Genomic DNA, 60,948 nt, shown 5'->3' on the forward strand with positions numbered 1-60,948 from the left:
CCCAGGAATGCACGGAAGCAGATAGCTGAATCAGAAATACACTTGGGGTAGCTATTTTGTTTAACTTTACATATTTCTTGGGTTTCTCAGTGGAAAATGTTTTGTTTTGGAGCTTTTATAAACCTGACATGCCTCACTGCCTCAGCTGCCATGCAGCCCTGACTTGCTATCCGGAGCATCAGACTCGGAGGGAAAGCAAGCCTGGCGTCAGGGAGCCACACACATTTCTTTATGTGACTGGAAACATTTTCTGTGCCATGAAAGGAAGGAGACCGAACTAACATTATTGCCCTTTCCAGATTAATGGCAGATGGCTTAAATGTGAGAGAGCAACAAGCCAAGGAGCATCCAGCTGGTGCCATCCCAGAGGGACTGAACACCACCATTACAAGTCTGGATGTGAGAGCACATTGTGAGCTCTCCTGAGTCCTACGCCCAGCACACTCAGCACCAATCAGGCCCAAAACTGACCAAAAAACCCCGAGTCTTACAATCAAAACTTGCCTTCTACTACTGCATGGTAATACGAGCCCCTTCGTCGTATCAACAGGCAACATTCAGCAAGTGCTTATCAGCATTAGATGCAAGATGCAGCTTGGAGCCAGTACTAATAAAGCACATTCTCTCCACCCCCAAAATATACCCTCCCTGCGATGCTGCTTCGTTCTGGTATGTGCATGGAGGCACTCCAGAGAGGAGATATGTTCTCTGCATCCTTACCAGGGTGGAGGCAGCAATTACGGAGAGCATCTCCACGTGGAACACGTGAGGAGTGGAGGAGAAACATCCTTATCTGGTCATAAACAACCTGCACATGCAAGGGCATAAGTCTCACTTACCAGCAGCACTGCAGGTTTCAGCTGTCTGACTGCTCCTTATCAGGAGCTCTGAGTCTCAGGCAAGCTATCTGGTCTGAACCTCTGGGAGCCTGTCCTTTCCCTTATTTTGATCGATTTCTTCTTCCAACGGATTCTCGCTGAGATAAAGGCTGGGCTGAACTCACCTTGCATCCTGCAGCTCTGAAAGGAGTTCACCTGACAGATTTAACCCTTGAATGTGCACAGTCAAAGTTCTTGTGCTACAAGTCATGTGCAATGCTGAAAAAAATACACCATGATTTAGCTAGAAAATACACCAGTCCCCAGAGCACTCACCACAACGCTTCCATACACACCCTTTACACACGTTCATTTGTGTCGAGTGAGATTTTTAACACCAGCATAGGTCTTTCTGTATGGCATGTGGATTTGCCTGCTTTCGAAGGTTAGTGTTTCAGAGCTGTCTTACTTTAGGACCAAATTCCAGATTTGCACCTGGGGCCAAGTATGCAGATTTACCCATGAGGAAAATATGCAGCATAATACTGTTGCACTCTTTTCATGGATGTCCCCCACTTTTTAATCCTGCTTATCTGCAGAATGATTCATACCCATCAGCTACTGCAGAATTGCTCAAAACTCAGTGCCCTTCTACAGTATCCACAGCCCCAGCAGTTTTTCATGCTGAAAAGCACCAGCTGACTCAAGCCCTTTTCCTTGCACGCAGCTTAGAGTACACCACACGTGCGTCTTTTCCAGAGCAAATAGCTGAAAACCTACTCACAAATCCTAGGACAAAGGCTGTCAAGACAAACACTTTGGGGTGGGGTGCTGATTCTGAGTGCCAAACTCAAGTAAAATTAAATAAACGTCAATAAAACAAGGTCATATCTGGTAGAAACAAGTGGCAACATCTTCATGTGCATCTTCTCCCTCTGCTCTTCTGCCACATCAGCCTCACCCTTCCCTGAAAACCTGCAAACAGTTGTGGTGAGAAAGAGAGGACAATGTGAACATGAAGGCTGGCCAAAACAGACGAGAAGAAAGCTTTGATCCTCTGAGGCCCCCCTTGTTTGAGTTGCATGGAAAAACTGCCCATGGAGCAGCCATTCCCTTGGCGCTGCTTTCCTGGTCCTTTTGGTATCCCTTCTTTACCACCTCCACAGAGCTCAAACCATTACTGCTGATGAATTGTCTGCTCTCTGCCTTCTCTTCCCATTATTTTTCCTCCCTATGACTTGATCCCCTCCTTCACTCCGCAGCCCTACTCTCCATGTGATGTTGCCCCAGCCAGCCCTGTCCCCTGACCCTGGAGGGAGCCCCACAATGCCCGGTACTTCAAGCACTTTCTCCTCTAAGTCACCCAACTTCAAGCTCACCACCTCCTGCCTTTTACCACTTCTCGTCCACTTTCTCTCCCAGCACTGTCCTTAGGCCCCAAAAAACCTGGAAGCGATCATTTTCCCCCTTTCCTGTAACCACAGCTCCTTTACCTCCCTGACTTACACACCAGTCATGTTCCATCTAGCTCCTCCAAGCACCATTCTCCTGCTGTTTCCTTTCTGTTCTCCTTTGTTGTTTTTTTTTTTTTTTTTTCCAAGACAGGAGCGCTACAGATTCTGAAGCTCACCCATCCCACCTGGTTTGCTTATTTTTTGTCCCTAAGCCCACCAAGAGAGCTACTGACAGATGCCTCTCCCCAGCCCTATAACACCTCCCATACAGTTCCAACATCAGCACTTTGAAATTGCTCTTGCAGAAGTCTCCAGTGACATTATTTTACAAAGAAGCCAGAGCAAGCAGCTTCCATGCTCCAAAGCATTAGGTAGGGAGAACTCCAAGCCCACCCTGCTCTTTTCCTCAGAAATCTGATTAGCATTTTCACAGCTGTTTCCTTCTCCTTTAGCACTTATCTCTTGTCTGTCCCGCACACAAAACATCGCCTCCATGCTTTGAGTCCAAAGTGGTAGCAGCTGCTGACAATATTCTCCTTCCAAGAAGTTTGTATTTTCGTCTTCTACCTTAATGCCTTGCTCCTCAGAGCCTGCCCACATGGTCATGAAGCTAAGATGTATCGCGTGCAGCAGCGAAGAAAAATGCATCCATGAAAGCTATCTGCAATCTTGGATGCAATAAATGCCTTCGCAGCATCTCCTCAAGGTAAGGTAGCTGTGCTATCAGTAAAATGCATACCTTAGCCTTAACTCCTGTAGTGAAGCACGTTTAAATGAAAGGAGAGATTCCAAAAGCGGTAATTGTATCTGTACCCTAACACACTGAACACTTTTTGCCTCTGTCGATGTGCACACTCATCAGAGCAGCTAAGAAACAGCCTGTTGATGTAGTTTGCCATTCCCCCAGCCAGTGCTGATTGAAGCTCAGCACATCCACAGCCCACCTTGAGACCACAGCAGGTAGACATCACTTTGGGTACCTACCAGAGATGAACCAACCCCACACATCTTGTGTGCAACCGCTGCATTACACTTTGCAAAGCGTATGCTACCCTATAAAATACGGCGTGTGCACCATCTTCACTTTGAGCTTTTTTCTAATCTCAAAAATAACCTTAGATCCCCACCATAACACAGATCTTGATTCACGTAACTCTGCCACTGACAGCTTTAACCAAGTCTTTGTAAACAAGTGTTGACACTGGGTAGTTTTCCTGGGTCAGAAATGAACAAGATCTCAGAAAACCACACAAACAAAACCTCACTGCTACCCCCAAACCGAGCGAGTCCAAAGCTAACCAAATGTAAGCAGTTTCAGTTCACTCAAGCAAACACAGCCCGTCGTAACATGCCCAGACTTGAGTTATATTAGAGCCAGCAGGAAATTTTCCTTCTAGGATAAAGCAAGCCTTGGCTCCATAGCCGCAGATAAGTAGCACTGGAGCTTAGGCAGAAAAGGTCCTGCAAGTTGGAGGACGCTCTGTTGTAGTTCAGCAAGGCAAAGGGGAAGCCTGTGAGAATGACAACTGACTGCCCAGAGCTCTGCCTCACGCAACACTAATTAGAGAGGATTAATTGCCTTCAACTAGGTTCAGCTTTGAGAAATCTGGAAAGAACAAAAGCTGCACAACTGCACAACACAGCCAAATCCAGCTGCTCGTACTTGCAGATCAGTCTCCTAAAATGCCGCGATCACTATGGAGCCTGTCAGGGCAATGCTCCCCAACATGCAGTTGCACAAACAGTCTAGGTGATGGATGCTTTATTCTGACGATGGCATGAGACGAAAGGCAAATTCCTCATGCTTTACATTATGCTAAGGTGCAACCTACAATCACTGTAGAGGATGCATTCTACAGTGCATTTGGAGAACTGAAGGTTATTTCATAAATAGTTTTGTTATATGTGGAAGCTGAAAGTTATTGAGGCTCAGCCTAGACTTGGCAGTGCTAGTTTAACAGATGGACTTGATGCTGGAGGTCTTTCCCAACATGAATGATTCTGTGATTCAGCCAGTGGATCATCACACATTTTCCTGAAAAACTTTGTTCAATACTCTCAATGTTCAAACTCAACCTGGGGTGGAATGGATATTTGGGTTAATGAAGGCAGCAAGACAATATATAAAGTCTCAGGGACTAGCTCTGCAGGGAGGGTGGAAAGCAATGCACAGTGTCTTCAAACCAGCTCTTCCCCCAATGACAACCACCAACCTGTACATACAGGCAATGTGAGGGACCAAACTTTCACATTAGATGTAATAGAAAAACATTCTTTACTCTGCAAGTGTCTTTACAAATATATATTTATATATTTAAGCCCGTTTCAGGCCATAAAAGCCCATAAAAAAACAACCAGTACCTTTTCAACAAGAGAAACTGTGATCCAGAAGTCTGAGGTGAAAGACTCCCAAGCAAGGGCTGCTTTGGCACTTCTCTGAAGGCCTCTATTTAGCACATAAAACCATCTTAAAAATCACATCAGCCTTTTATCTGCAAGGAGGGGTACCATTTTCAGGCCACCCCTCCCTTTGCTACTCTCTGTGTGAGGTAAACTGGAATCACTTTTACATAATCACTTACTGCTTTAAAAAGGGGATATTGCATCCTGAAGACCAGCTTTTCCAAAAAAACATTCATGAATGGGTTAAAAAAGTAAGTTGCCGCTTGTGGATCCAACCACAATGTGCTGTTGTCTCAAAATAGAAGAAGTTGATACTAAAAAGCTATTCCAGATACATACAAGTACAAACACTAGAGCTGGTCAGAAAGATTCAGTTTCAACATTTTTAAAAAGCAGGGAATTTTTTCTGCAACGTGTTTTTTGCATTAATTCCCCCTATCCTCACTTTTCTACCAGTTCCACATACCCTTCAAAAAAAATATCACTTGTCTGTTGTAAGAGTGCAAAGTCCATCCAAATCTTGTGTTCAAGTTCACTATCACTACACTTTAAAAATCCTGCTGGCAAATAAAAAGGTCTCGATTTAACTTAGCAAAAGTGATAATCTAGAAAATATTCAACATCAAGAGGTCTTACAAAAAACTTCAGACTACTAAAGCATTCTAAGGCACAGTGTTTTGGAAGAAGTGCTTTCTCCCTTTAGTGTTGCTTTATACACATCACGTGTGCGAGTCCGAGTGATGCATGGAGCTGCAAACGTATGCCATGCCTTCTTCCCAGTCAGTGAATTGAATCTTTTCCCCCGCAGTTTCAGACGTAGGCTCCCAATGCTGCATGGAATTCAGTTAAACATTGCACCAGCTGCTGAAACTTGGGTCTTTCTTCAGGATCTAGGGCCCAACAGCAGGCCATCACAGCAAACCTGGAAGACAAACAGAAGACATGAGAACACACACTTGGCAACCACAGTCCCAAGCCTGAAAATGAAAAACAACACAACATTTGGCACAAGAAAGCCTGGCAACCAGAGGAAGAGAAAAGGAACCCTGCGTTTTCTGATACACTGTGCTGAATCACTCCTGCTGCAGACAGACACCTGGAACGATCAATAAACACGCCATGACTGGAGGCACTGTTTTGATTCAGGATACAGGTCAGAGGCAATCCAGGAGGAAGTAATACATAATTCATCGGAAATTGCTGAAGTATTGTAAAAGCATAGCTCAAAGCGCTTCTGTGGTAGGTTTACGGGAAGGGGATTTGGAAGAACATGTGAGGCAGGAGGTGGTGCCTGTGTTCTTGCTTTCTCCCATCCCATTAAGATTATGATTAAACACTGAGAGTGCTGCTGTTTGAGCGTCACTACACAGATTGCTTCTCTCTTTAGTCTTGCTGAGAGAACTGAAACTCCCCACAAACCTAGCAGATTCTTACACCACAGCCCCACAAATACGAAGTGGAAAACCTCCATCCCCTTCAGCTCCCTCTTCTCAGCCTGATGATTAACCCCGTCTCATTCACATATCAGAATAAGGAAGAGAGGTGGGTCAGGATTAAATGAAACTCAACAACAAAAAACGTCAGCTTGCATTCCTCGAGGCAGATCATTGCGAAGCCACGCAAATACTTACACAAGAGTCAGCAAAAACAAACAAACAGGAATGGGAGAAGCAGACCTGGCTCTTTCATTGATAAGGTTGGCTTAACATGCTGGTTCCAAAAGAGACATTTTACCCTTTCTCCAAAGATGCACACTTACAGTTCATCAGGACAGTTGATCGGCTGAGCTATTCTATAGCCATCCTTTAAATAAGCAGCCATCTCAAAGGGGTCGATGTCGACATATGGAGTCTGTCCTAGAGTCATCAGCTCCCACAGTGTTACTCCAAAGGCCCACTGAAAAGAAAAAGCATGCAGCCCACTTAACAAGTCTAAGGAACATTAAACTTTATTTTTATTGATTTTAATAAAAATTGATTTAATGAGTTCATATGTTTACCCCCTTCAAAAACACTACCCAAAATTTCTCATAGAAGTCCTACGAAATTCAAAGGTTCAGAATAGCAGAGCGAATGAAACCATTTTTCTAAATCAAAATTCTCTGTATATTTTGAGTATACGCCCAGAAGTAAGACTTCTGAGAAAAACAAAGATTTTATCTAAGTAAACCTGGCAGCTGGATCAGCCTTCAACACATCATTTATCTGACACTCCTTCTAAAAGGAGCTTATAAAGATGAAAACTCAATCAATCAATACAAGCACAAGCATTGTACAAGTAAAGTGGTTTAACTAGCTGGTACCCAGAGAGCAAAGAGACAAAACCAAAAGAGAATGCTGATACTGCACAATGAAGATTCGCAAGAGAAGTTAAACGTACTGCAATCATCATGATTTATTTTAGAAGGGGCAGAACTGCCTTTTTTCTCCCAGCCTTGAAAACTTTAATCAAGTTTTAATCAAAGGTGGCTTTGATTAGGAGTGTTTAAATTAAGGGATGCTGCCAGTGTCCTTTGAGAAGCTCAGAGCCAGAGAATGGCAGGCACACAGACCTGGCCTGTTGCTGAACAGCTACACCTATTAGCAGTGTGTGGAGGCAAGGGAGGTAAGAAAAATGCCAACAAACAGGTGGTAGAGCACCTAGAGAGTTAGAATAAAAAGCAATTCAAGCAAAACTACTTTAAGAATATAGCTACTTCCAATTCTGTAAGAAACTGCATAAAAACAGCATAAAAAGGTAGAGCTTCATGTCCACCAGAGAGGGGAAAAAACACAATTAAAAGTCATCAGGAATTGTTTTAATATGCTTTAGCTGACTGGTATAACTGTTGGCAGAGGAGGAATACATTAAAAATGTTTCAAGCCAGGAAAACTGTTTTAGAGAAATGCATCCAAAAAGCAAGTTTAGAACACATGCTAATTGCATCTTAGCAGACAACACCTAAATCTCTTGTAACAGATTTCATCACCGATAAAGCTGCATGCAGTTGGTATTTAGATTTGTTCCAAGTGAACAGACAAAAACATATTACAACATATTTGTGAAAAGTATCCAGGTAATTGCAAAAATGATAATTAGGGCACATATTCTATACCCAGAAAGATCTCCCATTTTGCATGCTACAAAACTCAAACAGCTACGCATGTGAAGTACCGAACTGCATAGTAGAAGCTGACTTTATGTAATACAAAAGGGAGTTTTGTGTTAAAATACTGTAAGCTGAATTGCACTGAAGTTTTCTAAAATGATTATGAGACCGAGGTGCCTGCTTCCTAATAAAATTCTACTGGCAGTGCTATATAAACATTCATTTCCAGTCCAGTCTTCATGACCAGCAAATGCGTTCGTGTTCCAGATTTTAGAAAGTGAGTAAGAAGAAATCAATGTTTTTATTGATCCCGTTTAGTATCAAAACATGCCTTTATAGGCGATTTCTATTTCCTGGTCTGTCTTCAAGTTTGGTGTAATAAAACCCCACATGGGTATAATGAGAACAGAAGTATTTCTGGAGCAGCAGAGCTGACTCCTTCCCTTTCTTTCCTTTTCTTTTTTTATTTATTTTTTTTTTTGTATGGCTTGATGTACAAAGACTGTGGCAATGAGGAAAACACAACCAGATCTTTTCAAAAATTTCCTAAACTAGCACATTTTAAGAAATAGATTGCAATCTCTGGATGTAGCCACGTTAAGGAGAGCATCGTTACCAAAGTAAATACCCCATTAGCAGGAAGAGACAGATCATAAGGGGAAGTGGTTTATCTAATTAGTACTCAAATTACCAAAGGTTGTTCTTCTCACAGGACACCCTCCTGTGAGCACAAGAACAGCCTGTTCAGATGTGCAGGAAGCTGAGCAAGCACAGTACAAGGCCACCATGGATGCACTGACTAAGCCCAGGCACCAAGGAAGGAAAGAAAGGTGGATCCAGGAGAAGGCTGCCTGAGGAACACAGTGAGACTGCACGAGCATGCAGGGAGCGAGTCTGGAGAACCAAAGCTCATCACGTGCATCAACACAAGACCATTGGACCGGAGGGGATGCATCCAAGGTGACTGGGAACAGCCAGCATGGCCTTACTGAGGGCAAGCTGCCAAACTAAGCTACCTGCTACTCTGCTGAGAACACAGTGAGTACAGGAAGAGCAACGGATGGATGTTCACCTTGGCTTTAGCAAGGCCACTGACATCATCTTCCATAGCATCCCTACAGCCCAAGTGGCAAGATGTTTTCAGTAAAGCAGCTGGGCTGCTGGACTCAAACTGCTGTGATCAGCAACGTGAGTCCAACTAGCAGCTGGTTATAGTGACGCTGCTCAGCCATCAGCACTGCTTCATCTCCAGTAACAACCTGGACTCTGAGGATGTTTCTGGATGATACCAAACTCAGCAGAGTAGCTGGCAGGCTGGAGGTCAGGGCTTCTGCAGACTGAAGAGGAACTGGAGAAGTGGAGGGAATGTCAACATTCAAGAAAAACAAATGCCAAGTCCTACCTCTGGGATGGAATAACCCCCTGCAACAGGACAGGCTGGGGCTGTCTGCCTAGAAAGCAGCTTTGCAGGAAAGGACCTTGGGATCCTCATGAACAAACTGAATGCATCAGCAGCGTGTCTTTGAAGCAAAAAGCCAGCTGTATTCTGGGCTCTGTTACCATGAATATAGCCAGTAGGTCAAGGGAAACAATTCTTCCCACCTTTTCCCTACCTGCAAAGTACTCTGTCCAACTTGGAGCTTCCCCATAGAAGAGTAAAACACTGACAATTTCACCTGTTGATCCCAAATTCAAAGCCAACCTCCCAGAGGGGAAAGCATGTAAGAACCATCACTATTTCTTACATCTTTAGTGGACTACAGATCATGTTCATTCAAACAGCAAACGTGCTGATACAGGTTGCTCACTGAATGTAACTGTCTTTTCTGCTAACACTACCAAGTAGGACAAGGAGCAACAGACAATTAATTCCGCCAGGCGAGAAGTGCCTGCTTGACCTTTAAACTATCTATCCTAAGCAGCAAACACAGGAAACAGAAGAGCAGTTCTGGATAAATCACTGATATCTCTTCAGTGCCATGATTCTGTAATTACTGAGAAAGGTTTGGTGGGGGAAGAAAAGTTATCAAAATACATTTACAAAACGTAAGGGGGGAAAAAACAACGAAACTTACCACATCACTAGCACTGGAAAATTCATTGTTAACCAGGCTTTCGAGAGCCATCCATCGAACTGGTCTATTTTCATTATCCCCCAGGCAATGGTAGTCCATAGGAAACAGGTCTCGAGATAGCGCATTGTCTGTAATCTTAACCTGAAGTGCATCGTCAATGCTAATTTAAAAGAACAGAAGTATTTAGCAACCTCAGCACTACCGTTTTACAGAAAATATTTACACACCACTTTAAGTTTTCAACTCAGGGTTTCATTAGGGAATGTTGATCACGCTATCGACACATCAAAGGGTTAGCATTCTTCTTGATCAAGACACTTATTCTGTGGTTATTAAATACTATTTAAAGTATTTCTATGATTCTATGATTCTATTTACTCTGTGATAATGGATAAGCACTACAAAAATCAGAAATCTTACATTAAATAAAATACAACATTTACAAATGCAGAAAAGTACAGTTAAAGCAAACAATGAACTCCCTTAATTATTATTGTTCCCTTGGAGATACACTTTCAGCTGAATTATTTTAGCTATAGTACCCTTGTGGCATTTATGAGCTAAATACTTAGGCAAAACAAGGTCTAATAGTATCTTGATAAAGCAACTGGTATCATTTGTGACCTAAAACCTCATCCCTAATCAATAATATTTGCTCTAATAAAATATTTATTTCCATAAACACTGCCTCAGCAAAAGATACTCACTCTGATTGTTGGGCAATGAGAAATTGGAAGCTGGCTAAGGAAAACTTACTTGTAATCAACAACAAAAAAAGCCTCAAAGTAGCACAGAGGAACCTTTAGTGGGTGTTTATGGAATAAACTTGCCTACTGATTTTTCCCCCCCTCTGGGACATTAATTCATGCTCTTTTAAACTTAAAAAAAAAGTCAAAATTCAGTGTTCTCAAACATCTGACTTCAGAATATGGGGAAAATGTTAGCTTAAATATTTTGTGACAAGAATAAGAAAATAACACTGTGATTTTGGTTGTCTTTTTTTTTTTAATGGTGTTTGCCATCTTCATTTTTTCAAGTACTTCTTTATTTTGATGAGACAAATTAAATATAAATGCTCAATTTGTGTGCTTGCTGCTTTATTATTCCAGGTACCTTCACATTTACCCCATTCCTGTGTGCTTTCGGGTCTGTTCAGTGACCTCAAAATTTATAGACCAAGACATTTCCATATCTTCTCACTCTTAATAGGCACAAATGAAGTTCAGAGAAATTCCTAGAAGATCTGCCTATGAACAAGTACAAAGGGTACTTTCCAGTGACTACAGAGCCCTGACTTGTGTCATGGACTATGGATTATGTCCTTTCCAACTGGGCCCAAGACACTTGAGTATTTCCCTCCTTCACAAACCTGCTAAGAACACTGCAATCCTGGCTCTCTTCCCCAAATTAACACAGACACATAGACCTTATACACTTCATACCAACTCCTCCTTGTCTTTCCTACACAGAGGTACTCCCAGGAATAAACCTTGAAAAGAAGGGAGTGGCAGATAAAGCCCTTCAAGGACTCCTGGCTATTGACCACCTCCTTTTCTAGTTAAAAACCCAAGGCTAGTCCAGTAGTTCTTGTACTGCAGCAGAGATCAGCTGACGTTCAGCTCCTGCCTGCATTTGCCATGAAGAAGAAGCACCAGATGCATTACAAACTGAGTACTATTGCCAGCACTCAGGATCACAAGTATGGCAACTAAAACAAAGCTGGAATTTGCCCCTGGAGGGTGGGAACTAAAGTTGGCTAGACTGCTGACCCTTTGGACAGGAATGTCACGAGGCAATTAATCCTCTGCACTGAAATGAGAGGTTGCCACCAGGTAGCTTTCCTGGAGCACTGCTTATGACTTTTGCTTTCCATGGTATCACTTTTTCAATACAGCCACCAGAGGAAAAAAAAACAATAGGAGTTAAGAGTGTTTAAGGAACTGTATCAAACTGAGCATCCTTACACCATGTGGAAGATTTTGCTAAGGTGGCATTGTAGCATTGGTTCAAAAGCATGAGGGGTGGCTAGAGGGTAGATGTTCCTGCATCCTCTGTCCAACAGTAACTGGTGGAAAACCTGTCCACTAGCAAACTGCCAAGATATTCCAAGTTCCTATTAACATTAATGGCTTCCTTTAAGAGAGCATTTGAAAAAATAAGGGAAGACAAAAAGTTACTATCAGTCTTTCAGAATTGGATGCTCTGTTCTTTTTTTTTTAAAAAAAAAAAAAAAAAAAAAAAAAAGCATTCTGGTTCACCCTATAGTTAAAAGAAAGTTTTTACTGACAAGAGCACTTGCACAAAACTTAGGAAAGAAAAAGTGGTATGTTTTGAAGTAGAGATTGGGTCAATTAAAAAAAAAGTCTATCTTAGCCCTGGTTAGTGAGGTAACACTTTGCAACAATGACTCTACCCCATTTAGTACTTACACGCAGTTTCTAGCAGCCAGGTCTTTGTGAATGACCTCCCGTCTGGCCAAATAACTCATTCCACAGGCAATCTGAATAGCCATATGTACAAGATCCTGCTGGGAAATTGCCTGCAAGAGCAAAGAAGAGCAATCAATGCAAAACTGCAAGCTCAGTGCCTACTAGGTTAGTATTTTATTTGCATTCTAGTGCCCTTCCCCTCTCCCCTAACCTTTACTAGCCGGTAATCTCTCATTTTCTAGCTGTTTACAGACACTACCACCTGTTCTTTATTTAAAAGAAAAAAAAAAACTCCCATTTTTTCCTTGACATGGCAGGGGCAAACATTTCCAATTTGCAACTTTCTCACTGTTACACAGCTTTTCCCTGGATTAGTGGTGAACGTAGGCAGATTTTACCTTCTTATCATACTATGTTCACTTTCTGTTTCTCTAGAAACCAACTCGTTTTCAAGCAGCAGAAAAAATTCTCATTGCTGCCAATGGCTGAAAGCTACTATTAAAGGCTGCTGCTCCTACTTTTACAATTTAACAGTTCCATATAAATCAAACCCTTGCATACTTCTATACCCCACTTTCTCTTTCATTTCTACAGTGTTCCTAAAGCTCCAGTATGTAGGTAGGCACTGAAGCTGCAAGACTGTGGTTAAAATAAACTAAATACTAAATTAAAAAAATAACACACTGACTTCTTTGTTAACTACTTGTTAATAAGAACAAGTACCATGTATTATTATTTCAGAAAATTCAAGAGTTTACTTTAGGTATTTGTATAAAAGTTCCATCTTCAATTAAGCATTTCCGACACCAAACATCCCAGTTTTTGCTAGGTGGGAAGTATGGTTATACCAACTAAGAGGCAACTCCTGTTTGAAATAATACAAACACACTTTGTTTAAATTCTTGGAAAGGGTAGTATTAGTGTGCTGCACAGAGATTTATAACCCAGATTAAGCAGCAAAACAAGTGAATCAAAGTTGAAAGATCTTAGCAGCTTATCACAATTTATTGGTCTTGTAAATTAACAGAAGCAGGTAGCCCTTGCCAGTTGCCCCTGTCTAACTTAAATCCACAACCATATACCATTTCCGCTTTTTTTTTTTTCCAGATACGTTGATATACCAGCTACTACCCTGACCAAGAGTTTAACTCAGCTTCATTAGTCTCTGAGTAGCTGTGATAAATGCAGCCAAGAATGTTTTCCTTGTATGAATCAAAATAAATACACGCTAAGGAAACTGCTTGTCAACTCTTTCATTGTCACCGTAGGACAGGTAAACAACACAACTATATCTTTTAAGGCACAAACACAGATGACAAACCAAGGTTTCCAAGTAAAAGCTGAACAGGCAGGAAGTGACAGATTTTCTTAGTTTACCTGAGGATTGTTGGCCTCCACCAGCTTGCACTGTCGCAAGAATAGTTTAAGGTTCCCCCAGTTCATGTACGGCAGCAGCACCATTGGTTTCTCTCCCTCTTCTATACAGACGTGAGTGATAGGTAGCAGATTCCTGGAAGAGAGCAAAATGCCTAGTTTTATGAAGTTGAAATTTGACAAAGATCTTTTTAATCCCTAAATGAAAGTAATTCAACGCTAAAGAAAAGCATTAACCTTTGACACAGATCGCAGAGCAAAAGGCCTCCAAATAACCGAGGCAGCAGACATTTGGGGGAGGCAGAAGGTAGAGAAATATTTGGGTATCTTCCCATTAGGAAGGAACCCCCAGATTTTTCACTTGTCCAAGAGGGTTGAATTAAGATTTGGTGAATACAGGTTATCATTTGCATGAAGACAAAAAACATTGTGCCTGATCCATTTCAAAATGCCAGAACAGCAACTTTTAGTTTCGAATTAGCTTAACATTGATTTGCGTCATAAATGCAGAAGTACTTCAGGGCTCCTACCACAGGCGTTTCAGTCTTCCTGACAGCTCACATAACCCTCGTGCTGCACTGTTTACTAACATCTTCCTGTAGTATCAGCATAAAAATTCATAGAAACTTGAAACAACCTCTATAGAGTTTCAGTTTTCCCTGAAACATTTTTGGGGGACTGTATTTTCTATCAGAAACATCCCAGGAATGTTTTGATGATTTCTGATTATTTTTAGAGGGGAACTTTGAAATCCCATGTCCTTGTAAGAAGTGGTCTGGTAGTCAGGTGTTACACCCATGAACTCTATGTGCCCGTTTAGCTCTACCTTCAACAAAAATAAACACCCCAGCTTGATAGGTGTCATAGAGAAGAACAGCTTTGGGGATTTTTTTTTTTATTATTTTTTTTTTATTTTTTTTAAGAAGTTTGACTTGTAAAAGCAAGGATAACAGCTGATTTTGAATAATGGGAGAAAGGTTGTTTCATTTAGCTTCAGTTTTTAATTGTGTTTCCTCAAGAAGCCGCTATTGCTCTTTACACAATCCTGTCTCTTAGACAAGTCCTTAATTATAAAAATTCTTAGTAAAGCAGCTTTTAAATCCACTGTAGAACTAACAGTTCTGCTTAAACTTCCCTTCCCTTATGTTACCAGTGAAAACAATGAACTACAGCCATGGAACCTGATGGTGAGCGTGGGTTTCTTCTTATCTGCATCCTTGCTAGTACCAAAGGTCTTTAAGGGCAATTTCAGCCTTCAATCTAAGCTGCAAAACTGCAAGTAATGCAAGCTGTTTGGGGTATTCATTTTAAAATGTAAGCCATCACCCCCAAAATCATGCCAGTAATTCTAAGGAATAAATCCCATCAGTGACATTACGATGCCATACCAGGGCAACACATGCATGCAAGAGTCCTAAAGAGCAGTGTCCTACATGGATACACAGATATCTAGTCACAGGACTCCTCTGTGCCATGTAGAAAATTATGAATAGTACAAGGCGGACTAGTAGATTACCTAAAATGATAATCAACCTGTATATAGACTTCCACTCCTCATCATTACTAAGATCTCACCACATTAGACAACAGCCTGTGCAAGAAGCAGTGTAAGCCAGCAGCAGCTTTTTCTGTAATAACCGAGAAAGAAAGGAATATCTAGCCATATATTAAAGGAATATTTAACCATATCTCACTGCTTGGCCTGGAACACCAAACCAAAGACTTTCTCAGTTTCCCCCATATACTGCTACCCTCTGATTTCACTGACTGTGCAGCTCTAAAAGCGTGTCTGGCACTCTTTGCAATAGGAAGCATGCCTGGAACTCTGCATTTCAAAGTCATGCAGAAATCTTTGCAGCTCTCTACGGCTTGAAAATTTTGAAATATATAACATGTTGCTCAATTTGTAAACAATCATCTTGCCTCCTCCCAAGGAGCTTTAAGCACAAGTATTTTCATCTTGCACAGATACAGTTTGGCTTATAAATACTGAGTAGCTCACCTGTGATGAAGTCCTCTGAGTTTACAGCTTTCAGTCAGCATCATTGTCACCTGCACCTCTGAAGCTTGATCTAATGAAAAAAATAAAAGCTACAGATATAACTTTGGCAACAAACTGATGTATTAATTGAAATTTGGTCCAGATTTGCAAGTCAGCTAAGGTCACTTGAGCACAAATAGAATTTGTTTACCTACATTTTTAAAATGGAGTTAAAAAAAAAAAAAACACACACAAGTAAGCCAAGTTCTAGGGCATATTTCTGTTTAAACAAATTGGGTGAAGCCAAAAAAGGAAAAAAAACTGCAGGTGCTGACAGAATGTACTCTTGCCACTTCCTGACAGCTTTTGGGCACACACAAACCTCTTGAACCAGGCAGCAGGGGTCAAATCCTGCGCCCAGGGCCAGCACTGCTGGAAGCAGGGGAGCTTGCCTGGCGTTTCCCAAAAGCACAGAGGTGCACAGAAGGCACCAGTTTGCTGCTGAATCACAACCCAGGCTTCTACAGTTTACTTTCATGTTGATAGAGACCATTTATTCCTAGATTCACATATTTAGTGCTCCCTACTTGAAACACTTGACTCTTGGTAACCTTAGAAATGTTTGCAGTTCTCCTCCCCAGCTTTAAAAAACCAAAGAAATCCCTGCTGCCAGCTGGAACTCGAGCTTCTCTGATAACTCCAGCAACCCACAGCAAGCAGAACATCTTCTGGACAGAAGCACTGGCTGCACCCCTCTTCCCCACAAACATTTTTGTGTTGATTTTTTTGTTTGTTTTGTTTTGTTTTTTTTTTCCTGGTGGCAAGAAGCAATAGGCAAACTTAAGGCAATGTAAATCAGGGCTCACACAAACCTCCCCTCTTCATACCCAGGTGCACTCTCTTCTGTCCCTCCTTCATGTTACAACCAGCACTCCTGCAGCAAGCTAGCACAGGAGAGAACCCAGCTGAGGCCAATCAGTTCTCCGTGCTGTATTAGAATGAATTTACATATCTCATCTGAGTCAAATAAACATTTTACTGCCCTAGGAGGGGAAATGGAGGTAAAGAGGATAAGGAACAGAACACACATCCACTCTTCTCCCTTCATGGTCTTGCCCTCCTCCTCATACCAGCTCTGGCACCTCACCGGACCCTTTCCTAACCGAACTGTTATCTTGCAAAAGAAAAAATGACTTTTGGCAGAAGGAGAGGTGCATGTGGTCAGTGCAGAAGAGCACAAGGTAGGGAAGGAAAGCACAAGGCCCAGAGAGAGAGCGTGGCCTCCCCCTCATGGCAATGGCAAGCTACTAGATGGGCTCTCCCTACAACACATACTCGCCTGCAGCTTTCTAGACCTGCTGGAAGCACAGGCAGCTCCAGGCACACTGCAGCCCTTCTGATGAACCTAGGAAGGGCGAAGGGTTCATCAAAAGAGAAGTCGTGTAACTCAAGTACGTGGGAACTGCTAAACATCAGCTGATTGAGAAACTTCACCAGGGGAAGAAAGGATATCCCAAGGCAAACTGCCGCAGACGCTCTTTCACCACCTCAGCTGTGAAGAAAACAAAAAGGAGGCATGCCTTCGTAAAAGCATCCAGATGCTAAAAAACAAAGAGACTGGGAAATCAATGTTAAAAATTCAGATGTAAGTCCTGGGCAGAAGCACTGAACCCTGAGTATGCTTGGAAACCTCTAGGGAGCATCACTGCCCAGCCCCTGCGCAGGCTGAAGCACCAAGACCACCAAACCCTGAAACAGGGCTCCAAGTGCCATGACATTCACGGCTCTGTTGTCTTATGGGATGCATCCAGCTATTTTAGCCCTTCCTAAGTGACAAGCTTCATCTGAAGGAGACAGACCTCAGGTTTGTAAATCAACAAGAAAAAAGGCGGTGCTTCATTAAAATCAGTTTGTATAGGCACGAATGGCTGAAGCATCCAGCTGCTCCACAGGGCGAGCAGCACAGAAAATAAGGCACAAAAGCACGTTACAAGAAGCCAGAGGAACTGCTAGCAGGTTACTAGACTAGTATAAAGCTTCCATTTTAAATGTATTAACCACTCGCATTCAAGCAGACCACAGTTTCTTCATGCCAATGTACAACGAAGTGCCGAAAGATTACCCGGTGCAAGTTTGGGTTGATGAACTTGCTCACACGCTCTTCGGCCCTGTGCTTGCTTAACTGGTTTGCTTTTAATTACAAGATTCACCATTGCAATGATCTGAAGTGCTAAATCAGAGTTTACTTAAAACTGGATTTAAAATCTACTGAACAAGTAAATCTGGTCCGGACAACACACCCATCATCAGACAACGCTGCTATATGATGCCTTTCCCTTTCCATCGCACAGGGTGTTTGTCACAAGGTCATTGTTACGCTTCGGTGTTTTCTTTCAGCTCAGACTACGCTAGAACTCCTGAGCACCCAAAGGATGATTGACTCCCATTCAAGTATATACGGAAATCTAAATCTTATCTGGTGAAACAGTCCCAGTATCTGCATTGTGTTTTCTTATCAATATTATTTCCTTGTTTTCTGCATGGAAAAAACTTACACAAAATCAACCAAATCAACACACACAGAACAAACAATAGCAGTGCAAGGTTAATCCTCCTCCAACTTCAACCTGTGCCAATTTAGAAGAATACAATTTGATTATTGTGGTTTTACTAGGTATAATTCAAAACAGAACATAAATTATCACTTTGAAAATTGAGCGATTCCAGCCAAAACGGGTCAAAAATATTAAAAAAAATCAGGGTACTGCTATTCCAACAGTTCCCATTGCAATTAAGCCTGATTTTATGACCATTTTCTTTAGTTACATGATAAATAGTGCAATTAAACTCATTTATTTTCATAAAGTCACATTTATTAGATTATAGCCAGATAAGTCTTCATAGATTACAAAGATGATTTTGGCAATAAAACATCTTGCTGCAGAGGACATGATCATCCAGGCAACCTGACCATCCCGCATTGCAAACTCACGTAAGCAGTCAAGAAACCCCACAGCCTTTCTGGCTTTGATATGAGAAATTCACAGCCCCTGGGCAGTGCAGGGGCAGCCCTGACCTGTCAGCTCCAGCTCAACGAGACACAAGTGAGGACACACTAGGACAAATTCCATAGGTTTCATCTTCCTGCCTTAGCCAAACATTCTACTGAAACCATACCTCAAATCTCTAAGCACTACCTGTAAGCACACACATTTTAGTATTTTGTTTTTCAATGGTTTTATTTAGTATTTTCTTGTTTCTGTAGCCACACAAAACGAGACTTGTGGAATGATCTTGTCAAACACACAAGAATGCCCACAAGCTTTTGCAGCTTGTTTTCTTTCTGTTTGGGATCTGTGAGGTTATTTGATCTTCATATGGCCACACGTACAGGTATACAGGAGAGAATGGGGGGAAAAGAAGGGGGAAAACCTCCCACAGGGCTATAAATCTCTCAAATTACAATAGCCACAACAGAGGAGGCCACAGTCTCATATGCATTAGATTCATCATCAGGAAACAGTGTTGAGTTGAAGCTGAACAATCCTGGGTAAGGCTTGTTGCACAATATCTTCAAAGCCCTAAAAAAGCTAAACTTCCCTTTGAGATATTAATGCTATTTGTGATTGGGAATACCTCTGCACTCAGCAATCCACGGAGCTGCAGGCTGATGATCGTGAGCTGAGGTACAGTCAGGTCACTGCTGCTCAGCCCTGAGAAAGCATCATCTATTTTCACAAAGCTGTCACACACCAACAGCTGAGTACTTGAATAGCAAAAACAAAAAAATAAAAAAAAAAAAAAGGAGATGACATGAGTTAGGACAAATATTTGGGAGACAGCAGTGATTCTAGATGTTCAGTTAGGACAAGAAGGGCCCAACTTTTGTGAGGTGCTCAAAAGCAAGACCAGAAGCGATTTAAGACAGATGTAGGTGCATCCCAGAACTGTGAAGATGATCTTACCCTTGCTGTTACAAGGCAATGACTGGGAAAGTCTACCTTTGGGCACGGAGCAAGAACAGGCTAGGATTTCTGGAAACTTGTAGCCATATCAAAGCTTATCTCACACTATTACATTATTTGTATACAGACAGGCACAATAGGGCTCTTTGCACCGCCACTTTCATGAATGAGGCTAATCTCCCCATACAATTCTGACAGGTGTTTTATGTGCTGAGGCCCCTCCTGGCTCCCAGGGACAGAGCACCTACTAGATTTTTAACCACTTACACAATCCCATCTGCAAAACTGTGCTTTAAATCCTCATTTACCAGCACTATCAGTCACATGAATCATCGTAACACAGCTGACATGTTTACAGGGAGTTTTGCAATGACACTAAAATTGCACCAATTTGCTTGCTGTGAGACTGGGCACTCCAGCAGCAATGGCAGAGCATCGTGCCGTGCGTTCACTGGGTGGTTGTACGTCATGAAGAGTCACTCCACACCTCAAATTATCCACCAGAGATGAAAAGCAGCAATTACTTGAATATTGCGCTGGGTTATCTGATTAGCTGGATGGCTTTCAAGAACAACATTTTAGGTCAGACCTTCCAGAATCACAAATTAGCAAACGCTGTATTACAACTTCAGACTTCAGATCGCACCTCGGTCATTAAAATAAATTACTTCAGAGAACAGGAAGGTAAAGGAAAAGCACAACGTAACCAAAGGTTTCAAAATTCAAACAAGATATGCCAGAACCTTTCCATAGCCTACTACGGACAGCAACACACAGCAGTTTCTTTCAGCATTCCTATCAGAAGTAGCTCCACAAAGCACGGCAGCTAGGCAATCAAGGCTTCCAGTGAACACATCTCCTGACAGCAGCATCTGAAGAGATATTTTACCTAAAGCTTTTCTCACTTTTGGACCCATCTAAGGTGTCTTCTTCCCATGCCAACTTCCATCTGTCTCATTGCAGACTTGCACAGCAGACTTTCCCCAACATCAATGTTTCATACAATCCACTTTATATATGGCTATCTGTTTTCACACGGGTTGTACTGCTTCAATTATCTTTCAGATTTGCAGGCTTTGCCAAACATACTGTGACAAAGTCCACTAGTGCAAGTTATTGAAGGGAGTAAAGCACATGGGCAGGCACAGCAGTCCCACACTGCGTCCATAGGAACCGAGACTAGGAAATTAAAATCCTGACTGTAAATATTCAGCTTGAGGTGAGAAATACTCCTACTATCAGCACGTTCTTTTTAATTACCGCTGCTTCTGCAGAACAATTCATTACATAAAATTTCTCCCAAGGCAGAATTCAATCACAGTTCAAAGATTACACGTCTGAATACTGCTTTAACCCTTCTCAGCAAGTCTTTGGTCTTTGGAAGAAATTGAACAAAGACTATCCTGAGTTCACCTCTGTTGTTCTGGGAGACATTTTTAGAACTTCCCTTCAATAGGAGAATGAGCTGTTAAAGGAAGTTAGGAGCTATAAATCAAATCAAAATGAATACAATTAGTCACAATCCAATCTACTTTTTATAGGGTGAAGGAGACATACACACGCACAAACATTGATTCTTTAAAACTTGAGGAGGTCCCAGCAGCGAGTGACAAGGTAGATGCCAGCAACATCTGATCTGCCCACCACTGAAGTGAAGGGGTTAAAAACCCTTGCTCCTCTTCGCAGTTCTCTTACAGGTACAAGTCTGAGAACTACAGAGCCATTCAGGTAAGGGCTGTACTTTCACACATCAGCTCTCTGCTTTACAAGGCAACCACTCATCGTACAGACCTCAAATACTCTGCATGTTAAGTCAAACATCCATCCAACAACCCAAGGAGGCCCCGGAGTAGGTCACCATGCTTAGTGTTGTTAGAATTCCAGCACAGCAGGATTTCTCCTCCGATCTTAATACCAAAGCTATTTCTAATGTTTGTTTCCACGCCACAACCACACATTTTCCAAAGCAAGGCAGTTTACATTTTCAAATTCAAGCCCAATTTTAATGTATTCTGGAAGTGATTCAACACACCACCACTAAAGTGGGGAATGCTGTTCTGGTTTTCTTATATTACAAGTGTACACACAGATTTAAACTGTAGAAAAGAGCGGAGCGAAGCATGATTTGGGGTAGTGTTATTTGCCTGCTTAGCAGTGGAGGAATCTGGAGTCACAGCAGCATACAGCAACAAGTCAAAGGCTCTTTGCTCAGCGATCTGTTCAAATTAAATCAGAAAGTAAAAAATGAAGCTGAAGTAGAACTGGGGAAGGAAGATAACTGCTTTAACGTTTCAGCATCTGCTGAAAGGGCAGCAGCTAACAAAAGTGAAATACAGGTACTAACTTTAACTCTTTGTAAATATAAGTGTACTTCGGATTATGAAAGAACAATTTTTTCCTGCAGAAACATATAAAATAGCAGATATTTAAAATAAGATGTTGAAGTACAGCACTTAATTTTATGTAGATTGTACTATTTAAGGTCTCTTGCTATACTTTCTTAATGAACTAGGATTGAATAATATACAGTACATTTTATTTTTTTTAGTCAACTTCCAGGAATTTATTATTTTCCCTAATTATTTAAATTCATGTATCCTCCTGCTATGATGAAACTTAAGAAAACTCCAAGAAGCAGCAGAACTCCTTAATTTTTTTTGTTGTTGTAAACTGTCTTCTAGAGAAACAGGATCATGTACTCTGATTTTGGGACATTAAGGACTTTTTATTTATTTTCGGAAGGTATTTATACATGTGTTTAAGACATTTAGAGAATGAACTTAAACTTGTACAATTTAACAATGTACTGCTTCTGAATGTGAAGTCAATGCAATTTAAAAATGGTACATTGGGAACCACTGTGTACGCTCGAGGTTGTGGTATACAGTATGCCCAATATGAAGCTCTTCAACTTTGTTAAGGCAAAGCTTATTAAACATACAACTCATCTAGTTATGCCTCTTGCTTTTCCCTGCTTTGCACGGTGTAAATTCTCAGAATCTTTGTTCTGACACTACCTAAATGTACACACGAAGTCCTAAAGGTCACCAAGCCAGGCCATAAACAGGCCCCAAGAGGCATCACGTGAATGAGGGCAGTAAAAGGTCTGTAAGCCATGGACAGTTAAATCAGACTGGCTTCAACATACAACTTCACAGCTAGGGTGTTTGAGCATCTGCTCTTAACTAGTTAAGAGCACATAAAACCAAAAAGCAAACAATAGCGTAATGTTGGAATTGGCCAATGCTGCTGAAAAAGTCCTTTAGTGATCTACGATGACTTGAACAAAACTCAAAGCTTTGCTGAAGTTAGTAAAATGATGGAGCCTGAAGAGTTAATCTTCACTTATGCTGTGATTTTGTTTCCAGTGCTTTTCATGGGTGGATTGTTTTCAAGCTCTCCTTTCTTGTACAAAAGAAAAATTTTAAGTGGTTAGAAAAATGACACAGACGCAGTCAGGTTATCTTGAATAGCAAGATTGGTTGTTTTTAATAAAAATGTACCTTGGCCAGAATGTACTAAATGAGTCAAGGCTCTGCACAGCTCAAATTCACTGCGTGCGTTCCTGGAATAATACAATTCCATTTGTTCCTGAAAGATTTTCTCCTTTGCACGAAAAGCACCATTAAACAATGTACTCTCTAAACCAAAATGCAAAACTGTGTGTTTCTATTCTGAGGTACAAGGGTCTAAAGATGCACGAGAAAGGCTATTTTGCACCATTATAAAGGCAAGAGATCTCACAATCGCTGGCAAGAGAGGCAACTCCAGCTCTGATAAACTGAGTTGAGTCCAACTGAGACAATTCCCAAAGTTTAGAGTGGTTGGAAACCACCTATCAGAAAGGAAACAAACATTGCAACTACATGAAATAATTCTACTGCACAGCAAAAAAACACAGTGAGGAAACTAGGTGGCAGTTATGTCTCTCGTCTCCTCACCAAGAACCTATTCAGGTCCTGTTGATCCGTGGATTCTGACATCCTAAATATAGTACAAACACGTGTTCTTGCTCTTGCTGCTGACAACACATCCTTAATCTTCATGAATGACCATTTAAAGTAAAAAAAAGAAGCGGGTTATCCATAGAGAAAGTCTGAACGTGAAAGCAGCTGAAGCTTTCATGATGACGACCAGAAAATTAATGCAGTTAAACCATAAACTAACTAGAAAAGAACAACTAACTGCAAGGCCAACATGAAGGATCTAGAGAAGGTATGAACAAATGACACTTTTTGCCCTGGGCATGCAATCTTCGTACTCCCAAAGTTACTAGAGCTTCCAGAAAGCTGCCTCTAGTTTTGCCAACCGATACTTATTTTTTCTTTTAAGCTCTCCTTTTTGGCAGAGAGCACTCCACATAAGGGAAGACTGCGGCATCCAGACACGCTCTCAAGTGTTAGATGATATAGCATTAAAAAAAACACGTTATAAATTAGAGAATTTCATGAACATGCAGGTAGAAAGCTTTGTCACTATCCAGGGCATGTTACAACTTTTCTCTGGAGTGTACTACAGTTAAGCAAAAAAGAAATATTTTCTAAAGGATTTGGAGTGAACTTCTGGCACTCAGGGATGAATTTTGCCTTCAGACAATATTCTAGACGCAGTGTTGAGATTTCAGTGAGTGTCACCAAATCTGTAGTGCTATTATTACCTTTCAAGCCATGTAACAAGAAGTCACTGAATTAGTCAAAAAGCAATTCAGTCACTTCACAAATGCTTCAGATGAAAGACCCAAAACACACAAGAGTCCAATTCCAGTGACAAATTCTGTGACGTAAAAGAAATTAGTCAATTAATGCTGAACAAGCAAACTCCTACCTATTTGCCTCCTGCACTGATGTTGTGGTATTAGGATCAAACTTGGCCTTTGAGAGTCTGACCTAATAGGTAATTCCCCGCTTGAGAACATGGTGAACAACACATTCCTGGAAACTAATCACAGGCACTCTTTGAATGGCCTCTTTCACTTGAAGAGTATCTCAGAACAAAGGTGGGCAGGTCCAGACTTTGTTACCTTTTCTGTATTACCAATTTTCTTAACAGACAGTACTTGTTTTCTTGTCTGAAGCTAAGCTTAGAAAAATCAAGGTTTCTTAACTTCAGGTAGCACTGTTCTGTTTTACGGCAATCTTCCACACCACAAGGCTAGAAGGTGAAAGAAAGGGGAAAAGGCTGCTGCTCTCACTGCCATAACCAGCTTTTTGATCCTTTGGGTAACAGAATCAACACTGGGGAGAGATAAGAAAATAGGAAAGATGCAAACTTGCAAGGCTGCAAAGAAAATCTTCTCTGAACTGAAAACACTCACAGATCTGTTGTCCCATGAGCATGTCTGTCAGAATATTCATCTTCTCCTGGATATGAAATGAGAAAACTGACAGCACATTCTCCTGTCCACTTTATTACGATGTAACCCATCTTGAATGGTTATGGATTTTATAAAGCATTATTAACTGAAGAAGGAATGCAAGAAATATACCCATTATGACATGCAGCTGCTGTCACATCTACAGCATGAGCTTTCTTCACAGGTTTTCCCAATGACAAGTATTCAGAAACCATTACCCAAATGGCACAATAACCCCTCGACAACTCCCTTAGTACAGCGAAGGTCTTCTACAAGCCAACATACGTTATCATGGCTCAAAGAGGCCTTCCAGGCACCTGTATACTACTGGTTGGACATTCCTGGACACATCCAGAGGATAAATTGCTTAATCCACTGCTTTCCTGCTCTGCACAATGCAAAGTTGCTGCAATTAACACAGCTTGCATTGGTGTCACCCAGTCACAAAGCTATTTGTGTGTCAATATACTGGTGTTTCATTGAAGGGATGTATCCAGTTACACAGCAGACAACTACACCAACTAAGGTCATGTCTACATGAAGTTTGAATACATTAAAGCCTTTTTTTGTAAATTAGACTTGAATTGTTTCTACTGTTCCTCTATGAGCATTAAGATGAGTCAGTGGGGCAACATCTAAGCCTTTCCTTGCTGCCAATGCCAAAGAGCCCGGCATGAAAACGCGAGACAAAGCTCCATCGGGTGCAGATGTTTCTTATGGAGAATAGCATAAAAGTACTGTAGATGCTAGCCTAGCCATGTTTGCAAAATCTTTTCCACTTAACTGTAATTATTATTATTAACAATTACTATTTTTTTTCTAAGAATATGAAATTCTAGTTTGAAAGCAAGTTTACTTACTCTATTTGCCCTGTCGTGATGCTCTCCTACCAAAGGGTTATTGGCAATGCTGGATGTAAAGCTGCAGCAACTACCTCGATGCCTTAAGGTCCGACCTTGATGAGAAGAAAGATCTTTCCTCTCAAGAAGATTATGGAACTGTTTACTGTCTGTACTTTCTTCACCACAGCACCAGCTAAAAGAATTTCAGTTCACATTTTTCAGAATGTCTGACACCCTCCCATATTATTATTATTTATTTATTTTGTAATTGAGGGCATTACTGGACTTCTTCAACCTCAGAGTGTACTGCTGAGAAGAACAAGATAGCAGCCCATGCTTTTTGTTCAGATAACTTAGTTCCACAGACAAAGCCTTTTTTTCCTTGTTTCTTTTCCATAACCCTCAGGCTCTTTTTTTTGCCTTCAGCAAATGAAGTATTTAAGTTAGTTTAATAGTTCTCATACCCATCTCACTTTTGTGGTCCTGCCTTACTCCTGTGTTTGTGCCAAAACAGAAGTGTGTGTGTGGCCACAGAATGAACTAGATCAAGGAAAAATCAGGTTAATAGAGAATTTTTGCAGTTTTTTTCCCCCCCTCAAGCAGATCAAATTCCTAACTTAGTACATGACCCAGCTGCACACACAGCAATCACGGCCAGAGCATGAAGAGGAAGCTGCTTAATATTAGCACTGCAAATGCAATGCAGTAAAGAGAAGGGATGTTTATAGTTATTTTCCTAGCAACGTTCTGCTGCCCAAGCCAGTATTATTTCAAAGGCAAGCATCAGAAGAATCTATTATAAAACTTGTCCCTATAGATCCTTTTTAAAGCTGAGAAATTCTCTAACAATTATGTGAATACCGTTACTCCCTTAAGACCATTCTCCAGTTCACCGCAGCCAGCAAGCGAAAAGGTTAAGGAAAAGCAGGCCATGTACTGTGTCAGAAACACAAGCCATTGCAATACAGAAACGTGTTTAAGAGTAGACTGGAAAGCCCATTTTGGTAAAGCAACTGGACAAGTGGTGATGGAAGGCAGCTAAATCAAGATGTGCTCTTGCAGATGATGGCTTGTCATTTAATTCTATGCAATATAGAGTAAGCATGCTTGATAGAGTACAGATGTCACACTGCCCCAGCTCACAATTTTAGGTGTCACAAGAGTAGCATTTGTTGACTCTGCATCTGGGTACAGAAGAATCAAAGTAACACAGCAAAGGGGTATCAAGTTAAGGCAGTAGTTGTGAACGATGCTGCAAGTTAAGAGTCTTGTTCTTCACAGAAGAACACCAGGCTCATGTGACAAGGGACACATTTTTTTTGAAACTATATAAAATAAAAGCAAAACGACAGCCAGAACTGTTTGGTAGGGAAGGGCACACAGAAAAACAAGAAGAAATCAGGAGAAATTCCCAAGATACTGGAAAGAAGCATAATTTTCCTTTAACTGAGGATGTTTGCTAAGTGGATGCCTGCTAAAAAACATCATTTAGAAAATACTTGCCTTTTACAAGGGGAACATTACTTTTGTTATACCAAAAACAAAGCCAAAGACAGCTTCAGTACTCAGGAATAGTCAACTACTACAATCCTGCTAGGATCTTCCAAACGGTGGCATACCTACTTCTGTAGAAGTCCTATCTGGCTTCAGCAGGTAAGAAAAATGCTACAGATTGAAAGTGTACCACCTCAGAGGCACTCCCAAAGAAATAATAGAAATGTCTTTAAATTATGAGAGTAACTGGCACTCCGAATCTTAAAAGAAAGAATTGAAGACTTTGTGAAAAAACAACAGCTGTAATATACCCAATATAAATGACAAACACCCCCAATTAATGGACGGAGAAGATGCTGAACACAATCCACAAGACGTAAGTAATATGCTTTCCATCTATACTTACCTCATTTCCAAAGCCTACCAATTATGATTTAAATCACTGAACGTATTCTTGAACAAAATGCTGTATTTGTAAAAATTCCATTCTAAATGATAATTCTCATGCTTTAGCTGCAGAGTTTAAGGCTGACAGAAACCATGCCTCATCTGTACAGCCATCCATGTTCATAAGAGATGTTAGGATGCGTAAGGGGTGCCTTTTCAGCAACTGGGAGGCGAGGGGAAGGCTGTAGGTGGAAATAACTTTTCCATGCCAGTGGAAAAAAGATAGGATTTTTACAAAAAGAATTACTAAACTAGAAGTATCCAAGATGCAGTAACCAAAGGCAGTGGTGAACACACACATTCTTCTTCCATATAAAATTTCTTTTCTATGTCTGACAACAACATCCAAATTGATTTTGATTTTTAAGCAGCTTCCTTTTGAATTCTTTTTCTTAATTGTTTTTAAAGATGGACTTGTTACACTCAGTACGTACCACAGTCCAAACAACTGGACACACACACCCTTTATATAAACATACCTTTAACAGTTTTGACAAAAACTTGTTTCTCTTTACTAGGGTCCTTCTCCTCTATTAGAATTCCATGGAAAATGCGCCCAAATGTACCTATGAAGAAAAAAAAAAGCAGTAAGTACTATGCAGTTAAAACACTTTGATAACATTGACATAATTTAATACTTATTCAGAAAACACTGCCTTAAAACATATCAGCCATAGCAGATACTTTTGAATAATGGAAGGCAAAGTACAATACTTGAATGCCCTATTAAATCAATAGAACTACTGAAAATAAACAACCCAACCACAGCTACACCAGCAGAAGTTGGATCCAGAACCATATGTAGTAGATGCTGAAAGTTTTAGATAATTTGAGTGGAAAATATAAAAAGAAAAGCCAGGAGTGAACCAATGACAGCAACAGAACCCATTTAATTTAAGCATCAGTACTGATGATGGGTCTGTTTGTTGCAATTCAGTCCCCACCAACTGCCTGCACTAAAACTGCCAGCTCCATCCTTTTCTCCCACAACTAGTTAGGAATTCTCTGGTCAACACATTCCTCAGAGACACCTTTTTTTTTTTTTTTTTTGAAACGTTCACAGAAAAGTACTGGATTCAAACAAACCAGTACACATGGAACAGATTGAAAAAACAGTATCACATTATTCAAATGTTTCACCTCCGCTGGAAGGTTTTTTTGTTTGTTTTATTTTGGTTTTTCCAGTCTCCAACATTTTTCCATTCACATATTTTAACAAAGATATTGCAGGAAGAAAAGCTACGTTAAACAGCTGGAGTAAGAACAATCTCAGTGTGGTAACACACAGAATTAATGCTTTATACAGACTGGGTTAGTGACTCTGAATATGCTATTATGATGGCACCAACGTGTGCATCAACTTCAGGTCTCCATTACATCCCTTTCCCATTGATTTGCCCTGTTTGATTAGGCTGAAAGATCTTCTGTAGGGATTGCCTTAGCCTGGCTGTACATCTCCTAGAATGAAGTATGGCTATCTTCTGGATCCTAAATACTTTACAGGGACAGTGCAGTAATTTCTATCATCTACCATGTGACTGCAAAACAACTCTGTGAGACAGCTGTGACACCAACTCAGCTTGTGATCACACATCCAGTCATCAGATAGCTCCAAACACTACAGCTACAGGCAAGAAACAATATACAGGAGCACAAAACACATCCTTCACCTGCACAAAGCTTACTGCAGAACCATTGGATTGAGAACAATGCTACTTCCTAAAAATGAAAAAGCATTCTCCCATTGTGTTTCAGAGGGGGATGCAAAGCACTTAGCAGTTCTGCCTATAAGGGATTAGTATCTCACATCTCTAGCTTTGGAAAATTTGGTTTCTCATCAGGTGACAGGGACACAGACTTGGAAGTTGCAGTGGCAACAACCAGAGGCAAAACCCCTAAATATTTAAGTCTATTTTCTAAATGCAACATCAACAAGAACCTATTGTTACTGCATATGCACACTTCTGATATGAACATTAAACAAGATCAAAAAAGGGTCATCACCAAATTTTTCATAATAGAGCTGTTAATTTTGCATCTGTGGATTAGATGTCCATAGCAGAAGCTAAAAGTGGAGACTGACTGAATTTAGATGACAGTGGCATTTTTTTCCCCTTAAATGAAGTTATCTGTCAGTTTACAGAAATGAGTTTTTGCCACCTACAGCCTCAGCTGATTACCTCACTCCTTAGCCGTCTCACCCTTTCATTTATTTTTCTTTCTTAAAGAACCAGGTTATTAAACACAGACAACCTGAATTATTTACTTTGCACAATTAGTCGCTCCCCTGTTCTAACAAATTCTGGAGCTGCTTCCCCACACCCCACACACCCCAAATACAAACATCATCCATCATTCTTTACCTCCACCAAAGTCATAAAGACCTGAGACATCACCCGTGATTAATTTCAGAAAAATCTAGCTATAAAAAATACATACATATATCCCTTGTTGTAACCAACAAGTGTCCCGAGTCCTTTAAATACCTTCTTGGAGCACATCCTTTAGAGTTATCCTCTCCCTGGAGATGGCTATGTCCTTCACTTTAGCTTTTGCTTCCATTAGAGTGACACTTTTAAGATCATTCTTCTCTATCCGTAATGTAGGATAACCTGAGGAGCCAGCAGAGCCAAACAAACCAATATAAATACCCTTATTATAAGAACACAAGCACATTGCTTCACCTCAGCACCACCTACAGGTACAAAGACATGCAAGCAGTGTGTACTTAAGGTTACGTAGAGCATTAAATGATAACAACAACAACAACAAAAAAAAAAAAACAGGAGAAGCCACATGAACATAATAATCTCTGAAGAAAAAAATCACACAAATTCTATGCAGTGCCATGCAACCAAGTCTATTTATTAACACCAGGTAAATAAAGCTCCTTCTTGCATACTGAAGCTGATTAACACAACACTGCACTTCCCTACCAGTAGGGAAGTAAAGATTGAGGTTGGAGACTGCCGGAAGACTTGGTGGAATCAGGAAAACACCTTACCCCAACACTGGGGCAAGAATACAACCAGAAATACCAGTGCCCTCTTCTGGACACAAGAGGCCTGACTTTTTTAATGATCAAGACCATGAATTATTACAGAAAAAGCCTGAAAGTCATTTTGACAATAAGTTTTAAATTTAAATGTCATTGAATGCAAGGTTAAAACGACTGTGGAAGGTCTAACAGTGATCCTCCTGTTCATTTTCTGCATCCAACCTTTTTTCTTATATTCATTTTCACCATTTTCTATGTTTCTGGGGGTGCTTCCCTGGCCCTAAAAGACAAGGCATTCTGAAGCAGCGTGGTCTGAACACACTAAACAAACAGGTGCCATTACAGCTGTTTCCACACTTATCTGAGTGAGGAGAGTTTAATCATCAATAAGGACCTGGTTTGTAGGCTACCTTGCTTTCTAGTCTTCTTCCGTTTTGCATGAGGCTCACTGATGAGTTTCCAAGAATCATTTTAACTAAACAGTGCCACTTAGAGGGCCAACCTGAAAACCTGAAGTTGATAGCACATCAACAGCATGGTTTCTTCCAAACCACGTGGAAAGGAAATTTTTAATAGATGCATTTCTCTTAATGCTTCTACCATATAAAGTTTCCAGGCAGCTTTCTACAAATAGAAGATGAACTCAGATTACAAAAATCTCTCTTTTGTTTCAGGAAGTAATTCATTCAATTTAGAAGAAAGCCAAGACTTTCCCAAAGCTGCAGGAGTTCAGTCCTAGGTAAACACCTGCTTCCACACCTGGGCAGGAAACAGGAAGACACTAGTGCTGAACAGTAATTGTGATACTCATGCACTGCTCCCTTGTGATTTCGGATGGTTAGTATCACTACTAAGTGCAGTCAGAAGAAAAATGGGAGAGATTTTGGGGTCTTATTAGTTGCTTAAAAAAAAAAAAAAAAATCAAGCCATTAATCATTGTTTTTAACCTAGCTCCAAAGGATAAACATTAGAATGTATAAAGGATAGACATTGACATTTCTACTTATCAGATTGCTGAAAAAAAAGACTCTTTAGGTTATTAATACAAAACTCTTAAGCATTAGAGGATAGAGAATCATTGGTGGCAGCAGATGACAACAGAAGCCACTTCCTGAAAAGATCTCAAGGGCCACAGTACCATTTCAGCTTGGCAATTTCTACTCTACTGAGAAAAAAAAAAAAAAGCCAACTGAGATTAACAGAGACTGTTCACTCCTCCTGCTGGGCCCCCCATTTTTCCCCTCACATTTTACCATAAACCCTTACCTCACTTCAGATCTTTTAAAGTAGGCTCTAGCAGAAATTTGAGCCAATTTATCCAGGGCTACTTTCAGATCTTTTAAAGCAGGCCCTCCAGCAGTGCTTTGAGCCAGCCAATTTGGTCTGGACTAAGTCCTGCAGTCCTGCTCTCTTTCAGTGTTCAGTCACACAGACCCATACCCCTCCAAGCACCAACACCAGCGCTCATACAGCTAGGCTACGCGCCAGCTCAAAGACCCAAGTCAACAAAAAGCCAGTCACTCGGCAGAAGCGGTCAGAAGAGATCAGTGTGTACGCACAAGGGTCAAGGCAAATGCTCATGGTCAGTCCAGCCTTAGATGAGACTGACCTGCATACCCAGGGCTGCATCAGTTCCTCCTTACTTATCTCAGGAAGATCCTTTCACTAGAACTATGCTATACGGGGTACCTCTCCCCTAGAGATGACAGACAATAACTGCAGAAGTAAAGACTCGACAAATAACAAATATTGTTAGGAATTTGAGTTAGCACAGAACACAGCTAATATCAGTTCATCACAGAGCATATAAATCACTGCTGCTTCACCCTTCTTTTTAATTCACTGCTCGCTCTCTATTTCTCTATGGAAATATTTCCCCCTCCCCCCGTATTCTTTCAAGCAAAGCTGTTAAAAAGGAAGCATAAATATATAACCCTTATCAAGTTTTTCTGCCCCGTTCTTTTCCTTTGCATGTTGCAGCAACAGGGCAAAAATAATAAAATAACCATCAGGAGTCAATGACATCGCTTGCTTCGGTCTCCAGTCAGTAACAAATGGTCAGGCTAAGGCTATTTGGATCCTTCCTTACTGTTATCTCTGCCAGGTCTATCCCACCTTCTGCTTGATGCTGCAGAAGTCAGCTTCTTTCCAGCACTAAGAAAGCAGATGCTTCAGACACTGGGGCAGCCTTTCTCACTGACAGATCTATGTGCAGGGAGAATATCCCGTTGACCCAAAGGCAGTATAACACTCATGTGATGAATCCTGTGTCCCAGATCTTATGGAGTCCTCAATCTTGACTATGACGTGGCTAAATAAAACCACATGAACCACACACCATGAACTCAAAAGAGACAAACTAATAGAGACAGGAGTTTTTCCTGCTCTTCTGTTTCTGTATTTCTGAATACAGACTCAGTGTGACCCTACCATTAATACTCCAGCTGGGTCCAAGACAGTCTGTTGCAAGGCTCTGTAATTAGATTAACACTTACTGGTTACTGGCGTTGCATTGTTTGGTGTATCGGCTCTCAAGTACTGCGTTGTCTGCGTGGAAGGTTGGGATAAACCTTGGGAGCTACTGCTGTCACTAATGCTGTTTTAAAAACAAAAATAGACATGAACACAACTGCTTGATACTGTAATAAATACAAAGTTATCAGATTAAGCACAAGATTTTTCAGACTGGACTTTGGACAAATGGCTTTTTTAAAGTTTCTCACTAGCCTACTTTGTCATTCCTCACTCATCACCCTTCCTTCCTCTTCCTAAAAGTCCAACAATGAGATTTTTGGGGGATAGGACCACAGCTGCACACAGTATGCAATAAACACACAAATTTCACAAAAATGTAGTGAAATGTTTCTTGCCTTATCCACAAGATAAAATACTACCAAAAAAAAAGCTATTTAAAAAGTTATTGTAGCTGCAATGGACTAATAACAGGTGAGAAACCCTGCAGGCAAAGACAGTACCCGTTATTAGCTCAGTTGATGAGGCTGGAACAAACTTCTTGATCTCCCTCCCAAGCACACACAAACATGTCCCCACACACACTCCTTTCGGAGACTACGGAGTAGTCTCCACTACTGCCGACACAGCTAGCAGAACAAGAACACGATTGCTTTTGGGTATAACTCTCTATTGCCACACAGTTAACATTTATTTGCTTTTGGGGCTGCTCTTGAGCACTGAGCTAGCAGTGCTAGCTGTCCCTGCAAGATTTTTTGGGTGTATTTGCTGATGCCCTCAAGGCCCACTGTTAAGTTTTTGAAGCAGGACTTCCTTTAAAGAAACCAATTTCTCCCCACTGTACCATAATCACTGATTTTTGCTGTTGTTTAAAAAGAAACTAATTCTCACACTACAAAATACCAGGCTTACTGAGATCCAGACCAGCCATAAAACTCTCAAGATTTTTTTAAGTTATTGCCACACTCATTGTCTTCCAGGTGTATGGTTCCAGCATATTTTTTAGGACAAGCTTAAAAGGCACAGCTGATGGTCTAGCTATTCCAGCTTAACTTCCTTTAGTTTCTGAAAGAATATTCTCTGGTGCTGGCAACTTATTACCACTCATTTTAACTTTTTGTGCTATCTTCAAAGCTCCCCGTTGTGATTCATGCTCCAGCACGTCCCCCAGAAGGGAGCATTCTGCCATGGTCACCACATTAAACACCAACACAGAACTTGAGCTTTGTTTTCCTGCTATGGCTTTATCTTCCCTAAAAACTCCTTTTGTAACTTGATCACCTAATAGCTGTACCGATTTCTCTGGCTGGCTTCCTGCGGCAGGCAAGTCTGAAAAAAGAATCATTTGTTTTATGCCTGTTGCAAGTTTCAGAAACAACTTTTTTGGTTGGCTTTACTCTGGTTTTAGGTTTAAGAAAGATCATAAAGACAAACAAGTTAAATCTTCTCACTTGGACAAAATTTCAGCTTTTTGAAAGATGCCTTCTTGCTTTTAGTAACGCCCATTATCCTGCTGTTAAGCCATGCCAATTTTCCTTGGCACTTTTTCAAGCGCCTTTGATAGGAGGTATGGAAGCATTTGCACTGAACTTTCAATACAATGTTCTCAAATAGTCCATATGCAGCCCATAAACTCAGCTGCCTGTTTGTAGCTTTTATTTAACAATCGTTCTCATTTTTATTTAGTTCTGCCTTTTGAAATTAAGAGCAATAGCAGTGGGGTTTTCATCCTCTTTTGCTCCCGGGACATTGTTAACCCTAATGACATTATCATCGTTGATTCAGAACCTCTTTACAGAGCCATTTTGAGCTTATTTAAAAACAAATCAAAAGTTGTTTATTCTCTCACACATTCCTTGGCTAGCCTTTCCATCAAGCAGCCATTGATCACATCTATTACTAATGCGAGACAGTTTAAATTAAAACACTAAAGCAGTTTCTCAGCCAAGCACCAAAAGATCACTTTGCAGGGTCTTTGTTGGCTCTTGTGCATGCTGCAAAAATCAAGTATGATGGAGTGGAGAATAATGCTGCTAGACTGAGACTCTCAGGAACTCTTAGATGCGTATATTCACACGCTAAATTTAATGCTTTTTCTTTATGGAACAAAGAAAGCTGCACATCCTTTAACTACTACTGATTAAAAAATTTAGACAATTTAGGAACAAATGAATTGAGGAAAGCTGACACTGAGAAATAGCCTTCAGGTACTGTTAACACTTGGCACACTGAATCCCCCCAAAACCAAGTGGTCTGGGAACACAGAAGGAGTAAAGACTGAAAGAAAAACAGGCTGGCATCTGTCTGAGCTGGAGGACAAGCTAGCCTGAGAGACCGTAGGCAGGAACAAAAACCATTCAAGGTTATCTTTTCAACAGTGCTGACCACCTACATTCCCAACTGCATTTCTGAAGTGTTCGATTTCAAAATCCTTGGATCCTTAACAGTTGCATCTAATGCAGATTGTTCACGTAGCCTCCAAGAGAGCTTCAGTCCACGTGCTTTCCTCTTCAGTGTTTAAACGCACCCAGCAAAACTCCGCTCAATACATAAAAAAGGTAAAGGACATGCCAACTGTTTTGTCCTTGGGGCTGACATTGCAAGTCCTCCTCTCGTGCACGTGCCATTTTGGTTTAATGGGATTGATAACCCATTTGAAGAGAGACACATCTTCAGTTTTGTAACCAACCACTTGGGTACATCATCCACGCAACTCTTCTGGCAAAAACCTGATGGCCACAAGTCTCCAGACCATAACCAGCAGAGCATCTGCAACTGCTGCCTTTCTGGAGTACAGCATGCAGCACAACTCTGCAGAGGTAGTCACTGCTGCAGGCTGACACTGAGGGCAGAAACTGCAAGCCACTACAGAAGACTAATTTGGAGGCCAGAACTCCCACAAGCCTGGGAGTTCTGTCACAAAAAATGGCCTGGAAAACCTTGAATACATACCTGTCATCCAACTCTATCCTCTTCATACTGTGGAGATGCAAGACAGCTAGTATTATTGCCACCAGGAATATAACGGCACAGCACACGCCTACACTGATGTAGAACACGCGGGTAGAAGTGGTGGGAGCTGCATTTACAGGATCAACTGAAACACAAAGGTGAAACGTTACTGAACCTTTCTCAGAAAAATCAACTAGCGTGCTGACATGGCAGGATGGCAGCACTGCTCCCAGACTTGCCCCAGGTGTCCCCACCACCCAGGTCCAGCAGGAATTGGGAGATGAAGCCAGCACAGAGGCAGACTGCAGTACCCCTCAAAGTGGTGGTTCCTGCTGCTGCAAGGCAGGGCACAGGCCAGCAGTCACTCAATGCCTCCATTTATTTGCTGGGACAAAAGGCAGGTTCCTACAGAATGAGAAAAGCTAGCCAGCAACCTCCTAAAATGGCCTTGTTGGTGCTGCAGGCCTTGCCCCACACAATCCTTTGACTCTCCTCCATGGCTCCCATGCTGCAAACACAGGAGCGCAGTCAAAACCAGCCTCCAGCTCAGCTAAGCCCAGACACAGCAAGTGGCACCGACTTGCTAGGTGGGGCTGGAAGAGCAAGATTTGCCTATCTGGACAGCAAGGCATATACCCATACAGTAAAATAAAGTGAGATTAGTGCCTAGATGCACTGGTGGTGCTTGCTCATTGACCAACATGGCAGAGCACACAAATTCAGCTTCTCCTTCTGATTTTGGGGTATGATGCTGGTATATGGATCCCTGAGCCACATCTTAACATGGCCAGCAGGGGCTAGCTAGTTAACCCTCCTTCTCAAAAGGCTCTCAACTGCAAAGAGCTTTAGGGCAAAATTCTGCAACTGCACCATGGGTGCCACACAGTGCAAAGGGACTGGAAGCAGGAGGTGGCAGGTCTTGCCTTAGCTGCTTTATCATCAGGGGGCCCTGAGTAACCCCAGCCACCTGTAGATTACAACAAGGTGTTGTGGAGAACAACTGCCCTGCAAGAGGCAGTGGGTGGTGAAGGGGAAACTAAGCAACTCTTTCAAAAAGCATTTTGGGAAAATTGGGAAAAGCATTTACATTTTGGGTTCCACAAAGGCTGAGCGCAGCCCGTCAATGGCATTGACAGAAGTGGAGCGAGAGTAAAGGAAACCACCTAATTCTATTAATTTGATTCTGACAAGTCAAAACAGCAAACCAGACAAGTCCTGAAGTCAAGAAGATAGATCAGAGTCATGTATGGGAAAACAGAGCCCCCAAGACACAATTTTAAAAAAAAGTTGTTACAACACTAGGAATAGTAGTTCTTCACTAGGATACACTCCCAGCTAAAGTTACCAAATAAACCCCACTAAAATACCAGGTTTAGCAGAAACACCTGGGGAGTATGTTCATAGGGAAGGCTGTAGAAACAAAAACCATCACAAGTTTTTCATTTCTTTACACTTGGAGTACCTGGTACACCCAGAGTTACTTACAGATAGCCTTGCTGCTATTTTTGTCAGATGTTGGAGATTTTACTTCTGGTTCAAGCTCTAAACAGATGAGAAAAAAACTGTTAAGTTCGACATGCATTTATTACTAAAGTCCTTCAAAGAAAGTCAATTGCCTATTTCTTGAAAAACAAACCTGTTTTTCCAAACAGGCAAGTTGACTTAAGGGCTATGGTTATTTTTAGATTTCCATTTCCTAACCACTGTATAAATAAATTTAAAAAAAAATCACCAGGCTTCAAGACACATAGGTCAGATGTGTGATCACTAACATGCATGCCCACTGAGGCCATGTCCGAACCCACTGGATCTACCTAGTTAAAAACCCTTTGACTTGTCTGCAAAGTCCAAAGCAGCAGATAGCAGAAAAAGCAGGTGGAGAGTAAGTGTGTATACATACAGTCACAAAACAAAAACCTCATGTAATTGGTTACTGTATGATAAGAAATCATTTATTGATTGAATGTTCAATGAATACTACTCAGACTAATGCAACTCATCCAGGAAGAAGTTAAGAAATGCAGCCCTGATCACCTTGCCTTCTTATCTGATGCTGGAACCATTAGTGTTTTAAAACTGAAGGATGAAATCTAAATATTTAAAAAAAAAAAAAAAAAAGTAAAAAAAATAAAAGCCAAATAGACAATGCTTGGGTTCTGGGGTGAAAATGGTCCTTTAGGAAGGGGATATGTCTTCATTATGCTTACTACTGGTCTCTCTAACATAGGAGGGGCAAACCAAGGGAAAATAGGCTGTGGAGACTACTTCAGATAAACCTCACTGAGGTTTCACATGCGTCTGAGGCAGTATCATGGATTTCCGTGACTGCAAAAGCCCAGATGCACTTGCACATCCCCCTTCCTGCTCCTAGCTGCAAAGAGCTGCCTCCTCCCCAGTACAGTTCCCTTCCGACTCCTTGGCAAGCTAGTTCAGCCTGATAAACTTGTCAAAAAGTACATCAAGCAAAAGGAAAAAAGATCTGAGAGTTTTGCTTTTTTTTAAGCCTTAGGAGGAAGTATTAGGAATGCCTCGAGCAAAACCACTCACAAGTTCCTGCATATTGTTAACTTAAGCACTAAATTAAATTAGAAATCCCCCGATGCTGTATACCACTCCACATACAACTTTCAAAAAAGCCATTGACATGATTATGAACCCACAGAAACGTGATCTTTGTAAGAATTATTTCTGCATAATTTAAGAAGTGGCTCTACTTCCCACACCCTTATGCTGGTGCAGTACCTATGGAAACCCCCTCAGCTCACTTAGCAGCTCAATAACGTATGAAGGCACACACAGTCCACATTTCCCCCACTTAGAACATTTGAAAAAGTACCCAAGAAAATATGAACTAAAGGTAAGTTTTCTGTCTGAAACAGTATCAGAAAGTTCTCTGTTTCTACTAGAAAGAGAGACATTTTGAATTAAGAATGATTTTATCATAACGTCAGTACAAGGAGCATGGGTATCGGTGTTACGTGGTAAAAAGCCACACATGCTTTTTCATACACATTTTGCAAAAGTGCATCCATGGACATTCAGACTCCAGGGAAGTGGCAGGCTCCCCTCTGAAACCTAACCACTGTCCTCAAAGGCTCTATGTAAACTGAGCAGTGCTGAGAGGAACGTGTAGAGGTGGCCATGCTCAAACGCTGCCTGAGGACAGGAAACAGAAGCCATTTTTAAGGAGATTACAGCTCTCAGGATTCTCAAAAATAATCTTCTTTTGATGCCTATGAAAATACTTCCAGGAAACAGCAACAGGAGATAGCAACAATTCAAGAATACATTGTGCTTGCAGATTCTTAAGTCAAAACCCAGAAAAGTCAATCTGGGATTCCTGAAGCCTGCATTATCAATCTACCAAGATCATTTTGTACTCAAAGTCTGAAAGAGTAACATCTGGTCACATTTATTAAGTAGCTAGTTTTAAGTTTATCTCAGTTTATAAAGTAGATTTGGCTGTTAATTTTTAGAAAAAAAAACCTTTGAATATTCACAGTGCTGCAGGTTTGAAGAATCTAATTTCTTCCTTGCAACAACAGAGAAAATACACATATATATTTTTTGCAATATATGTGAGGAGGTCACACCGCAGCACAACACTTAGGGAATTGGTTCATTTGTCAGCTTCTGCTTCTACCAACTGCACACATTTTTCTCTGGAAATCAAAATGTTACTTGGTTTCTTCTTGTCCTTTCCATAATTCACTCTCGTGGATTGTTACACTTGTCCTTGGTCATGTATCTTCCCACATCTTTTTCCTATACTGCTTTAACACTAAAAACCATTGAATATTTGAAACAGTGTCTTACTTTTGTAGCACATTTTCCTCCGTTTGAAATTTAAAACTGTGATGTTTTTGGATGAATTTATTGTCAAGTTGAGCTGCATCAGTATTGTGACCTCAGAGTCAAGTCTGCCAGTGCAGGAGAGTTCGACACGAAACACTGCAAGCATACAACAAACAGGCATTACAATTAAGTTTGAGCACATTTCAGACATCATGGTGAAAGAATATTAAACAGATAGGGGCCTTTATAAACAAGGTTTAATGTACATTTTGTAAAAAAAAAAAAAAAAAAATCTATTAATAAACAAATGCTATTTTAGTGTCTACGTCTTGTAATTTCTGACAACTATGAAAGCATTAAGTAGTTTAATTTTAAATATATTTTTAATGTGGCTCACATAAGTAAGTTTACCTCCAGATATAGTTTTAGTAACGTGCAAATGGAGGTAAACCACTAGCGTTGGAGCTCTCACAATATAAAACTGCATTAGAGCAGAAACGCAGAAATTTCCATTTCGCTTGCTGCTTTCTCAAACACCATGAAGGTCAGCTTTTTCTACAACAGTTAAGTTTAAATATTTTGGTCTCTGCAAATCTGACTGGAATCAAAGCTTAAACTAATCGTACAGTATTTACTTTCTAGCTTACACAGCAGCATTATTGATGCCAGCAGAGCAGACACAACAAGCCTAATTCCCTAGTCTCTGCCTTCACAAAGAAGTGGTACAAAGCCAAAACATCAAAACATGTATTTTGTTCCCACTTGTGTATCTAACAGAGCACAAGGCAATGAGGAACCATAACTGAATGATCAAGGAACAACGATCATTTATGCACTTTCTGAAACAAACACGTTTGTTTCTAGTACAAATTCTACAGAGCAGCTAATACATATTCAGAATAGTTTTCTTGACTTTAAACTTACCATAAACTCTAACATGTTATCAACTTCCACACATCTTGAAATTATGTCTCTGTAGGGTAGCGAAGTTAAAAGCTGTGTTTTGTTTTGTTTTTTTTTTAAGTCCATGCAATTGCTAATTATTATTGTTGAAAGGAAATTTGTGTGCACATGGATGCATAAGTGTATATATATACATATACACACACACACACACACACACACACGCATGTGTCTATAACAACACAAAAAACATTGTTTCATTTCAATGAAACGTCCTCCACTACACAAGGGGAAAAGCATTACTCTTACACTAGCAGTCACAATGTATAATACCCTTTCAGCAATGTTGTAACTGTTGCAGAGACCTGTAAGTTTATAACATTTAATAGGGAAAGGTTATGTTTTTATGCAACACTACACACACTTTGGAAAGAGACAAGTATCATCAGAAAGCTCTAGCAGTACTAGCTGTATGTGTCTGGGGACGTGGGGTGATCTGTTTACCTGAGAGGGTGCGAGGAACTTCTCCTTGTAAAGAAATGTTGGCCTGGGGCATAGCCATAGCCATGGGATTATCTACCTGAAATCCCAGTTTGTACTCAACCTGTAACAAAAGTTGGGAGATTGAAAACATGTAAGGAATCTCTACAGTAGTAAAAAGAAATGCTGCGGACCTTTTGATTAGTTTTCTTAACATTAAGAAGCCTCTTTCTTATTTTAAGAGAATATTGGTGATTTTAAGTGCCCAAATTCAAGGTTTCTTATATGAAGTCTAAATATCAGACTCTTGACGGTTCAAATAAAGAAAGCCAAAAGAAAAGCCATTCTTGAAATAATTTCAAAAATTTTGGTCAGAAATTAAATCACAGTATGAAAAAATAAATAAATAAAACCACTAACCTCGCTCAATGATATTTTTACACTTGCTTGTTCAAAAGGCAATTTGTTAACACCACAGGAATTCAAAAAAAAAAAAATCCCACTCCTTTAGTCAGTTTTATAAACTACACAGCTGAAATTGCTTAAAAAACATCTTCACCTGAAGTCGAAATTCTGTTTTCACTTGAAGAAGTTGATTCCACAAATGGTCATTCATTACGCACAGGACCTACTGTAGCTGAGTTACAAGTTCCTGTTGGAAACTCACCCTAACCCTCCAGACTCAGCTGAACTAATTCCATTTGACTCTGCATGTTAGCTTCCTTTTTCCCCTTTCTAAAGAGGTCATGGAATACATTTATGTTAGCAAGCTACAGGAAACTGATTTTTCAATCAAGATGCCAACGGTAGAAACATAACCCAGTTCCCATACTCCTAGAAATGGCAATATGCCAATCCTACAAAATTTAGCACTGAAGATGTCAAGTGGTGCAATCACAGTAATTGAAGCAGGGCATCTACACATGTCCAAAAGACAAAGGCAAGGACATCATCAGGAGGAGTCACAAAGATTCACCAAGGGGAACTTAGCTTCTGTAATGAAACGAACAGTCAGATGGATGAGGGGGGAGAAGTGGATGTTGTCTTCCTGGAGTTCAGCAAGGTCTTTGACAGTGTTCCCCATAAGATTTTTGTAGAGAAGCTGTTGAAGTATGGCTGTTGAGCAGACAGTGAGGTGCATGGAAAAGTAGCTAAAGGACCAGATCCAGAGGGTAATGGTGCAAAATCAAGCTGGAGGCCAGTACTGAGCAGAGTATCCCCAGGGGTTGATACTGAGGGACTGACCTGGATGACGGGGTAGAGTGCACCCTCTGGTAATTCACAGAGGGCACAAAACTACCTCACCAGCAGGCCATGCAGCCATCTGTCCTTGACAGGCTAGAGAGGTGGGCTGACAAAAACCTTGGGGAGTTCAACAAGGAGAAATGCAGAGTGCTGCCCCTGGGCAGGAACAACTCCAGAGCTGCTTTCCATCTGGCTGGCCTGCAGAAAAGGACCTGGGGGTCCTGGTGGAGACCAAGTTGAATGTAAGTCAGCAACGTGCCCTTGCCACCAAGAAGACTAATGGTATTCTTGGCTACATTAGGCAAAGTATCACCAGCAGTGGTCCTTCTGCTCTACTCAGCATTGGTAAGGCCACACCTCGGGTACCGTGTCCAGTTCTGCCCCACCAGGACGAGAAAGACCTGGACGCACTGGAGAAAGTCCAAGAAAGGGCCACCAAGATGCTGGAGGGACTGGAGCACCTTTCCTATGAGAAGAGGCTGAGAGTGCTGGGACTTCAGCCTAAAGAGAAGGATGTTCGAGAAAATCTCACCAACGTATATGAATACCTGAAGAGAGGGTGCAATGAGGACAGAGCCAGGCTCTGTTCAGTGGTGCCCAGTGCCAGGACAAGGGGCACAAACTGGAACACGAGAGGTTCTCTGTAAACATCGGGAAACACTTTCAGACTGTGCAGGGGAACAGATTGCCCAAAGAGGTTGTGAAGTCTTCTCCTTTGAGGTCTTCAGAAGGCTTCTGGACGTGGCCATGGGCAACAACCTGCTTTGGCTGGACCTTCTTAATCAGGGGTTGGACCAGATGGACCCCAGGAGTCCCTTCCAATCTCAACCATTCTGTGATTCTGTAAAAAAAGTCTATTCAAAACTCACAGATGGGACAAGGAAACTCAGGGCAGGCACAGCAACGCACGTAGCTCTTAGCTGAAGCTGTTAGTAACAAGGAAACTCCTTCAAAGGTCCTATTCAAATGGCAAGTGACTGAAATGTCTGTGAAAGTGGAATGTGGTATGAAGTAGAAGGGCTGGCTTGCATTGTCTGCAATAATTCTGTGGGCCAAAATTCACATCTTGTAAGAAGTTACACCTCAGAGGAAAGAACACTGGCAGAAGCAGTCTTTAGAAATTGCATTGGTAGAGCTGTTAAACATTACTGGTTTTATCGCAGCCTTTCTTGTTTAAGAGCAGAATAACTATTGCTTGAGTTTAAAAAATGAACAAATGTCTGGCAGAGACTAAACAGATCATTTCATCTACAAAAATAAATTAAGTAACTGAAAATCCTTCGAAATGTAAAAGCATACGCAATCTTATGACAGCTGTTACTCCATGCCCCAAATATGGTGATTAAGCAAAATGAAAATCCCCTTCCATTTAATTGAGACTCAAATAATAACATACTAGATGCTACTTTTATAGGTTCTCCTCATCTCCAAGCATTTGTTTCTGGAAAACTCTAAAATACAAGTGCTCTGCATCTGATTTCCAGAGGCTTTAGTTCATGGCTGCCACTTCTGTGTGTTCAATTCACCACCAGATGATATTACAGAGCCAGGAGCTTGTCTATCTGTCTATTCTGAAGGAAGAAGTATAACGTATTTCAAAAGAAGTGCTTACCCTTTTTAAAAGGATAGAGGGATGGTTTGGATATAGAGTATTTTAATTTATTGTCTGCAATCACATAATTATTATTTTAGCTTCTTAGTTCATTTCTTTTGCGCTACCAGATGCTATTTTTTGCAAAGAAAAAAATTCAATTATAGTAGCAGGTATTCAATAAGTGAATCATGCAGCAAATACTCAAACACAAATTATGCCTGCTTACCTTGGATTTTGCATGCCAACTGAAGTGAAGATTGTTGGTCTCGCTGGGTATTAAGAGATTGAAGGACAATGCGTAATGATTAACAACATCATTCCTCACATAAGATAACTCTGCATCGAGACCTGTGACAAGAGCAGAACAAACACAGAAAGCAGTAAGAGAGCAGGACAGACCCAGCAGCACCACACCACAACAAAGCAGCTCTCAGTACCACCAGCTCCACTCGTTGCTTGGATGTTTAAGCACATACTTCCTCAAGTCCATAAATGCAATTGCAGGTTTGGAGATCAGTGCTCACACGTCAGAGTGCTTCAAACTCCTGGGAAAGCAACAATTTCACAGAGATGCCGCAGCCTAATAAACAGGTAGAAGCTGGAATGCGGTGGAAGGAAACAAGACTTTTCACACGATGCACTACCTCCAAAAGAGCCCTTACTCCACAAGGATCATTACAGACCCTCATGAATGAACCTCTGTCTGCTACTGGGAATCACATGTCCGATTTTGCTCTTATTTACAACTGTGTACCCTCAAAACAAACTGCTTTGGATTATCAGCTCTTTAATTGTAGGTAATTCCTCCCGGAATAGCCCATTTCTTGAGCACCCTCCAAACCACTGAGGCTGACACACATGCACTATAGAGTCAACTTCAAGGCAGTTGCATTAGAAACACAAAGCATGTGATGAGAAATGACATTTGTACACCAAGTAATACTAATGTTTAATGCCCACCATTTGCTTTATGAACATTTCAGTAAACCTAGAAAACTGAAAGACCCACAGAGCTATTTACTACAGAACATTAAAGTGCATTTTTTGTAAAAAGCATATTCTGATATTAAACATCCTGAAGCTGCCATTATCTTTCACTGCACATATTCCAAGGACACAATGAATACAGAGTAGGACCCTACAGCCTGCCCTGGGTGTCATCAGCAATTAGTGGCAAAGCAGCCACTACAAATTAGCCCCACTCCCTACAGCTGCTTAATTAATTGTCAGCTCCATATTCTCAGGCCAAAACAATACTGTGTTTGTAATCAACACCATCTTGTCTCATCTCGAGGCATCTTCTTCCACTGCTCCCTGTTCAATGCTACCCATGTCCAGCAAAACGTGGACACAGTAAGAGAACAACTGAGCACATCAGACACAGGTGCATGCCCCAAACAGGAGCTACGCAGCAGGAAGAGAGTTCAATTAAAATCTTCACAGTATGATGGGGAACATAAATAATGGAGCTATTTTTATTACAGCTAGATAGTCAAGAGAACCGGAGAGGCTATCACTCCAGCAAGACAGTGTTTAAGGCACCCTGAAGTTATTCCAAGAATTTAGGGAAATACACAAGGTTGTATGTTTTGGTGGTGGTGGTTTTGTATGTTTTTTTTCTTTCTTTCTTAAGAAATAGAACAAACTGTGTAGACGTGCTGCATTTGATGAAAGGGAGAATTAGCTTAGGAGAAATAATTCTTCCTGTTTTGTGCAAAAACTGAGCACAGATCAGGGCAGAGTGCTAAGTGCTTGCTTATTCCAGCACTTGATTTAATCGACCTTGCTTTCACAAGACACAGAAATCCAGCCAAGACATTCTTCTTCCTTCTTGTTACTGTTAACCACTTTTATTCCCTGCTGGCTCATTAACATCCTGAAACACAACCAAAACCCAAGGGTATAGAACCACAGATGCAGAGGGGGAGAACCCTAGAGACTGGATGTACAAAATGCATCTACCAAACGGAGCAGTCCGAAGGAGGCACACACTCAAACAAGATCCTGAACAGGAAAAGACGCATGTGATCCTTTATGTGCTGCCTATAGTCAGCCTGAGACAGCGTTAAGTTATATATATAAGTAAAGGTTAAACCTCACCTCTCCAATTTGTCCATTTTTCCACTCAAGAATTAATGAGAATTACAAGAGTGCATCCACCAGTAAAACACAGAGGATGGGGGACAAGCACACACCTACCTTGAACCAAAATTAAAACTCTGAAAGAAAAGAAAGAGAACTTCCTAAACAACTGACCCACCTGATTTCTATGTGCGCACACCCATATACATGAAACCTGCATCAGATGTAGACAACATGGACAGGTGTGTGTGAAAGAGCTCACAACTATCTGATACTTGCTGTTAGATCTGAACAATGGGAGAATTTACAGGCATAAACTGATTAAACAAAAGTATTTATATTAAACCCAGTACATACAAGTTACTCCAATAAATTACAAGGACAAAAGAATTAGCAGGTGAAACAACGAAGTGGAACAATGAAATTGCTTTCGGAATAAAACCGCCTTCTCTCGCTGATAAAGGGTCTTGCCAATGATTTGGGGTTCAAGAAAATGATGGTTCAGAACTTGTAACATCACGAGATTTTCAAGGTGACAGTCCCTGATTTGATATAACCCTTGTAGAGAAATTGATTATAGGAAATGAACACGTGCACAGCAATAAAAGCAGACATTATAAAAATTGGCCTTTATAAAAGTCACGGACAAGGCTCCTTTAATTGAAGCCAGCAAACAAATATCTTGATGTGCAACGCGATCTAAAGGTGTACAAAACCAAGTTACCCTGCAGCAGATCAATCACATCTTTAAGCTTTAATAGAGGGAGCACGCTACAATATTGAGTAATTTCATTAGATAGACCGCTAGTGTTTTAATGCCTGTACTTCCATAAAAAGCTAGATACTAACAAGTGATGTTGATTACATGAATATAAAAGCATTATTTAAGAGCAGCATGAGAATCAATGTCAAATTTTATTGCTTCAAAAAAATTATGCTCCAATTAAAATGCTGGCAAATAAAAATAATTTAAGAGGTTTCCTAGTACAGCTCTTAATTCTTAAACAGAAATCTGCCTGGCTCAGGCTCACTGGACTTCTATGAGTATGGATAAATGCACGTCCAAATGCTGAAACAAATAAATACACAGGAACAATCTCACTCCACATGAATTGCACAGGTTCTTTTCTCTCCAAAAAAAAAAAAAAAGCCACGCGGCACAGCCTGCCAGGCCCCAGCAGCCACCCCGTGTGAGGACACCACAGCAAACTCCTTGGGTGAGTTGCTTCCAGCGCCTCTCTTCCCACAAATTCGGATGAAGAAGACAATGCTCAGCCTCCCTGAGGAGTCAAATAGGTTCAGTTATGTTGAGTACTGGCTGTGAACCACTCCTATGAAGTTAGGATTTTTGTTCTTAGTTCTCTACCTACCTTTTTACACATGGTGAAACTGTGCTGGCCTCACTACCTAGATTTCCAGCCTGATTAAGTCATACCATTAACTCTCTCCAGAGTAGCCATTAAAACTGATTTAGGAGTTTGCAGGAAACTCTTGAGGCTCCATTACCATGACAGTTTATTTAATTCAGAATTGCCTTTATTCTGCACTTCACCTTTTTTTTTTTTTTTTTTTTTTTTTTTAATTCTGACACACATACTCGCATCTACATGCAACATTATTTAAACCTTCAGCAAGCCAAGTTCAGGAAGTAAAGCTGGCAAAAAGCTAATGCAGGTTCAAGACAACAACAAAAACACCACAGGGGAACACTCCTCAGTCAGTTTAGCTCCCTGAGTTAGTGAGGATGCTCAGGAGCACCCCAAATGGAGGGCAAGACTGCAGCAACAGTAACCTAGAGCTTATGCTAAAATGTTACTGTGACCTTATCCAGATAAAGGTTTTTTCCCCCCCTTCTCCAAACCATAGTTAGAGTCCACACCTGCAATCTCAATTTTTGATGTTTGCTTTTTTCATGTGTAAGTCTCTTTCAAACACAGTAGCAGTGTAAGACACAAACAGCCTAGGTAGCAGGTTGCTGGGGAAAGGAGGAAAGAAAGATTAGTTTTCCAAGTACCTAAGATTTCAATAATGCCTAACAAAGTAATAATGCTTCATGAAATCATACTGACTGACACCATTTGGAAAAAATAAATGTAATTCTGCCAGATGACAGGCTCCTCCTATGTTAAACTCTCTCTCCACCTCGCATCCTAAGTAGGGCAAATACACCAGAGCACACAGAATCTCCTGGAACAAGCCTAAATTGGTATGTTTTTGCAATATGCAGTGATAAAAGGAGAAAAAGGCTGTAGAAGAAATAACAGGATGCATTACAAACCGCTACAGACCATGGGAAGCTCTTCAATAATGAGTTTCTAGCCAAAGTAGTAAAACTTAAAGAAAAGGGAGGAGAACCTTAAAAAGAAATACCAAAAATTGTTGGGTTACAAACTGCAGGGGAGGAAAGGCAGCTTGGCGTGGATGCCTCCGTTGGGTTAAGCAGTACATTGGCCATCGGTGAACAACTTAAAACATCAGCTGCGGTTGTGCTTTGGCAAGCGTCCTTGAACAAGCCCATGTGCACAATACCAAGGGATCTAGTTTCTCATTACTGGGACCTGACTAACCTACAGCAGCTCACGTGAGCTGTAAGACCAATGCTTTGCTTTCATTTCAAGGCAAAGCCGACACCCTTTTACCCAGGCAACCCCTAAATTTCATTATGGACTTCCACAACTTCGTACCCCGCCAGCCTTGGGCACAAGCTTGAAAGAATAAATTAAACTTGAGCACAGACAAAAAGGTGAATTTAAGCAGCACCACAGAGAAAGTGTCATTCTTCTCGCTGTTTAACATAACAAAACATCTGAAGAAGCTCAGAAAGGAAGGGGAGAGGCTGATTTTCCTTCCCAAATGCAAAAGATGCTGGGCAGCCCTTGTGTTCACTACAAAATTGGATCATGTCAGTCTAGCAGCCTAACAAAACACTTCTTTTCAAACGCCCTTGTGCAAAAGCAGTCTAGCTTCAAGTCTTCTTCTCTTTTTTTTTTTTTTTTTTTTTTTTTAGCACAATATACAAAAGAAGCTTGCCTCTACCAGCATGGGAAAAATTAGACTTTATTCTCACAAAGCAAATCTGTCCTACAACACGCACTAGTAGTAACACGTTTTCCTTAAAGAAGAGCCTATTTTGGATAAAACTCCAAGCAGCAGACCTCAAATCATCCCACTGCAATTCTGAAATACCCTGTCAAAAAAAAAAAAAAAAGAGAGACTTAAAACAAATGTGCAGCACAAGAGTTAGGCAGACTGCTGTTAGACTAGAGCTCATACTCATATTGCAATAAGTAGCATCCCAGTAAGAGCAATCTGGTAACAACAGCTGACACAACTGGCCCTCCCAGCTGCCTACCCAGCCCTCTGGTAGACTCCTGTCTGCGTACACAAATGACTGAAATAAATGCCAATTTTCTTAATATGCTACTCTGTAATTTGTAAGAGTTTCTTCATAAACAGCTGAGAAATCTCTGCAGCGTGATGCAAAAATCACTGCAGCCATCACAAAGCAAGCCACTCTTGCTCCTGACTCACAGGCACCAAAATAAACTAATTGGAAAGAGCTGCATGGTGAAACAACTTCCTAGCTTTGTGTAGATGCTGCCTTTCTCCAGGGCTTCATGTGCTCCAGAGAATGATAGGATCTCATCCGGGTCAGCCTCTGACCAGAGCAGGGACGTGTGCTCCACGATGAACATCCACGGGAGACGAAGAACCTCAGGCTTCAACATCCTTTCACCATCATCCACTGCCCTGGTCCGTGCAATCTATGCCTTAAAAGCAAAGGTTTTTCCCAGCACTGAGCAACTGACTTTGTTGAGGGAAGGTACCGTATAGTTCTGTCCCCTCTGCCCATCTTGACTCGTTATAAATGCACCCAAAGCTTGAAACGCCCGCCTCAGATCCTAAGCCTTGCTGGTGACTTCCACAGAAGGTTCCACACATACGCGCTGAAAGACTTCTGATATTTTAATACACCAGGCTAAGCACATGAGAACAAGGCTGTAAAATTAAAAATCAGCGCTTGGCGACAGAAACTTCTTTTGTAGGGTAAAAGAGAGCGCTTTCCCAGAGCGAGCCTTCCTAATTTGAATGTATTTAATTAGTTCCGCTCGGCAATCAACATACACAAGGCTGAAAACACAACTGGGAGTTAAAAACCAAGGAAATCAAATACAAATTCCATATGCATCAGTTTCATTTAGAAAACAGTGAACTATTGGAAATGTAACACTAAACATCTGAAAATATAAATGGTTCTTACATCCTCTTTGCACACAGCCAGCATACCCAACAACGAAAGCAGATTTTTAATAAAACGAGCAACAGATGAAGACCTCCTACTGCATTTTTAGTTTTCCACGATGACACAACCTGCCAGTTATGGCTGCCAGTTGGGAATTTGGGCGGAAATATTTGCTTTTAAACACTGAGCGGGTCACAAGGCCCTGGGAAGGATGACTGATGACCAACATGCCAGTAGGAAAAGAGTAAAACCTCAGTATGAATATGAGGAAGATGCAGCTTTTGCTTTCATAACCCAGGTGCTAAAGAAAGTCAAGGGACATGGCACAGTGGCCAGCTTGGAAGACAAAGCAGCAGGCAGAGACCTACCAGTGCTAATCAATACATTTGATGACTTTCGCTTAGAAACTTTCCTTCCCTGACTGTTGAACAGCTCTTCCCCTAAGCCCTGAGACTTGGGAAAAGAACAAGACAGAATAATCCCCCCACACACACTTTTTCTTTAAACAGCTTCCCACTTCTGCATAGTTCATTGCCTACGTGCATCTCTGTCTCACCCAAGAGCTCTTTAAACCATTTTTCTAACCTTTCAGTCTGTGCTTTGCTAGAAAGGAGCATCTTCTAACCCAGTACCACACACCTTGGGAAAAAAAAAAAAGTTATCAAGTGCAGAGAAAAGGTCAGAAGTAAAATCACTGCTTGACACATCAGCAAAGCATCCTGAAACAGGCAAATTCTTTGTGCAGGTGCTCTACATCAGCTTGCTCATGTAGCGTGGTGGCTGGTGAGGCTCCAGAATGAAATCCATTCTTACCTGGCCAGAAAACCTCTCCCAGCAGAGGCATACGCCCCACTGCCAACTGCACGCCTGCTCTGTAAGCTCACCGCGCTGTGCCTGGACGGAGCAGAAAGCGTACAGACTGGTTATTTACACAAAGGGCTGGTACACCTCTGCAGAGCTAACTTTTCACCAGCAGGAGATGGCAGACAGTAGGCAAGGCTTTCAACCTAAGGAATTATTTAACAGAACTTCAAGGTATGACTGCATCCTTGAAAACCAACCGAGACTCCATAGCAGGGGATCTGAGGAGGAAATTTCGCAGCAGCTAGCAAACAGGAAGGAAAACCCTTAGCTGAGAGTTCTCATTAAATCCTGACAAATATTCACTGACAGATCACCCACAATGTACCTTCCTGATGCTGTTTTCACCTAATTGATGCAACTCACCTTACAGATGCTGAATTTGCAAGTTCAGCACCACTGGCAAACAACATTTTTCTCACCAAAAGGCATTTGTAGAAGTCACGGAGCAGACCTTCAACAGGAAGCCTCCCCACGGAGATGGCACTTGCTGAAGTAAAAGCAAGTTGGACGAGATGATCTCCAAAAGGTCTCTTCCCCACCCCAACCTTTCTATGATCCATAACGAGGTTGGCAATATTTAACTTAATCTACACCCTAAGACATTGAAGGCTCCTAATGCCCAGCTGCTTACCCTGCTATTTGTCTCTGAACAATAGCAACAACTCCACCTCAGCAGCCTGTCTGCTTATTCTTCCTTCCTTCACTTAGAAGAAAAATCTTCATTTTTCTGACAGATAGGCTACGAAGACAGCTGAGAAATGGGTTAGAAGACCACACTGTCCTTAAGTGCGAAAAAAAAAATAATGTAGTAGAATACAAGTAAACTGTTCTGAGAACACTTTTAAAAGGAAATTTGCTTGTTTGAAACTTAAAAGGAAAAGAAACCCACCACCTCTCAACAAAACCAGGAGTGGCTTTGCCAGGTCAATGCACATGAGTTACCTGAAGGGTTGAGTCCAAAATAGAGATGCTGAAGAGAAGCATGGCACTGAGATATTTGAAGGCAGGCAAAAATTGGTACCAGGAACCTACGTATCTAGTACCTGAAGCAGCAGGCAAGGGTAAGTGGGAAGGCTGGGATAAGAATGGTGCAGAGACAGGGCTGGAGGTGACAGAGGGAACTCTGATTTGCTCAGTAAAGTTTGCTTTATGATTAAATTATGTACAACTTGATTCTTAGCACACAGTAGCTAGGTACATTTATGAAATAAAGTAAATTATTAGTAATGGCAAACATCCCAGATATCATCATTGTATCAAGAAGTTCCATGTGTTTAATTTGTTCCTTTTGAATTAGAAGGAAAGGAACCACTGGGACTAGGTAACAGAAAGAAAGGTCCCACGCTCATGAACTGCCAGTGTGCGACAGAAGGTGTCTTGACATAAACAGCTTCAAGTGAAACGCTCACAGGTATCACAAACCCTTTAGGATTGTTTTGCTGTAATCCTCCTGGCCAAAAGGTAACCACCTAACCAAGATACGCCATGAGTCACTTGGACTCACGAGCAGCGTGTACTTGCAATATTCTGGTGTCACCTACCCACAGAAGCTGTGCCACTGTTTTATTTTCTTTTAGTTAGAGTCATCCGTCCCCCCGCTGACAGTGATCCCAGCAGGACAAGCACTCCAGCTCAGCAGTACTGGCACCTCCTGAGCCGCTCCCAACCAGCGGCCACATGGGCACAAGGAGCTCAGGAACGAGTACCCAGCTGAGTAGAAGTTATAAAAAAAACATAAAACACACACAGAGCCCTTCCTCAACGCATCAGGCCCGTTGACTTTGAGACTCCTGCTTTAATTCCGTGACTGACAGCACTGCCGAAGGGACAAGTCAGCCTCTATGCCTGTTCAGGCACTTGGGAAGGTTTCGACACAACGCCATGACTTGGCTGAAACACCACCAAACTCCACCCAAACCTAAACAGGTCCCTTCACCTCCGTGGCGACCTCTCTACTCAGAAGAAAAGTTAAAGCTCTGCGGCTTTCATTTTATAAGGAATTACTCCACAAGGCCACCAAGTAGCTTCCTAAAGGCCAGCACGTCTCAGAGGACAAGCACTTTTAGCTCACCAACCTGCTCAAACTCACCGTGCTAGCCCTGGCATCACGGCTGCAGCTTCTCAAGCCGACCAGCAGCAGCCCCAGCGCTTACGTTACTGCCCTTATCTTTCCCAAGCAGCATGGTGAAATCAATATACTGGTTAATTTAATTACGGCCATTCAACACCCGGTAAGTGGCAGCGGAATTCTAAAGCATCACATTAGTTTCATGCTGTTGCTTCTGCTCCCAGATCTCCAGAGCGGTCAGGGCAAATATGTGAGTTATCCGCTTGAAAGAAGGACAAAGGCAGAGCTGGAAGAGGAATAATGCGTTTGAAGCCTCTGCCATCGCGCCCTTTGTACCGCCACAAGGCATTCGCAGGGAGCATCAGCATTCATTCCTACACGGGATCTGCTGGTGCTGCTGCCATTCAGGAAAAAAAAAAAAGAAAAAAGAAAACTTTAATTCTTGAGGCGCATCTGATTAAATGAGCTTCAGCCTCCTTGCCTTCACAGCTGCATCCCAAGGTACAACTCTAAGTGCACACTTTACTAGAGGAACTGCCTCCAACTCAGGGCAGTCCCTGCCTTCCTCCCAGCACCGCGAGCCCTTCTTGCTGGCTCTTCTCATGCACGCAGGGAGCTCTTTGCCTTCATTTCCTCTCTCTCGTTCCCATTCTGCCCACGAACCAGAGGGAGAAGGAGAGCACGTGCTCAAAGAGGCCCAACAATTAATGGTGAGAAATAAGACGCTGCCCAACCGAACGCAGGTGTAAAACCACAGGAGTGAGGAACGCAGCTCTGGGATTTTGTTTTCCTGGCAGGCTCAGAGGTCAGACTGCTCCCAAAGCCCCGACACACGAACATTACAGGAACCACACACATTTATCATGGGACAGACCTGGGCCTCGCAGGAGCCGAAATGGCTGCTTCCTCCCAGGCTGAGCGCAGACACGGCAGCACGGGGAAGCCAAGCCCCAGCTGCCCGCAGCATCCTCCTCCAGCCGGTTTGCAGAAGGGCCCAGCACGGGTTTCCAGCATCCTTCAGTCCCAGCACACATGCTGGTGTGAGTAACCCAGCCTCAGAAACCCACCGCAGCAATCCAGGGGAGATCAGTGCAATTCAGACCTGGCCTTCCCTCAGCCCAACAGCCCTTGGAGTGGCAGCAGAATAAGGGATTTCCAGGCAGTCCTCACCCAGGCTACAAGCTGCCTCCACGGGCTGCTGTCAACTCCTGAAAGCATTTTCCTCTGCTGGTTTGTAAACAGTACAAACATGGGATTATGCGACTGCTCACATCTCTGAAGAAAAAGCCGTCCGTACGCTGTTTGAACTGAGTAAATTAACAGCGAGGTAACAGCACGGAGAAAGGCAGAGGAACTCCAAATGCAGCTTGTTCTCATAAGCCTCAGAACAATATTGACATGAACTGTGGTACTCGGTAAATCAGACGGACAAGCATCCAAGCAGACTGGAGGGCTCCAAACCGAAAACAGATTGCTCAACTCCGTGATGCAAGCGACTTGTCCCAACCTGCTGCAGCTCGCCACATGCCAGATGTTGCTGCACGCGGCCTCGCACAGCCCCACCACCCCTTGTCCTGCTGGGGGCTCGAGAGACGTCCACCTACAGCACTGAAAAACCATCCTGTAAGTACCTATCACCTAAAGGGCTTTCCAGGGATAGGTGATAAAATAGTTACCCTAACCCAGTGCATCCATTCCAGCAGCACACATGAGCACACTTTGAGGCCAGCAGCAGCAGCTCAGTGTTTTGTGCACGGCGTCCGTCGGGGCAGAAGCTTGCTTTCCTGCTAGCGGTGTGCACTTGCAGTAAGCTTTTGAGTTCATTTCAAGTGAAAAAAAATCCTTCCCGTTTTGCATACACCATGCAAAAATCTACAATTCTTCAGTGGCAAGCGCTTGAAAGCTAGAAAATGAAGATTTAGGAACATTTGCCCAAAAGAACCAGATTCTGAGCTACAGGTCACATACCACATGGACACGTGCTTCAGGACCTCAGGGTACTCAGCCACCCGCTCTTCAGCAGACAGCTCATCTGTTGGGCTGCAGTGACAGAGGCACGTTGGTGGGTGGTTTCTGTCCTGGGTATCGTGTACAAGGTGTGAGCAGGCTTCAACCAAGGCTCTGAACCATTTCAAGAATCACAGGAAAAGGATACTTGGACTTCCCAATAAATTTAACATCCCAGCACACCGATTTTCAGGTCCCTTTCACAACAGGGCTGTGTCTTGCCGGGTTAGTTCTCCAAGATCATCTCTGGTCACTGCAAACACCACGAAGCGCTGCTGATGAGTTCCTGTTGCTCACTGCCCAAAGAGCAACGTTAAGAAACCCACTCCAGGCCATTAAACGGAGCCACCTGAGACAGTTCAGCAAAAGGCCACCGAGCTGCTGGAGGGCCTGGAGCCCCTCTGCTGCGAGGAGAGGCTGCAGGAGCTGGGGCTGGAGCAGGGGAGGGCTGGAGGAGCCCACCCGTGCCCATGGGTGCCTGCGGGGAGCTGCCGGCGGGACAGAGCCGGGCTCCTTGCGGTGGTGCCCAGGGACAGGGCAAGGGGCACTGTGACAGATTTTGCATCAGTTTTGCACCTCACTTAACTAGGCAGCCCCTTTCAGGCAGCTGCATGCTGGTTTCAAATGAATTTCTAGAACACGTAAGAGAAGTCGCATATTAATTTAACTCTGTAATTAAGCAACAGCAAACAAAAACAACAGCACACCACACTCAGTATGAATAACCAGAAGAAACTAGGGCAAAGCTAGTAACTTTGCAAACTCCCTGCAAACGCTGTAGGACTTCTGACTTAGAGATTCTCCTGCAATCACATTAGCCCCCTCCCTTTAGTACAGCCCCTCATATAAATGCGTTACAATAGCTTTCATTACAGGACCACGAGGTATTTTTTCCCCACAGGACTTTAGTCTTGTTAATATTCAGGCTGGACCCGTCTCTAACCAGAACCAGAGCTGTGTTATCAGGAAGACTATCCACAAGACCAGTGTCAGAGCTGACAGGTTTGCAGCCCACGAATAAAAAATACTGCAGGGACAGGAAGAACAGCCAGGAACTCACTGCTGAAACTCAGGTCTGAGAGAGATGCACCCTGAATGCATTAAATAACGCTATGAACTTTTAAAAGATCTGATCAATTCCTTAATAATTGGAGCTGGCTACCTATATTAATGGCTATTTTTCACGTCACTTTCTAAATCTTGGTTTGTTATCTGCGAAGCAGGGATATGTGTCTTTGTATCACAGACACTGTAAAGAAGTGATGAAGCACTGCAGCAGACGAATACCACATTCTGATTTCATGGGAGGATTTGAATGGAAGTCACTAACTAAAAGCACAGAGCACCTCCTGAATAACTCACCACTGATTTAACACCATCCTCCCTGCGTGTTTAGCACCATGGCCCGGTCACTAGAACAAAGTGCTACAACCACACGGCACCATTGTGCATGTGGAGGAAGCTGCTTCGCCAGACTAACAGTACGTTTAGTTTTATGCACGGATTCACACTAACTGGAAAAAGAGATAACTGCTATCATCCACACAAACCAACTGCAAAAAGTTCTGGTGCACCATGCCGACAGTGCTCGCAGACGTCCCTAAGAGGAGTTGTGGTGCTGTGGGCAGCTTTCCCCTGCAAGCATCACCCCACGTCACCCCCATCTCACACCTCTGGCTGCTGCTGCCACCGCTCAGGCTGTGCCCTGACCCTCTGCCATCTCCCTACCTCCATCCCACCCGCTGCCGAGCTCTGCCTGGCGGAATCGCCACCCAGCACATGTGAAAACCGCAGTTTTTCTTTCCCATAGGCTCACAGTTTGGACGTCTGAGAACAAATTCCACGGGAACGGCAAAGAGATATTTCAGACAGAGGGAGCATCTGTCTGCCATATAGCAAGTCCTGCTTTCAGATCATGGGAATGCTGCAGCTTTTTCAAAATACAAATCGATCTCACACAACAAGACGAGCCAGTTTTCACCAGTTTTCGTCTGTAAATGTAAAGTTCTGATGATTTCAAAACGATTCATCTTGAGGCAGACACATGGTCAGAATCACATGGAGTAACGGTGGAAATCTGGCTTAAACGCCCAGGGAAGCAGCAGGCAGTTCTCACTGTAAGCCATACCATTTGCGCTGCCTCTGCTTCACAGAAAGAGCAGCCACGAATAATCTTAAGTCAATATTTCTTCACCTTCTGCGTAGAAGAGCCACGATCTCAATTAAAAACACAAAGAGCGTTTCAGTATGGCACGGAACTCCTATTTCTGAGCAGTGCTCCCCCGAGCCAGTGCAACCTGGCAAGCAGTGGGACCAGCAGACCTTACCCCAGCTGCTGAGGATGCTCCAGCTTTGCAGGGAGGATGCACTCTATCACAGTCTATGGTCAAATCAACATGTTTGCGTGCTTACATTTGCTCCCGATCAAGTTTGTGATCTAAACAAGCACGGGAGCAACATTGGGAAACATGGAAACACACCACAGGCTGTAGCAACTGTCTAACACTTGGGTTTATTAGCACTTCAGAGAGCCTCAGTTTTCCCTTCAACCACAGCAAGACAGTAGCAAGGGACTGAGTTTGTTTAGAAACAAAAGATACAAGAAACTAACTTTTATGTTTATAGTTGCAGTTTCAGTGAACCTCACAGTTTACTTGCGCAAGCGATGTCATTTTCCTATCTACTGTGACTTGTCCCAGTGTCCACTGAACCACTGGCTTCCTCAAAGAAGCTGCAGGATCTGGAAAACCTCTGCTCACTTGGGCAGCTCACACACGCTGATGGGAGCATTTTTAACAATAAATTTGATGTAAACACACTACAGATACTACAGAGACGAACATTTTAAAGGAGCAGATTGTTTTGTCTTCAGAAGCGTGAAGAACTGGAACCAAAGCAACTGTGCCCCTTTGGGCCTTCTTCTGTGTGAGGAATACCTGCAGGTGCCCGAGATTTGTGCCTAGATGCCCAACACCTTATCTGCGACAGCTAGTACGTAGGACAGAATACCCCAAAAACACAATCTGTTCATCAGGATCTATAAACTGATACTTCTTCCAGAGCACTAGAAACCTGTTATTTCCATGGCAGACTCCAGTTTATCCAAGCCTTTGGGGCTGCAGAACAGATCATTTCATTGCAGATATTTTAAGTGATGTAAAACAGCTACAGACAACTTGAACACTAAGTGACGTTAGCCATGTTAGCACGCCCATAAGGGAAACTATGGGGTGCAATTTAACTTTAAAAAAAATATCTTCCTTCCTCATGTTATGCTTAATGATGAATAATTGCAGTAGTGGACCAATTGAAGCCTGAGCAAGTCCATCTACGACGCATTTCAGGCACTAGGCTTTGGATAGCTCAAACCTTACCATTCAGTATTTCCAAGATTAATTACTTGTTTAGAGACTCAGCTAAACAGCAAGCCTGACTGTTTTATCCTCTATCTGCAACAGAGCATCTGGCAGCAAGCACATGCGATGTAAAAATGATGACAGCAGAATGCTAATCGCCAGAGCAAGCCATAAGGGAAAAAAATGTTTACAGCGTTATTCACCCCCTGGGTCCCCTGACTGCAGTCAGCTACGTGCTTACAGAGCCCAAATTCACTGGGGATATTTTTATTTTGTCCATTTGATGCAAAGGAAGTCATAAGCTGCTGGAAGATTTTGGTTTTTAGCTTACAGAGCCATAGGACACCTACTGAAAAACAAACCTCTGGGGATACCAACATACTTGTTCTGAGACTCCATCCATCAACCCTAAGCAAGCCAAAGCCCACAGAAAACAAATCTTTGTTTAAATCAGAGACTCTCCAAGCACAAAGCTACTACGAAAAGCCTTCTGCAGCGGGCCAGATGGGGGACTTCACAAACTGCCTCCAAGTCCTCGCGCAGCAATTGTCAGCCTGCCTGGAAATTAAGATTCCTTTCACACACGCACCCAATTATTGCCAGGTCTCCTCTCTGCCCTCCCAATGTCACTCACCGCGCTAATTAAATCCCGGGCCTCGGCTCATCTCCGGCGGGGTCACCCCGCTCCCAGGGCGCATCACCCCCACTCACTCCAGCCTAGGCAGCTCCCCGCCACCACAGCAGGAGAGCCCAGGCACCTCAGCTCCCCTTTAGCCCCCCGATCCCCACACAGCCTCAATCCTGGGGTCGTGCCCATGCCCCCCAGTAATCCCATGGCCCCCCACACCTGGCCAGCCCCACCAACACCATCCCCTCCTGACCCCCACATTCCCCCAGCCCCTTCCATCCTCCCCCAGCCCCCCAGATCCGCCACCCCCAACCCCACAGCCCCCTGCCCAGCCCCACAGCCCCCCGATCCCTCGTCCTTTCCCCTCCAGGTCCCCTCCAGGCCCCTCAGCCCCCCGCCGCCCCGGGGCCGGGCCGCACTCACCGATCAGCCTCCGCACCTCCTCCTCGCTCAGGTACAGGCTCAGGCTGGGCCCGGGGCCGGCGGGGGGCCAGGCCGGGGGCCCGGAGCCCAAACCGGGGCCGAGCTGCCCGGAGGCGCCGGCGGGCAGCAGGAGCAGGAGCAGCGGCAGGAGGCGGAGGAGATGGCGGCGAGGGCCCCACCGCCGCCACCGCCACCACCACCGGCACGGCCCCGCCGCCGCCGAGAGGGGCCGGCCCCGCCGCCCCCCGCCGCCGTGCTCCGGGCCCCCGCGCCCCGGCACCATCTCCGCGGGGAGGGAGCAGGAGGAGGAGGAGGAGGAGGTGGAGGAGAAGGAGGAGGACGGGGCCCCCCCGCCCCGCCGACCCCTCCTCACACGCCGCGGCCGCCAGCCCCCGCCCCGCCGCTCATGGCTGCGCCCGCCCGCCCGCCGCCGCCCCGCGCACGCGCGGCCTCCTCCTCCTCTTCTCCTTCTCCTCCTCCTCCTCTTCCTCCTCCTTCTTTTCCTCCTCCTCCTCCTTCTTCTTCTCCTCCTCCTCCTCTTCTTCCTCCTCCTCCTCTCTCCCACCCGGCCCCGCCCCGCCGAGGTGCCCGCTCGGCGGCGCCCTCCTCGAAAGTTTCCTCCTCAGCACTTTTTAAAAATTATTATTTTTTCACTTTTTTTTTTTTTTCTTTTGAGATAGTTTTTCAACTTTGCCCGCTGAGGTGCAGCGTTTTAGTCAGCCGCTCTCTTTCTTCCCGCCCTCCCCCCCCGCTTGAGGTGCCCCCCGCTTGAGGTGCCCCCTCAAGGAGCTGGGGGTCAGCCTCTTCTTGCAGATATCCAGTGATAGGACCAGGGAATGGCCTCAAGCTGTGCCAGGGGAGGTTCAGGGTGGAGATGAGGAGACATTTCTGCTCAGAAAGAGCAGTCAGGCACTGGGACGGGTTGCCCAGGGAGGTGGTGGAGTCACCGTCCCTGGGGGTGTTCAAGGAGAGGTTGGACGTGGTGCTTGGGGATGTGGTTCAGTGGTGACATTGATAGTAGGGGGATGGTTGGACCAGATAATCTTGGAGGGTTTTTCCAACCTTAATGATTCTGTGATTCTGTGATTTTAGAGCAGCTCAGTTGGAAGGGTCCT

At 42.6% G+C, this 60,948-nt stretch overlaps 1 protein-coding gene across 3 annotated transcripts; it reads right to left on the minus strand.

Annotated features, from left to right (window-relative positions):
- Positions 1-4,528: 4,528 nt before the first annotated feature.
- Positions 4,529-60,279, minus strand: RYK (receptor like tyrosine kinase). Of its 3 annotated transcripts, none has more exons than XM_072042303.1 (15): positions 59,834-60,279; positions 44,389-44,510; positions 41,348-41,447; positions 39,962-40,096; positions 37,631-37,687; positions 36,146-36,290; positions 33,217-33,317; positions 30,210-30,335; positions 28,203-28,289; positions 15,644-15,713; positions 13,645-13,777; positions 12,268-12,377; positions 9,839-9,998; positions 6,435-6,571; positions 4,529-5,597 (listed from the first exon to the last, which is right to left on the minus strand). In XM_072042303.1, exons 1-15 carry the CDS (start codon positions 60,114-60,116, stop codon positions 5,486-5,488), a joined length of 1,878 nt encoding a protein of 625 aa, XP_071898404.1. In that variant the 5' UTR covers positions 60,117-60,279; the 3' UTR covers positions 4,529-5,485. The 3 variants fall into 3 exon arrangements, with proteins under 3 accessions (XP_071898404.1, XP_071898403.1, XP_071898405.1); XM_072042302.1 differs by having other exon boundaries at positions 30,210-30,343; positions 33,216-33,317; XM_072042304.1 differs by lacking the exon at positions 59,834-60,279 and adding an exon at positions 51,301-51,346 and having other exon boundaries at positions 30,210-30,343; positions 33,216-33,317.
- Positions 60,280-60,948: the final 669 nt, after the last annotated feature.

Source organism: Anas platyrhynchos, chromosome 9, assembly GCF_047663525.1.
Source record: "Anas platyrhynchos isolate ZD024472 breed Pekin duck chromosome 9, IASCAAS_PekinDuck_T2T, whole genome shotgun sequence".
Lineage (NCBI taxonomy): Eukaryota > Metazoa > Chordata > Aves > Anseriformes > Anatidae > Anas > Anas platyrhynchos.

What these genes read in the sequence shown, in the direction of transcription:
- RYK (XM_072042302.1), bottom strand. Translation starts at nt 60,116, where the DNA reads ATGGTGCCGGGGCGCGGGGGCCCGGAGCACGGCGGCGGGGGGCGGCGG. An exon ending in AAATAGCAGCAAGGCTATCT is followed by an intron (nt 36,291 to 37,630) that starts GTAAGTAACTCT and finishes TTTGTGTTTCAG; the next exon opens with TTGATCCTGTAAATGCAGCT. An exon ending in TTTCCAGTGCTAGTGATGTG is followed by an intron (nt 6,572 to 9,838) that starts GTAAGTTTCGTT and finishes TTTTCTTTTCAG; the next exon opens with TGGGCCTTTGGAGTAACACT.